The sequence below is a fragment of the Diplotaxodon limnothrissa genome, linkage group LG17 (genome assembly GCF_057381915.1).
Source record: "Diplotaxodon limnothrissa isolate DT_005_m linkage group LG17, D_limnothrissa_male_GT1.1, whole genome shotgun sequence".
In the NCBI taxonomy this organism is placed as follows: domain Eukaryota; kingdom Metazoa; phylum Chordata; class Actinopteri; order Cichliformes; family Cichlidae; genus Diplotaxodon; species Diplotaxodon limnothrissa.
Window position 1 is genome coordinate 1,252,789 of NC_140612.1, and position 67,500 is coordinate 1,320,288.

Sequence of the window (67,500 nt, forward strand, 5' to 3'; positions counted from 1 at the left end):
TTGAAGTTTGGATCCCTCTATGCTTATGGATCTATGACAGCAGTATGAGCTCAAACTGACATAGCCTACCTTGTGCACAGAGAAAGCAAAAGCCAGATGTGTTTTGTATTCATACCATCAGTGTGCAGTTGGCGCATTGTGTGCTTAGTAGATGATGGCTTGTGTGTACTGTTTGATACGGAAACACCATTTTTACGAAGGTGTGAAGAGTTAATCTAGCTGTGTTTGCTTTTGCAAGAGAACTACAATGTTTTGATGATTGGGTGACAGGTTTTCTTATTTGTGTGAAGAGTTTTGCAAAATTAGCCAATAGTTACAAAAAATGTGCTTAAGCAATCAGAAAAAACTGTAATAGAGAGAAACGGAGCCTGGTTGTTCACGTACGGCTTCAAAGCACAACGTTTTTGACTTTTTCCATTTTGTCTTGTTCCAGCGGTGCAGGAAAAACTGGTGAGCTGACTTTACTATCTGGCCTTGTTAGGCATACTTAAAGGTGGACCACACCCACTGCTGCTTTATTACAATCAGACTGATATGATTAGATCGCCCTCCTGCTGCTGACTCATCCAGGTAACACCTGGAGCGTATGAACAGCACCACACTCTCCATGATGCTCTCAGATTAGCTTTTATGGTAAAGACTTATCACTCATTGCTATGTATGAGAGCACTTTAGTAATCCCGAAAGACGAATGCCACGGAAAGCTGACAAACAGCACTCATAAATGTCCATAAATCAGATTACATATATGTTTAATATCAGTCATAATAAACAGACTTTACACTCATTGTCATTCTTTATTTAACAAAAATCAGCCAGAAGCGGTGTCTGGAAGTATGATGATTCAGTAACTTGTAGAATCACTTTTCATCAGCAATACCTCGAAGTAAAGAAGCCTCACGGTGCTGTGGAGGAATTATGGCTCCAGGTTTTCTGGGATTCACATATGCACAGCTCTCTTAAGCTCCTCCCACCACATTTTGGGTTGAAGTCTGCACTTTCAGCTACTGCCGCTGGATTTGCTGCTGTGCTTGGGGTCATTGTCCTGCAGCATGATGTGATTTCATCCAGTCTGTAGCTGTTGGACAGAAGGTTCATCAGATGTTTGGTGGTGGAGAAACGCCAGCAGAGGGGGTCTGCCTTCATGTGCTGGGATTCTAGGTTGAAGGTAATTGTGAAATCATGACATCACTGATGACACAGTTGCTTTTCAGGGATGAGGTAGCAGGACAAAATAATGTGCAGGAAAGAACTGCTCCTACACCTCAGACCAAGACCTCCATGATGAACTGCTCGCAGGTGTCAGGTTGTTTGAGCGAGGCCGAGGCTTGCTGTGTTCCTGCAGAATGGGACCGTGGGAGAAGTAAAGCAAGTTTCTGATAAACTAACATTAAACGTTTGCAAACACCAGGATGCGTTGCAGCTGTTTTCAAGTAAACTGCTCCGGCTAATCCACCACTGCCTGGACATGCGTCTCCAATCACCTGCCCCTTCTCAGTCATAAAGCCCAAGAACCAGTTTTCCCATTGAACTCAAATTGTCATCACTGACAAACAGTTTGTTTCCCAGAAGTCTTTGCACTAACTGATGGACTGATGGACAAAATATGTCACCCAAGAAAAAGACAGAATGATTGAGGAAGTCACAGAGCACATCAGGTCAGTCTGACGCAGGGCTAACAAAGAGACAGACCTATGAACAATTTAGAATCACCTCACCAGCTGCATGTTTTTGGACTGTGGGAGGAAGCTGAAACCACACAGGCTCAGAGAAAACATGCAACCTTCACACAGAAAGCCAAATGGAGTGGAGTCAAACTCACGACCTTCTTGCTGTGAGGCCACAGTACTAACCACCACTACCTCTGATCACCAAACCAACAGCCCCTCATCCAGCTGCTCCACTTTAGTCTGCAACCCTTTATCGTCTCAGCTCTACCTGAAATCTGTTTGATTCGACTGCTCTGCTCTGGATTTCTTTCTTTTTCTTTGCTTGGATTAGTTCTCCAGACGCTGGACACTGTTCAGAGTTCTGCTTTGGGTGCTGCTCATGACAGCCAACAACCTGCCTCCATACTCTGCTCTGGCAAAATCCTCAGTGGTTCTAGTTAAAAGTGGTCATAAGTTGTTTTGATCCCACACACCCCAAAATTCAGTATTTGGTGAATAGTCACAAAACATGAGCTGACGATCAAAGTGACCCCCACCCCCACCAGGTGTTTGCTGGAGAGAATCAAGCAAACAGGAATGGTAGGTGTATGTGGTAGGTGTGGCAGGCTATGTGAGCCAGGAATTTGCCATTTGGGCAAGTAAATTGGAGGGCTTTGGGAATGGAGTTCAAGGTACTTCCGAATTGTTGTTGTTCAGTGAGATTACTGTCCAAAAAACATTTTTCAACCCTTGTCTTTCCAACCTGACTTTTAGGTTTTGGCCAAAACGCACAGAAGCCCACAGGATAATGTGCCACAGTTCTCCTTCCTTTGCAGATATTAAATCCTGTCATATCTGCACTTAATCCATAAGTGCATATGATCACTGGCCAACACTGTCAGAGCCCACCTACGTACTATGCCTCTGAGGAGATTTACTAGGTAAACAGTTATTGCTCACAGCATTTATCCTAAAAGACGCTGGGAGGAGTTAGACCAGGGTTGTCAAACTCAAATACGCAGTGGGCAAAAATTCAAATCTCGAACAAAGTCGCGGGCTAACATTAATATTTATTGAAAAAAAAATCTACCTCCAGATATGAGAATGAATCTCTTCTAATGGACTCGAACAAGTTTTGCTGAAAAACTGAATATGGAACAAGCAAAGCTTAATACTAAACAATATATATATTAGCTGTATAATACCAGCAGGCCAGCTCTAATAGTAATTTGGTATGGCTTTGCGGGCCAAATGTAATTAGGCTGCGGGCCAAATTTGGCCCGCGGGCCAGAGTTTGACACCTATGAGTTAGACGGTTCGGCAGGCTAAGGTGGGGTTGGTAACTGTTTTAGAACGTAACAAGGTGTCTGTAAAATTCCTCCTGCCTCAGCTTCTTGCTGGAGGATTATGTCTTGGTTTAAAAGGGCATTGTCATGCTTTCACAGAAGTGTTTCTGGGGATGTGGAGGAAAATAGGACCAAAAACCCAGGACTCTTCACTGCAAATTAATGGATAGGCAGGTGTGGAGGAGAAGGATGCTGGAGACAGGTGGAGATGGAGGCCCTGAGATGGAGCAGCCAAAAGAAGAAGAATAAAATGAATGCGGCTATTTTCACAGGTATTACAACACAGTGTTGCATCCACGAAATTTTCACAAGGTTGACGGTTCGAAGTTACAAAGTTAGAGGTTAGCACTAACTTAGCATGCTAGCTAACACCTAAAGATGAGTGAAAAGCTAAAATGTATGACACCGCTATAACTGGACATAAAAAAGCAGGAAAGACTCGTTCAGTCTTTTCGCCAGGTGTAGGTATGAGAGGTTTGTGGTTTGTCCAGACTTTCTTTCAGCTGGAGAGAGAAGCGAGAAAGTTATGCACAGGGATGCATTTTAGCTGCATCCTGCTGGGACAGGACCAGCCCAACACCTGAGGCATCCACCTCCACTCTGGACCAGGGAGGGAGCTGCAGCAAAACACTGCTTCAGGCTGTCGAAAGCTTTTTGAGCTGTGGGGTTTCACTGGAGGTTTGTTAGAGGGGAGGAAACTTTACAGGAGTCCCGGGTAAACCTATAGCAAAGTTAGCAAACCCACAAACATGTGGAGTTGCTTTTTTCCAAACTGCTTTAAATTCAACTGGGTCTGATTTTAATTATCCCTTCTACACACTGAAACTGACTTGGCTTTAAATTCTTCACCCTTGACGTAGAGTCGGTTGTCAGATGGACGTGGGTTTTGTGTTCCTGAAGAGACCTGGAGAAAATGAGTATGTCATAGGTAGACAAACACAAAACCCAAACGCAGAACCAGAGACAGACAACCAACTTCAAAACCAACTAGACTTTGTCTGAATCACGAAACTACTTAGGAGGAATAACTAGGCACAGGGTGTTCTCAGGAGCACAGGGGAAGGAGGGCTCATGGTGCGTGGGAGTCCGGTGTGGAGTTAAGAGGTGCACGGAAATGACCTGAGGATTTCGGCGAGGTCATGATGAACTTTGGGTACAGACGCGGTTCAGGTGACTTGGCAGTGGTGGTGGGTTCTACGGGAGGTGTTTTAAAGAATAATGGCAGTTTAGCTCTAATCTGAGATGCTATTTGTTCTGCAGTCAATATTTTGGGTTGTGGAAGATGAGCCAAGGGTGACTGAGGAGTGTTGGTAGCTGGTTCTCCTTTCAGTCCATCATTACGGCTGCAAAAAGGCTGCGTAGAGATTTTCTCCTCGCAGTCTGTCTCTTCGCTCATTGTCCAGAATTCTAGAGAATCTGACATATTCCACTTACCGTGTTTGAGGGAGAGCAACCTGTGAGCTGCTGCATCTGGATTTGTTTTTAAACTCCTCAAAGGAAAGATTTGGGTTAAACTGCTTCTCCCCACCTTAATGCTCTTCTTTGCAACAGTTTTCTGTTGACAGTCTGAATATGTCTGACTTTGCTGACCTAAAGCCAACAAGCACTGCATTAGAAAACCTAGCCTAGTGAGGGCGGGACTAACAGGACCCAAGCCCGCTGCGTCCAGCTTCTTGGATGGATCGCTCTGTCTAAACACAGGTAGGATTCACACACAGGGCTGCAAGTCAAAGTACACTGCATACAGTTTTAAAATCACCAGAACTCCACTATGGCTTTGCACATTTTCCAGACAGTTTCCAGACTCTGTCAATCCAAACAAAGACTGCTCATGACAGGGAATTCTCCAGGCAAACCTGAGCACAAGGAAAACACAGGCAAGTATCTCTCTCTAAATGGACACATGTACTCAAGGCGAGGAACACTAACTGTTGCCCAAAAGCAATCCAGTGAGGCCTGAAGATCTGCCACTCCCTGAAGAAGAGGCCACAACAAGGACGTCAGGAGCAGGTGCAAAATTACAGAAATGTGGAGGCAGAAGTCCCAGAGTCCTGCTTCTGCACCAAAACCAGAACACACACACACACAGGACAGAGCACAGAGAGCTAGACGACGAGTCAGCTGGTGAGGACAGACACCCCTAATGATAGAATCACTCTCAGTGTGTCTGACATCATTGGGCAGTGATCAGCTGTTGAGCTGGGTGCTGGGGAGAGTGCCTCTCTGCAGTAAAGGACACAGAGCCACCGTGCAGCCACTGTCAGGTTATAACTTTGAATAGGTCTGCACTATTACACAATGGCAGCAGGGAGTTTCAGTTTCACACACATATCAAGAGCTATGTTTTGGTTGTTGAAATGTGTCTGAGATAAGGGTCTGGCACTGAACAGGCTTTAGAAATATCTCTGTGATAAAGAGGTAAGTGTGTTGAGCTTGGAAAAGAAAGGAATCCGTTCATAAACCTGAAGAAAGTGCTTCCGTGACATGTTTGCATCGTGGTTTTTTCACATGTTTTCATTAAACAGCTCCAGTTCAGATGTCCTTGGGATGCTGAGCACACACGTGACTAAAACAACTCCACAACAACCTGAACTTGAACTCTGATGCCCCGATGACGTCAACAGCACACACCCCCACCTCTGACGTATTCGGTGCAAGCTCCCAACGTCCAGAAAAACCACTGAACCACTGCAGGAGGTGTGCAGGGTAGGGATCCTTCAAAGTCCCTGTCTTCTTTCCAGCACATACACCCAGCCTACAGACGCACACAAACAGTATCTGTGACCTTGACACGACATTGTTATATTGTTCAAACCTGTTTGACTTTGAAGGAAAACTTGAATAACGTCATTCCTGGAATTATACACATAATAACAGCGAACATCCACTCCTACAGCTAATGAGCATGAACTAGGAGTATCCCAAAACGCACAACCTACTGTAGTCATAGCATCAGCCACGCACAATTTAGCATCTTTGATTATTAGATTTAGTTCTCATGCCAGTCGTTTAGAAAGAGCAAACACTATCATAAGTCCTGGACTGGTAGTTAAGACCATAATCTCTGATGTCAGAGAGAAAGAATTTCTTAAACTCACAAAAACTAAGAAGCAGACGAGACTGACTCCCACTGTGTTTGCATAAGTTTGAAAGCTACTTTTCTTTAATCAAAAGCAAGAGAAATCCCCGGATTATCTCCCCTCTATTCCACAGTTATCTCTAATAAACTTCAGTTCAGTTTAATTTTATTTATATAGCACCAACTCACAACAACAGATGCCTCAAGGCGCCTTATATTGTAAGGTAGAACAATCATATGACCCCCTATGAGCAAGCACTTTGGCGACAGTGGGAAGGAAAAACTCCCTTTTAACAGGAAGGAACCTCTGGCAGAACCAGGCTCAGGGAGGGGCGGGGCCATCTGCTGTGATTGGTTGGGGTGAGAGAAGGAAGACAGGATGAAGACATGCTGTGGAAGAGAGACAGAGGTTAATAACAGACATGATTCAATGCAGAGAGGTCTGTTAACACATAGTGAGTGAAGCAGAAACACCCAGTGCATCATGGGAATCCCCGGCAGCCTACACCTACTGCAGTGTAACTACCCAGCCCTAACTATATGCTTTAGCAAAAGGAAAGAGTCAATATGACGTGAGTTCGGCTCTCGAGTTCACTTCATCTTAATCATGAGCAGAAAAATGTAACAAACAAATATTTAATTTTAGACACCAATTCAAACACAAGTGAAAAAATCTCAGTCAGCTGTGAAACGATTAAACAAATGATTCCCAATATAATCACGCTTGTGAATACCTGAAGAAAGGAATACGTAGCTCCACAGTCGAAAATAAAAGGATCGATGTGACTGTACGTCTGATCCTATTTTATGACTTGTATTGCATGACATCGGTGAGGTCATCTACACTGAGTATTGGCAGTTTGGGGATGTTACTCTGTGGTTTAGTTCACTACTAAAAGAGTTTCACAGACTTATTTCCAAAGGAAAACAGGAAGGAGATTCAGTTCATACTTTATTCGTTCTGTGTAACACTTTATCATACGGCCCATCTATATTATAAAAGTGACCAGCTCCGATTCAGGGTCCACAAACAGCCACCGCGTGAGGCCAAACGTACAGCTATTCACTGCCTGCTTCCTGTTCACGGTCTTTGGGCTAAGATCCAGTCTTCCTGCCCTGAACCTCAAACTAAATCTGGCTGCTTTCCTCAAACTCAACAACAGAAAATCTCTTTGGGTGTCTGGAAGGTTCTGTTTGACTGTTCCAGGGCTGACTTGCATCCCATTATCAGAAAGGATGAGATAGATATTTGCTGTGTCAGGACCAAGAGTCACATCCACTGCATACTTCTAGGCCCTCTTCACTTCACAGTTACTGCACAGCTCGTACATTTCTGAGCGTCTCCTGCAGCTTATCAACAGTTCTCTTTCTGCCGCCACATAACGGCTCAACTTTGCCCTCGGTCCAGTGTTCGGTGGATGGAACAGACTTCGGGAACGGGAAACTTTGGAGGAACTGGAGTTTTTCCAGATCTTAGATGAAGCTGTCAGTCTATTCCTCCTGCAGCGGTTTGCATAACGTCAGCAGCAGAAATAAAAGTGCAGTTTAATGTGAAAAACAGGGACACGAGCGTCGCCGTGCAGTGTGCCGTAGTTGTTCAGAAGCTGCGTCTGGTGAACGGTGAACACATCCAGACAGATGGAGCACAGACACTGCAGACAGGAAGCTGCTCTTATGTCTATGAACAAAAGCATGTGTTATTACAATATCAGCAATAAACAAGCAGACATTTAAAGTAGGGAAATGGAGAAATAAAAGCCTGGAAACTGCAACACAGATGAGAAGAGACGTGGGCAGAAAAAGGATGCGTTAGGCGTTTTTCTGACACTGTCCTTGGGAGCGTACTCCCTGTTCTTGATTTCTCTTTGATTTCTGGTTCAGATACACTGACTTCTCTGGCTTTGCTCACTGGCTGTACTCAAAGTCTCTGCACTTCTTTACAGAGAATCCTGTCAGAGGTGATCCAGCTCTTCTATTCTCACCCTGACATTACAAAGTGAAGCCTGTACTGACCTGAAGCGTCCACGTCTGCTGCTTTTCTTATACGATGCAGTCGGACAGAGCTGCAGCGAGGACACAAAAATAAATGGACACACAAACCAGACAAAGCTTAACACCGAAGGAAAAGTTGGAAACTTACACATCAGTGGATCCTGCACAGATCCTACAAGTAGATAAAGAGAACCAGATTAAACAATTTTTAGGGGAAAGTGACCACGTGTGTGAGGGCGGACAGCTCAAGGACAGAGAACATAACAGTGAATTTCTCAGCACGTCTTTATCCCGTCTTCCTTCTCTCCGGTCCCGACAGATGGCCCCGCCCCTCCCTGAGCCTAGCTCTGCCGGAGGTTTATGAGATAAGATCAGCAGAAACAGCAGAAAGTGACAGTGCAAAGTTACATAGCAAACATTAGAGAACACAACTGTACAGAATAGAATAGAATAAAATATACAGCAGGATAAAAATAGAATACAAATGCTGTATACAACTGAGTAAAAATACAACTTTGTCAGAAAAGAGTATTGCACTTAGTGTTATTGCACATGTGTGGATGAGTTTGATCAGTTGGAGTCTTTGTTGTGGAGTCTGACAGCAGTGGGGAGGAAAGACCTGTGAAATCTCTCCGTCCCACACCGTGGGTGCAGCAGCCACTGGAGGAGCTGCTCAGTGCTGTCAGAGTCTCCTGCATGGGGTGGGAGATGTTGTCCAACAGGGATGACAGCTTAGCCACCATTCTCCTGTCACTCACCACCTCCACTGGGTCCAGAGGGCATCCTAGAACAGAGCTGGCCCTTCGGATCAGCCTGTTCAGTCTCATCCTGTCCCCGGTAGAGATGCTGCTGCCCCAGCAGACCACACCGTAAAAGATGGCTGAGGCCACCACAGAGTCATAGAAGGTCTTCAGGAGTGGGCCCTCCACTCCAAACGACCTGAGTCTCCACAGCAGCCTGCTCTGCCCTTTCCTGTAGAGGGCGTCTGACTTATGAGACCAGTCCAGTTAAAAGGGAGTTTTTCCTTCCCACTGTCGCCAAAGCGTCTACCTTACAATATAAAGCACCTTGAGGCGACTGATGTTGTGACCTGGTGCTGTGTAAATAGAATAAACTCATTTAAATAGAATGAGGTGGTCAGGTGTGTGTTTGTTTTTTATTTTGTTCTCAGGAGGAATCATGTGTCTCTTACCAACAGTCAACTGCAGCAGTGACAGTCGCTGCTTCACATCGAGTACAGACTACCAGGAGCATCACGCCCTCTGGTGGCTGGAACCAGTAACGGGAGCTCATGTTGTGAAAGGCACAAATCTGAAAACTTCAGGCTGCCTTCTGCTCACGCGTGAAGTTTGTGGGGCTGAACAAGCCAAGCAGTGAGTGCAACATGAAACTAAAGAGTAATAACAACAATAGAAAGTGCTCATCCCAGAAATCCACTGTGACTTCTACTTACATCCACTTCTTGCTGTGAACTTTGTCGCAGTTTCAAACACGCATTTTACCGTTGCCATCATATGAACTACCCAGTGTGCCTGGCAAGACTGGTTTTAACAAATTGCAGGTTATATATTTATATCTGCACTGAGCCACTTTTATAAAAGGCTAATTAAGAAAAGGAAACCTAAATGGTGATTGACTTAGTAGATGTTTGGTTCGATTGAAAATCTGACAGCACAAGTTAAATGACCGCCGTGTTCTGTGTGAGGAAGCATGAATGTAACGACTGTTCGCTCAGAAAGGTCAGCCTCACAGATGAGAGAGAAAAGAGGCATGAACAGAGTCACTGGCTTCATGTCTGGGAACGACGAGTGTGCCTGTTCAAGTTCACATGAAATGTGCACTGTCTGACCTGCTGGGGGCGCAAAAGAGCCCACCGCAGCCTGTCGTTACAGAGCGGACGCAGGCTCTGCCACGCGAGACGACGTTATATTTGAACCAGCTTTTCACAGTCCTCAGGGCTCCTGGGGCCTCTCAGCCCATCACTGTCTGGAGCTGCACACTAAATGAAATCAGTAATATATCCTGGGTAGAAAACTATACAGTTGTATTGTTAGCTTAAGGATAGCGATGACAGATATATGAAGCAGTATGGAAAACATATAAAGATAAGAAACAATCTTAAATGTTAGGTTTGAAATACAGTTTTTATAATGCGACACGTTTCACAAACACACAACAGCATTCAGTCTCTTATGTTCTTTAGATTGGTCAGTTTGGTGTCTCGCTGTTTCAGTGTTACATTCGTGGATTTACTCCTTCGCCCCGTCACTGTAAGCGTGTGTCACGTGACCCTCTGACCGGCTCCTTGGTGCCGCAGCCACGGACCTCAGCTGTCGTCGTCAGGACGTTCCAAAGAGAACCTTCCAGAGGGGTCTGGGATGAACCACTTCTCCCAGCGATCTAAATGCACAGCAGGGTAATTCCAGGGTTTGAACGGGCCATTCCAGTGCAGCAGGTGCGCCTCCTGGAGGAAGTTCTCTGAGTAATGGACATCCGGACTCCAGCCTGGACACACAGCGAAGCTTTTTGGAAACTGAGCTGACGGTGGCACTAATATTCCAGCTGTGTGTGGAGAGCAATCTTACCCAGGTGCCTGACGTGCCACAGAGGGTCCAGTATCGTGTATTTGTCATGAAACACGATTAGCATGGGTGGGGTTGCCACGCCCCCTGCCATGGCACTGCTGTATATGTTTTGTCTGTTGGTGAGAAGGGTTTAAAATCAGATGCAGTGGCCAGTGTAAACAAAAGAAAGAGATTTTTTTGTTATACACCAGTGAGCCTCCATCAGCTACCTCTGCAGGGCTCCGAACAAAACAGTTTACGTCACCCATCTGCTGATGGGATCAATACGCTCGTGGGGGAAAGTACTTTTTAGTGCTTAAACCTAATCAATGAAAAAGTGACTGATAACAAACAATACATGAACAAATGAAAACCACATAAACAAAGATAAAAAGATAAAACTCTAGACGATAATCACAGTTTCCTGACACACCCCGGCTCTTCAGGAGACGACTCTTTTAGTGTTGCTTTGGCCGGTCACAGCACGCATGCAAAAGGACTCTGTGCATAATTCAGACATGCCAACCGCATCTGAAAGAACTCTGTAATTGGGATGAAGTAGGGAAGAATTTTGGGAGCCGGAGAGGAACGAGGTACAACACATAAGTACGGGATATCACGCCCTCACGTGTCCTGGCTGAAGAAACCTTTATTCACGCCTTTAAGGCAGATGGCGTGTGATGACACGCGCACGGCCCCGCCGGCACATATAGCCGCTGTCATCACAGTCATCAGTTCGATAGCCGCTCTTCACCGAGCCAAACTGCTCAGTGGGGCCACCTTGTGTTGTACCTCGTTCCTCTCCTTCAGGGAACAGAAGTTATAGACATAACTATTCGTTCCCTTTCAGTCGATTCACTCGGTACAACACATAAGTATGGGACATATATACAGGCCCCACAGAGCAGTCACCGAACCGGAATCGGACCACCACATCCTTAGTGAGTGGTAGACCCAGCAGAAAGGACAGCATGAGCCACCGAAGGGCCTGTAACGTCCAACCGATAAAACCGCACAAAAGTGTGCGGTGATGCCCAACTAGCTGCCGCACAAATATCAGCTACAGGCACCCCTTTAAAAAGAGCCCATGAGGTTGCCATCCCCCTGGTGGAATGAGCTCTCACCCCCTGGGGCAAAGCAAGACCACCGGTGCCGTACGCCAGTGAGATAGCTTCTATAATCCAGTGGGACAGCCTCTGCTTGGACAGAGCTCTACCTCTATTTGGATTAGCGAAGCAGACAAACAGCTGGTCACGTAAACGCACACTCTGAGTGCGCTCAATGTAGGTGCGTAGCACACGCACTGGACAAAGAGAATGCATCCTCCTCTGCTCCTCAGATGCAAAAGGAGGGGAGCAAAAGCTCAGCAACTCAAACTCCACTGAGCTATAAGACGCAGGCATGATCTTGGGAAAATAGGCAGCATTTGGACGCAATACGACCTTGAGACCATCAGGAGAGAACTGTGTGCAGGAGGGATGCACAGAGAGCGCATGAAGGTCACCCACTCGCTTTGCTGAAGCCAAAGCGAGAAGTAATGCAGTCTTATATGAAAGAAATTTCATATCCACAGACTCAGTGGGTTCAAACGGGGGGCTACAAAGGTCCTCCAGCACCAAAGACAAGTCCCAAGCAGGGACACTGGACTTAAGCACGGGCCTCAGCCGGCAAACTCCTTTCAGAAAACGTATGGCGAGGGGATGTGCACCTGGTGTCACCTCGTCAAAGCCAATATGACAAGCAGATATAGCTGCTGAATAAACCTTAATTGTTGAAAATGAAAGGCCCTTATCCAGCAGCTCCTGCGGGAATGTCAAAACACTGAAATGGGAGAGTGTGGCGGTCCTGGCACCATTGCTCGAAGGCTCGCCATTTGTAAGCGCACAAGCCTCTAGTAGATGAGGCCCTAGCGCTCTGAATTGTCGCTATCACACTAGGTGGCAAACCCTTAGCAATCAAGTTTAACCTCTCAGCAGGTAAGCATGAAGGCGCCACAGATCCGGGCACGGATGAACCACTATTTGCCCCTTGCCTCTTGCCAAATAGATCCCAGATCTGAGCCACTATTAAAGGGTGCAACCTCCATTCTCTCACCAGAGGACCCCCTGGAGAGAAGGTCCGGCCCCAGGTTCAGGTGGCCTGGGGCATGGGTGGCTCTTAGATACAGAAAATGAACACCATAACAGCAGAGAGCGAGACAGCTTCAACAGGGGAGGAGAGCGTGTTCCTCCCTGCCTGTTTATGTAAGACACCACTGTTGAATTGTCCGTCCTGACTAAGACATGCTGGCCTCCAGGACTGGACGGAAATGCTTTAGAGCTAAGAACACTGCTAACAGCTCTAAGTGCGGACCAGATCCCTCTCACTGATGCACACTCACACAGCGCTCCCCACCCTCTTAGGGAAGCATCTGTGGACACCACCTTGTGAAACAAAACCCTCCCAATCCGAGAGCCCTGATGCAGCAGCCCGGGCTCCCTCCAAGGACGGGGAGCTAGCATGCAAGACGTGGTTACCGGCAGCCTCCTCCGGAGCTGACGCGATGCACACAAACGGTGAGAGAGAGTCCAGCGTTGAAACGCTCTCATTTTTAACAGTCCAAGCGGCACTACGGCGATCATAGATGCCATCGTGCCCAACAAGCTTAATATGGTCTGGAAACGCAGTCTGCGTCCCAGCTGAAACTGAGCGAGGCAGCGATGAAACGCGGCCACTCTGTGCTCCGACAAACGTGCGCGGCTGGAAAGCGAGCATATTTCCAAACCGAGGAAAGAAATCTGCTGACTCAGGATTAGCGAGCTCTTTTGAACGTTCACAGAGAACCCCAGTGTCTGAATGTGTGACAGAACCAGCGACAGCTGTGTCTCCGCCTGCTCTCTGGAGCAAGCTACGAGAGCCCAGTCGTCCAGGTAGGCTAAGATGCGGATGCCTCTCTTTCTGAGGGGCGCTAGCGCTGCCTCGGCACATTTTGCAAAGGTGCGAGGAGCGAGCGACAGCCCGAACGGCAGCACTAGGTACGGAGGATGTGATCTGTGGTGACTCTGACCTCGTTAAGAAGAGGTGCCAGCGGGCTGTCATCAGGAACCAGCGATCCGAGCTCCACCAGGCACATCGCCCGGTACGTCTGGAGCATGGTGACGGAGCTCATGGCGTGAGCAGTGCCGGCCTGAGCCCGATAAATCTTCTTCTTCATAGGGGGTGGGTTAGCTAAGTCCAATTCCATGTACTGTCCATAGCCGGGCACAGTGACGCGGGTAGACAGAGGTTTGTCCTATGATGCTGTTAGCTCGCAGAGAAAGTCTGGGAACATGGGAAGGCAGTTTTTGGCTGTTGCGGGCTCCGGTGGGAGGAAAAAACCCGCGAGCCGCGACGGCCTCTGAGCTGGCGGAGGAGAGGGCCAGTCCACCTGCAGCTTCTCAGCAGCACGGCGAAACAGGGAGGAAAGAGAAGTCCGTCAGCGCTCCTGCATGGTTCCGGCTCGTCATCAACTAACCCGTCAACATATTCCATGTGGTCAGCCCAGCTAATTGCGGGGACATCGACCGGATAATCCTTGTCCTCGGACTCGGACGAAGCCGGGGCTCCAGACTCTGAAAGGAGAGGGTCATGCGGTGGGACAGCGGAGCGTCCCAGCACTTTTTCCACAAACGTCACCCGCCTTTCCAGGGTCGAGCGCCGGAGCTGGCGACAAAACGCACAGGCTTCGGGCTCCATCAATGCTCTCCTAGCGTGGCCGATCCCCGGGCAGACGGGGCAGGCATTGTGCTGGTCGCTGTCGTGCAAAGAGAAACCACATCCCTGAGGACAGGGGCGAACAGAAGATTTGTGCTTTGCTCGCTTAGGTTTGGAGTCCAAAGTTCAAAAACGCAAAGCAAAACGCTGCACAGGAAAACTTGAAATTAGCACTCCGCGGGCAGCCTACGCACCAACTGCACGGTGGAGACTAACACTAGGGCTGCCACGATTACGTCGACTAATCGTCGACGACTAATTTAATAGTCGACGCGTCGTTTGAAGCTTTGTAAGATCACAAAAGATCACAAAAGACGCAGGAATCCTCCTGTACCCGCATTAGTAGGCCGATTATGTTACAGCGACACGACGAAGACTGTCCAAATTCAAAGACTCCGACAAATGGACCCTTCATTTCCCCAGATTTGAAGGATGGGTGGGGTGTATACTTCGTGGCCCAACCTATCCCAGAATTCATAGCGCGGCCCAGCTCAGTTTCCAACAATGGCGGCAGCTAGTTAGTTTTAGAATCAGAATCAGAATCAGAATGGGGTTTATTGCCAAATGTTGAGCAGGTTTACAACATTAGGAAATTGCTGCGGTGCTTCAGTGCAAACATGCTGTCATAAATAGCACTTAAATAGACATGAAAAAATAAAAGTAGGGATAAGAATTAAAAGTGCTACGTAGAAAGATATATACATGAGTGCAGGTGGTGATCAGTGCCAAACATGGAATGATGCAGTGACACAGCGTAGGGTCATGTGTTAGTGGCGGGTACAGTCATACGGTTATTGTTCATGTGTCCAACAGCAGAGGGGAAGAAACTGTTCTTATGGCGAGAGGTTCTGGTGCGAATGGACCGGAGCCTCCTGCCTGAGGGGAGCAGGTCAAACAGACTGTGTCCAGGGTGAGAAGGGTCAGCTGAGATCCGAGCTGCACGCCGGATTTTAACTTTACTCTTATTATTCTTTCTGGGTCACAAAATAAACGTTTAACATATTTTCAGGCGAGAATGTAGCTGTGTAAACCTCAAATATCTGCTCAGTTTATCAGGACACCACATATTTTCAAAAGCGCTCCGACGTTTTCGGAGACGTCTGTTACCCACTAGCTCGATAGCGAGCCGGGGGCTAGGTCACTAGAGCCGTGAGAACACCGGACTCCCGGCAAATCGTTTTCAAACCCACCGCCGTCTTTCGCTACTCAGGTTAAACATGATACATAAGTCACTTAGATAACTTAAAAATGTTACTGTTTGGCTTTTTTCAGTATTTTATTTGTTCCTGAGTAAATCGGTTTGGCTGAGATTAAAGTTATAGTTTTTACACAGCTGAATAAACGTCAAGCAGACAGCTGATTATCAGAAGTGTGAGATGCTCCAGAATTTACTCCGGTGTCCTGTTATATTTTAGATAGCAAGGAGTTTATTAAACTTCACCGAAACAATCTGCAGATTTCATTTAAATGTAATAAACTATCATCTTGTCTTTATTTTTAGTTAGCACCTTAAACACAAAGCTGTAAGCTAATGATAGTTATATAAGAGCAGATGCTGCTGGTGCAATAAGCTGTACGCTGTACGTCCAATGGATGATGATCTGATTAGTCGACTATCAAAATAATCGTTTGTGGCGGCCCTAGCTAACACCAACAGGGGCAGTCCAACTCAGCAGAGGTGTTCTCCGCGAGGTGAAGAGCGTAAGAACTGAGGGACGACTGTGATGACAGCGGCTATATGTGCAGGCGGGGCGTGCGCGTGTCATCACATGTGAATAAAGGTTTCTTCAGCCAGGGCACGCGAGGGCGTGATATCCCGTACTTATGTGTTGTACCGAGTGAACTGACTGAAAGGGAACAGCTCTGTGTACGTATCTCACCCCAAACCACAGCACTGCTGCAACATACAGAGGCTAGTTAGCTAACTGTAGTTACGAGTGGTTCAATGGCTTTTTACAGTATATCTGTGGGATATCGCTCGCCATCACAGCTGCTTCACTCTAAATGCCAGACACTGGCCTTCATATGCAAAACTGTAGGAACATCTGCAATAAAAGGTTTAAATCCACAAACACACTTTTAGTAAGCTGACAGATGTAACGACAGGTAGGTCATGTAGGGAGTGACGTGTGGCTCTTCGGGGTCAACTTAATAAAGTTTTATTGGTTGAAAGCTGACACAAAGCCTTTATAACTTACAACTGTGATCCTTACAGGTTTGCTGTGCATTGTCGACGTATAGACAGTACCGTATAGAGATCTAAAATATGTAGCGCTTGACCTTTGACCTCTCTTTCAAGGTAAAATAAGATCAAAGTTTCATAAACCAAATCTACTGTTCATATTGGTAACATTTAGGAAATGACACTAGTTTAAGGAGTTTACCTGAAATTCTCCTCCATCCACTTCTCCAGCTCTTTGGTGACCTTCTGCTTCTTCCACTCGTTCATATCTGCCACAAAGACTCCAGGGTTGAAAGAGCAGTCGCTGGGGTTGATGCCCAGGTCTTTCACTTCCTGTTTCCTGTAGTCCAGGAAGCCCATGTAGGTTGTCTAGGGGACGAGCTCAGAGGAGAGAATACCAAATAATAATGACTGAATCCCTCCCACATGTTACTATGTCAAATAAAACCTCTTTAATGTGAGATTTACACGAGGCATAAAAGTCTAACATCATAACAGAAGCCGTAAAAATCCACCTGCATCCCGATGCTGCGCACCGTCTCGTGTGTGGAGGGAAGGTCGCAGTCTGTGGCAAAAGCAGCCGCGTGTCCTGGCTTCAGCTTGATATTAAACAGATCCCTGATGTCACCTGAAACACAACCAGACTGCTGTATTTGTCCCCATCCTGATACTCGTCACACTTTCATGCTTCAGATCCTAAAACTCATTTTAATAATTAACAAACAGAACCCGAGTAAAGGCAAATAATGATGTATTTATTTAGAGATCTTCTGGGTTTAGTTCGTTCTCTAGGAGCCAATAAAGGGCTCCTTTGACTTCACTGGGTCATGTCAGGGTCTACCTCTGAATTCAGCCGTTTAGTAACTCTGTGTGACGCTCCTCGGTAGCACAGTTGTGTCTAATGTAGAAGATTACACATGTGTGTACAGATCATTTAAACACTTATTGAATCATTCGGTTTAATATGGAATCCTTTTATTAGACTGACTGTAGACATGCGTACCCTGCACGATGATGTCATCATCTAAGTATATAACCCTCGAGTGGAGGATGTCGAGCAGAGGGAGGTAAAACCGCACAAAGTTGAGCTGCAAAACAAAGTTTTTTATTTCTTTGAGACAGGAACTCTGTGCTTGGTTTGGCTGATGGCACGGATGCAGCACTCACGGGATGTAAGAGATCGGGTCGAGATGAATCTGGCTTCACCTTTCCAACAAGGACCATCGGGTTAAATTCCACTATCTTGTAGCGGATGCCTTTGAGTTTTGTCTTCTCTATGTACCTCCTACGTGACACAAAAGGAAGATTAGGTGAGAAATACTCACTTTGGGCAACAATACTGGGAGAAAACCACTGATCTCCATATTTGGAACAAAGTGCGGTTCATATTTTTGTAGTTCAAAGATGCACCTCGTGAGTTTGACAGCATCACGAAGAGTAACAACGTAGAAGAAAACACTGGCGTCTGTGTTGCTGATGATGCTGTTGATGGTTGCCATGGAGGCACCCATGCGCTCCTCTGATGCACAGATGACGACGGGCACGACATCATGCGCTTCTGCAGCGTGTTCCTGAGAAACTTGTCCTGCATTCTTGGGGCTTTTCCTGTTCTCTGTCAGGAATCAGGAGTTTAGACTGGTTTATGCTCAATTTCAGTGGGATCCTTTTCACTTAAGGAGAGTAACATATTTCACATTTGGAACATTAGTGAGTATTTCTCAGATTAAGTAGTGAAGACCAACGCTGACGCACCTGAGAGTCTTGGCCGAGTGGAGGCTCTGAGCAGTGTACTGCGCAGGAGGAGGCACACCATCAGCACCAGCAGCACCAGCAGGATCCGATTGACTGAAACGCGATCGCTCAGTGTTTGAGTGCAAAACTAAAGAAGTTTGTCTCAAAGCAGATTGATGCCGTAAAACAACAGGAGCTGTCTACGTTTAGAAGGAACATCATAAACCACAGACTTGTGCCTGACCTCATCTGTCAGCTTGCCCATCATCACTGTGTCTCATGCACATCCTGCACCATCCTCACATGTCCTCCTTTGACACGCTATCACATGCTCGCTCTACATCAGCAGAGACAGAAACTCCCTCTGATCCTCTCTATTCCTCTCCATCAACTGATATCCTCATGTTGGTGATGTCCAGGATCAACATTGGATCTGACCAATCACACCGTTGTGACATCATAGCTGTCCACTCAGGGAAACAGGTCAGGGTCAGGATGTGATTGTGGTTAGGGCTGAGTGATGTGACGGTGTTTCCATCACTACAGTGTGATCGATGTTGAACCAGGACCGACATCAGTTTGTTGATCCAGGAACATCAGCACGGCGACATCAGATTGAGCCTCCACCAACACAGTCAAAGCAAAGTACAAGTAAGAATAATAAAAAATAAAAATGAGGCTCTTTATGGCTGAGCCAGACAACAGTCTGCTGTTCATTAGCTCAGGTTGGCTTAAAGCGACTGAAAGCTTTAAACCAAAGAAAGAAAAAAGACTTCACAGAGACGCTGGCTGCAACAATAGGCAGGTAACGGCTACCTTTATGCTAGCAATGGTACAGTGATTCTCAGTCGCACAGCAAAGACAGAGAATAAATCATCCCATAAATAATTAAGTGATTATCAGCTGTTACTATAAAAAGTAAAACATGTCCATTTTCAAAATGCTTTGTGTATTTCCTCCAGCTGTGAGACACACCAGAGAGGAAGGAGGGTCTGCAAACACAAGCGTACTTTGGTTTTTGTGCAGCCGTCCGGGTACTGTAGCTAGTGCTAACTGGAGTCTGCACAGCATCCTGACTCGTTACCTAGAACCACGGATTAGTGAAAGCACTTAAGGATTGCTCTCACAGTATGAGAGAATCCAGTTACCAGTCGAGTTAAGTGTTAAAGGTTTGGCTAGTAGAAGGTGGATTTCCTGAAGGCGAGTAAAGTGGAAAATGTGCCTTTTCTGTAGAAAGAAAACAGCGTGAAAAACACTGGAGTTACTGAAATTTGCACACATGCAGCTTTTACTTTTTAACAACCGCATGCAGTTCAGGAATAAGTCGTTACAGCCTGCTGTCTATCCCATTCCATAGATATTTGGTGCATGTGCATGGCTGCTTCCTCTTCCTGGGGAAAAATAAGGGGACCTTTACTGGCAACAGCTGTCCAGTGGATGCACAGTGGACGTGAATGCAAAGCACATGCAGACAACACAATCTGCTAACGTTACTTCTCAGCTACATGTCAGCTAATACTGCTGGACGACATGAATCAGTCTTTATCCATTTGCATCACACTTTGGTTACACTTACTTTTTCTCAGGAGAGCCATGTTTTCTATTTGCTTCCAGGGACATCTGCACACACACCAGAACAGAGAAGGAGAGAGCTATGAAGCCACTTCTGAGGAGCAAAAGATGAAATATTTTGTAATTTGGCCCCTCAGGGAGGGGAGCCCTGAAACCTGCCAACACAGCTAACAGCCCTGAAATGTGTTTTTATTTCTAAAGATGACAGCTCTCATATGTTTGCAGTGCAGGGAGTGTTACTGTCAAACAACCTGATGACTGCTGTTTAGAAGCAGCGTCTTCTACAGCTGTGAATAATCTGAGGTAGTCTGACAGAGTACAGCTGTAACCCTACGAACACAAAGCAGAGAGGCCGTCTGTGCAGAACAATCAGTCCTTACGTGTTCCTCTCTCAGCTGCTCGCGTTAGGAGTCACCGCAGCGCAGCATCCGATCTCGCCCTCCCTCTAAACTTCACTGCACTCCTCATCAGTCTTTGGCTGCTTTTTAGTCATTTTGAGGACAGTACCTGACCATACTGGGAGGGATATTTCTTTTGTTTGACCAGTCACTCAACACTTACTATTAAAGTGTAAAAAAGGCATCCTGTCATAAAACATACAGCTTTTCCCATTTCTTTAGTTGAATCTGCAAAAAAATGCCCAAAAGCATAGAGCAGTATTTTACATAAACAAGCTGATTCCCAAAGAGCTGACATATGCTGTGTACACGTGGACGACAAATGAATGGCAGGCCTAAAAAACTATTTGAAGCAAATGAAGAGCATGGGTAAAATCCAGCAAACGCCTGACCTGAGGGCTGGATCTGGGGCTTCGGCCCATCCATCTACCATTTGTCAAAGTCTCGTTAGAAACGGCCTCAATTCAAATTGTTGTCCGTATGTATGGAAGAGGTTAGGGGAGAGGTACAGCAGTGCGTGTCCAGAGGCATGTGTAAAACACGGGGAGGCTCTGTCACGGTGTGGTGTCGGGGATCCTATCACACTGGGATTAGGAATGATAACAGTGGAATCGTAACACTAGCAGGAAGGAAGCTCGTATCTCTGAAGTGTGACGTACACGATCATTCCTAAGCCAGTAGGTTTGTTTCTAAGCTCGAACAAAAGCTACAGTGAAAAGTAACACAAAAAGACCTTTGCATGAAGCAGAGTGATGTGACCAGACACAGATTCAGTGAGACAAGGGCTGACACGTGGCTGAGTCCAAAGTATTTCCTTCCTTTCTGGTGCCGGCTGCATCGGGGCATGTGTTTGCCTACCAGCCTCTCAAACCTTTATACAAATACAACAAATGCTCACACAGTGAACGGAGGGGTGAAGTCTCCCCTTTCATGAGACAAATAAGGGATTCTTACCAACACCCCATTAATTATGCTTTAAGTTTAAAATGTAAAATCTGCCCAGAGAGGATGGCAGCTTGATTAGCTCATAATGACGCCTACTCTGCAGCCTTTCACCAGAGCTGCTGTCAGCTGAAATACAACAGGACTTGCAGTTTGTGTCCTGCATTTGTTTCTGGTTTATTTGCTGCTCTTCAGAGAATTCAGAAACATCTGGAACTGCTTAGCTTTAGCTGGGAAGAGCAGAGCTGCCCAACAGCTGGGCTGCATTTGAACAACTCATCATTTACAGAAGTTACACTTTAGTATTCTTGTATGTAATATGTCCTCTTAATGCATCTCAGTGCAGTTTCACATTGTCAGTGTCAGTTTATACCAATAGTTTAACAAGTGCGTGATATTATACTTAGATTTAGAAAACCACTTTTTCACCATCAGCACAAAGTCCTCACGGTGTGTGAATCTGTGATGGTGCAGTGCAGAAACCATCACTCTGAAAACAGTTTGTGTTTGTCCTCTGTCCACAAAGAGCCATTAATGTAGAGAAGTAACTGAAACAGACGCTTTCACCGAGCGCTGAGAGCTGAAGTTAAAAGCTTAGATGGAAATCTTTAAGCAGAGCACGTTAGTGTAAAATGACAAAAAGCTCTATGGTTTACTTAAACCCTTACACATTACAACATCATGCAACCATAACAGACATAAAACTATCTGTAGAACAAAAAAGAGGAATAAAAGCTCCTTTAGATGGCAAAGCATGAAGGTGTGTCAGTGCTGCTTTGATACGACAGCCATCTTTTGTTTTTAAGTGCAGTACAAAGTCAAATGTCTGAAACACACTCACCAGCAAGAACAGCGTGGAGGTTACAGCTAGTCCCATTCGTGGAGCTGATGGTCCGTGTTGTAAAACCTCTGAGGACTGAGACTCACCCGCTTTTCTCTCCCCCCACCTTTTCCTCCAGATGTGACTCGTCTTGTTGGTCTTCTTCTTGTTAGCCAGATGCTGGATTATCTCGTTTAGAAGACCAGTGACGGCAATATCTGATCCACTTTTGGTATTTTGTCAGAGAGAAAAAGAAAGTCTGTGATATTACCCTCATGAGATGTGTTAACATTATTCCAGTAATCATTTATTAACCTAAATTTTCTTTATTATTTAACTACATTAAAGACAATTTAGAGTCTAAACGACCAAAATTGTCTTTAATGTAAAGAGCAAAGTGATTTGCAACGTGAACTCTCTAAAGTTTAGAGAGCCATATCACGTTGCTACAACAACTACATCTCCCACAATCCACATGGCCACGCCCTCCTATAAGGGCAATGATGCTCTTTCTTTCCTAATCCAAGTGACGGCTCTAACCTTGTTTTGACTGTTGTATAAAAGGTTTCTCATCAAATTGTAGCAATATGTACACACTGTATAATTCAGGTCATTTTAATCTTAAATTGCAAAAAAAAAATCTATTAGTGCTCATAATAATATTTAGAATTTTGATCAAGCTATAAGTACGTAAAAAACCAAACACTTGCGTGCTTTATGTTGGTTTCAGAGGTACAGGGTTAGGTCATGGTTGGCCACGTGATTTTAAGCAGCTCAACCAGGAATCGCGCTGGTAAACAGGCCAGCGTGTGTTCTTCAACACTTCAGAGTAACTGTTCTTATTTTGGCCCGTAGGCCAGTTTCTGCTCCAGCATTTAACTTCCACCCAGCATGGATGAAAACACTTCGAAGCTGCTAGTGAAGCTCACTCAGGACGGACAGTTGGCCGCGCTGGAGAAACACATAACATTAGGCGGCTCGACTGCGGCGCAAACTGTCAGTGGCAAACACTTCGGCAAGTCGGGAGACACCTTGCTGCACTACGCCGCAAGGCATGGACACCTGGACATTGTAAAGTACCTGATAAAGAGGGTTGGCTTGGATGTAGAGGTGTACAACAACGACTATAAGAGGCCGCTACACGAAGCAGCCTCCATGAGCCACAAGGACAATGTTAGCTACCTGCTCCAAGAAGGCGCCAAAGTGGACAGTCTGAAGAAGGCTGACTGGTGAGAAAGAACCTGTTAACGTGTTACTACATTACTGTAACCCTACTCCAAAAGGAAGGAGGAAGAAGTAAGCGCCATCTTTCCCGGGTTCACTTTAAAGCTGGCTTCGCTGTGGGAGGGGTTACCGCCCTTCGATAGCTCAGTTGGTAGAGCGGAGGACTGTAGAGGCTGAATGCTGACATCCTTAGGTCGCTGGTTCGAATCCGGCTCGAAGGAGTTACCTTTTTTAACTCGACAGAACAGTACAACTATAAACAAATGGCGTAATATTAGCTAAATATACCTGAAGGAGCGGCTTTACTTTTCTTTAATATACTTCAATAAATTTGTGTTTCTAGTTGGAAATCGAAGGGGCTTATTGGTAAAAATAGCTGACATACGTTATTACAATTAAATGTACATTATTTCAAATTCAGGCTTTACAGTCCAGCCCTGTTAAACACTGACTGTTCTACAGTGCTCAGACTGTATCTGTGTGCTCCGTTTGGGGTGTATTCAGTACGGTCGTTTAAAATTAACATGAAAGAAATTGTAATATTATTTTTTTCATAAGCTACTCTTAAAATGTGAAGATATTACACGTTGTATAATATGTTCCATGATTGTAGCGCAGGAAACAAATAAAAACAGGTCAGTAGGACAGCAGCAGCACATTATCTTTCCAACTTCACTCCATATTTCGCCTGGTTATCCACGCCCCCTAGTGGCTCTATCAGTAAGTACGGGACAGATCTTCTACATAGAGTGTATGAATATATCCACCAATTGCAGTAAGTTTGTTTGTCAGAGGAGATTTGTGTCTCTGCTCTCAGGACTCCGCTGATGATGGCGTGCACTCGGAGGAACCTGGACGTGATCCAGGAGCTGCTTTGCCACGGTGCCGACCCCGCACTGAGAAACAAGGACGGCTGGAACTCCTTCCACATCGCCTGCAGAGAGGGAGACCCTGTGGTCATACAGCACCTGCTCCTTGTTGCACCAGACGTCTGGAGGACGGAGAGCAGGACACGCAGGACGCCACTACACACCGCAGGTGTCTGTACTTACAGTATGTGGAGATGTGACGTGAGGGGAAATCATATAACTTACACTTTCTCTGTTCATCCAGCAATGCATGGATGTGAGGAGGTGGTTAAGGTCTTGCTGGACAGGTATGTTGAAATTTTACATGGAGACTAATTCTGCTGCATATTTAACGCCAAATCCAGTCAACTCTGGATGCTGTCTGACTTTAGTTGTCAGCAGTTCTTACATATATAGCCCATGTCAACTCAAAATGCCCTAAAATGACAAATTCACAGTATAAAAATGTATTTAAATGTGACGCAGAAGTCAAAGGTTAGATAGATGTTATAAAATTTAAGTTGTTTTTTATGACACTGAAAATTTCTGCACTCTTAAATTTCTGCGTCTTCTTTTGGCACAAATGTAGCTCCACCTGCTTGATGCTGATTCGCAGCTCACGGATAACTTTGTCTGACTGATCCTTACATTTACTGGTGTTTTTCCAGATGTGGCTACATGCCTGACAGCACTGACAGCTGTGGAGTCACGCCTTTCATGGACGCCATCAGGAATGGACACATCTCTGTGGCCAGGCTTCTTTTAGACGAGCACCAGGTGGAGGAAAGCAGTCCCCTGCAGTAATGTTTCTGCACTGACGTAGTTATATGTAGTGTCTCCACCTGACCTGTGTGTGTGTGTGTGTGTGTGTGTGTGTGTGTGTGTGTGTGTGTGCGCGCGCCACAGGCATCTGCAGCAGCTGCTGACATACTCGGGGCTCAGCCAGTGCACCAGGTAGCCGTCACAGGCCAGGATGAGGCTCTGCGGTTTCTGGTGAAGGACTTGAATGTCGAGGTGAACCAGAGGGCGACCAGCATCCAGCTCACCGCCCTGCATTACGCTGCCAAGGTCAGAGCAGGGATTTCCCTCTGGTCTCCTTCAGCAGTCTGGTGGGAAGCTTCGGAATGGTTGGGAAAGATAAATAAATAAGCGTAGGAATGTAAGGAAAGGGACCAAGATGGGATGACTTGAGAAGTTTCAGGTATTTTGCTGTGTTGTTGTGTGGAGTGGTTAATATTTACTAACAGCAGAGCCTCGTCATGGCTCAGCTGGTGGAGCGGAGGATGTCGAGGCGTGACGCTGAAATTCACGGGTTGCTGGTTTGAAGGAGGAATAGTTTCATCCTTCAGGAATATTACATTTATCTTTCCAAACCTTTGTGTCAAACATGTGGCCCGAGAGCCGGAATCGGCCCGGCAAACACTCTAATCCGGCCCCCTGCACAGCTTTGGGAAAAGTGCAGAAGTGCATCTATTTTTACTGTATTTTCATTCGTTTTCCAGCTTTTGATAAAGACCCATCCCCACGCCTGACGGTCATGCTGTACGAATTAAATAACGTTTTTCCACTGTGTGGGAAAACTGTGGAAAAACGTTACTGCAGTCAGTTCAAACTTTTACAAAAGGACATTTTCTGTGAACTGACAAAAATGTCATATTTTATAATTACAGGACAGTCTTCACAATGAACTAACAGCACTTTTCCTGTACTTTGACCCCTTTATGGCGTAGTTTCACTGATGCAGTCCAGATGAGCTGGCTAAACAACAACAGCTGGTGATAAGCTAATGTTAGACGTGGGTGAAAAAAATCCCACTTTCTCTCTGATAAACAGTTTGATTACATTTACACATTGTATGAGAGGTCATTTGCTAAGTGTCCAACAATGTTTGATTCACTGATATTTAATGTTAGCTAACAGCAGCTAACAGCAGCTAAAGCAGTGCTTACTGATAGAAAAGTGCTCTTCATTACAAGAATTACTGGAGGCTGTTTTATGTCGTCTGTGATTGTAGCCATGAAGAGTGAATGAACAGTTTTCTCAGACTGCTGATACAAGACTCACATACCGAACATAACGAGAACGAAAGCCTCGAGGCAAAGCACGGGCTACAGATCCTTCTCCGAGTCGCACTGACATGCATCTCTTTCAGGAGGGCCACACGTCCACTATAAACACACTGGTGGAGCTGGGAGCGGATCCTCATGCCCGGGACAAGAAGGGGAGGACTGGTAGGATGACCTTCTCAGTGCCTTTATGTAAAGTTATTTTCTCTGACCATGCAGCTTAATCAGAGATAATTATTATCTGTGATTATCTAACAAACAATGCCATCCATGAAGTGTCCAGTGTGCCGTGTGTTCTGCAGCTGAAATACTGCTTTTGTTCAGCCAGTTGAAAACATAATACGGATCATGTGACGAGGGGAAATAACACGTGACCTTTTCTGGCTTCACGCACACTAACAGTCAGGATACTTGGTACACAGTGATGGACGTCAGCTGGTTACGTGAACACTGCGTTTGTCAGTCTGGTGATGAGTGAAGTTTTCATGGAGGAGGCGATGTTTGCAGCATATGGCAAACAGAGACAGGTCCACAGGCAGCTGCTTTCAAATGAAAATAATAGAAACATATGAGCAGTTTAAACACAATACAAGCTGAAAGCAGCAGTGTGAGTGTGTGAGCTTTGACATGTCGCTCCACTTTATTAATAAGGTTTTGCCTGTTTGATGTCGTGAGGAATAAAGGCTCAGAGTCGCAGCTCTGTCATTCAGACAGAAATGAATGTTTAGATTAATGCTTTGTTTTTCTGAGTAATTTTATTCCACGATTCTTATCGATGCTCATCAGGGAAGACTTTAAGAAGCCTTAGACCTTCCTACTGTCCGTGCACGGAGTTCTGTTCCAGGAATGATGGTGCTATATTCCAGAGAACTGATTGGTCAGTAGGCGGTAATCTCGTACCTACTGATTTCTTATCTCATACACATCTTGCACTGGAGCAGGTTATAGGGATGCAGCATCATTTTCCACGCCATGCACCGCTGCAGCAAGTGAACCAACATAAAAAATCCACCATTTTTAGTTTACAGGCTTCATTAAGCTTTGGTTGGACTCTTTGAAATAACGTGAAAGCTGCACAGTTAATATTGGGTGAACGTCTGTGACGGCTTTACTTCTCTTTTTGTCACTAACATCAAACAAAGAAAGATCTGTTCCTGTGTTTTGCATACACCTGTGCACGTCCCTCGTTTGCATTCATTCAGTCTGAAAAATGAACCTGCAGAGACTCATCAGCGCAGTGCTCCATAGTGACCTGTAACATCTTCAGCGTTACAGAAACAGCACCAAGCTTCTGAAATGGGAGAGTCGTCTGTTGGCTCTCATAAAACTCATTTACAGGAAATATGTCGGCACAGTGAATGAAACAGATTTGGAAACAGGAACAGAGTTAGTTTGTCTTTTCATTGTCATATGGTGATAATGTCACCACCAAAACTCAGTTGTTACAGGAAGCAGTTTTTTACTGCTGTTTCTCTTCTCCCAGCTCTTCACATGGCGTGCATTGGGCAGCACGCAGACGCAGCCAGGATGCTCCTGCAGCTCGGCCTCAAAGATTCTGAGGATGCGTCCGGCACAACCGCCAGGCAGCTGGCCAGGAAACCCCACGTAGTGCAAGTGTTTGAACGTGACCTGGCACACAGACCCTAATCAATCCTTGAAACATTGAGTTCTTAATTTATTGAAATAAAGAAAAGCTGAAGCCTAATAGTGTGATTCAAGTTATTTTGCACAGATTGTGTGGATTACAATAAAAACTGTCACCCTTGTGTTTGCTAAAAGACGCAGGTTTAGACATGATCATGCTAACAGTAATCTCACTTTACCTGATAAACTCTGCATCCTGCCAGGACAGTTCGTGGCGACACAACACAAAAATGCAGCTTTCATTGTCGGCCACTACATTTGATACTGTTTGACAATCTGCTTGGCTGCCTGTTGTTTCTACTTAAAAATATGTTGGTCTTGGTGACTATCTATATGAGCTCAAAGCAGCCCACACACCGATGTAGGACTTGGGACTTTTCTGTTTGCCAACAGGTGTGTCATGCATATATGTTGTTGCAGCAGTTGAGCATATTGCCCACGCTATGCTCAATAGGCAAAGTTCCAATTCACTAAAAGTTTCTGTACATTTTTGAGACTGTGATGGAAACTATCACAAAGAAAATGAAGCCACAGCGTTTGTTTGCTGTAGTTTTTTTGTTCAGCTTCACACAAGCGAATGAAATGACACAGTACGTGTGTCAAATGTCTGTAATAATTGGCAATCAATTGCTATAATTGACAAGTAAGGCATAAAACCAATGGATGCACTCCTGCTAGAACCCTATGATTACAAGACAAAACACCGGCTCAAATTACAGCTACTATTAACTACTGGTGTAGAAACATGGAAAATGGGACTATAATAAAGCCTAACTCAGTGGACCAGAAATACATATGTTATCCTTATTGTACTTTAAGCTTCTGACCAAGTCCTCCAAGTTTTCCCATGTCACACCCCTGCTGATTCAGCTTCACTGGCTCCCCGTTAAATTCAGAATCCACTTTAAGATAAGATAAGATAAGATAAGATAAGATAACCTTTATTAGTCCCACACGTGGGAAATTTGTTTTGTCACAGCAGGAAGTGGACAGTGCAAAAGTTATGAGGCAAAAATTAGAATACAATAAGAATAAATACAGTACACAACTGTACAGAATAGAATAAAATAAAATACTATATACAGTAGAATAAAATAAAATAAATATACAATAAGATAAAAATAGAATACAAATACAAATACTATATACAACTGAGTAAAAATACAACAATGACAGAAAGGATTATTGCACTTAGTATTATTGCATATGTATGGATGTGTGTGCTTGATCAGTTAAAGTCTTTATTATGGAGTCTGACAGCAGTGGGGAGGAAAGACCTGCGAAATCTCTCCATCCCACACCGTGGGTGCCGCAGTCTCCCACTGAAGGAGCTGCTCAGTGCTGTCACAGTCTGCTGCATGGGGTTTAAGGTTTTGACCTTGACTTTCAGGGCTCTGCATGGACAAGCACCAACATATATAAGTGAACTTTTACATCCATACATTCCCAGCAGGTCCCTGAGGTCATGTGACCAGGGCTTGCTTGCTGTCCAACACACGAGGCTGAAAACAAAAGGCGACAAAGCTTTTGGAACTGTGGCCCCCAGATTGTGGAACTCTCTCCCTTTGAGCCTGAGATCTGTGGACTCAGTGGTCGCTTTTAAAAAACAGCTAAAAACCCATCTTTTTAAACTTGCTTTTAGTTGATTTTTAGTTTTAGGTTTTAGCTTCTGTGAAGCACATGAGTGAGTCACATTTAAATATATTTGGCCGTATTGCGTTAAAACAGTTTATGAGATTGTTATTTAGCTGTGGATATGTCACACTACCTTCCGGCACTGGTAAGGTTTCCCACATCAACACAGTGTTTGGCCCATATCTACTTTGTCGGGTTCTGGTCACCCTACCTGATCCCTGCCGGCTGTAACGCACAGGTGCAACACTGTGCTTTGTGAAGCAGCGCGTCCACACCATTGGCCCACACAGGTACCCGGTACGACGCTTCTTCACGCCTCTTCCTGCAGTGACTGACAGGCTGAGAAGCCCCGCCCCGAAGGCGCCTGACGCTGAGCCGCAGCCCCTTCTCACTTGTAGCCCCGCAGATCTCCATTTTCTTCTTTCCTCATATTCCGGAGCGGAAGAGCAAAGACTTTTGGAAAAAATGGATGAAGAATACGACGTTATCGTTCTGGGCACCGGGCTTACGGTGAGAGAGAAAAACATACAACGCGTGGGCGTGATTTGCAACCTGTTAACATCGCGGTTAACGCTGGAGAAGACGGGGCCTAATCAGCAGGGTTAATGCTAAGTAGCTAGCTTAGCCGCTAACCGAGCGTGAGCGTTTACGTGTTAAGCAATGGAAACTAAATGAAGGCGCTAACCCCAACTACTAGCTCTGTGCTATCAGCAGCTGCTTTCAGTGTCTGAGAAAGATTAACGATAGCAACTGTTAACTCGCTCGAGATAAGTTGAAACGCTCAAACTGTTTTGTATCCTTAATAGGTATTGTAGTACCGCTTGAGTTTAATTAGCGCAGTTCATTGTGTGGATATGCAGAAACTGAGCGCCAATTAAGGCAGCTTTTCTCAGTCAAGATAAGATTAGCCTACGGATGAGTAGTCTGTTAACGTTAGCTGACCTACATTAAGCTATTTTATTAGCCTGCTAACGACGGAGCACAGTCCTGTTGTAGCGGTGTCATCGAATGTATTCTTGGGGTCGAAACGGTTCCCACCGCCGCTCGCCTGCTGCAAGCAGTTCTACGGCAGTGCAGCTATGTTGAGCTCGTTGAAGTGTCCTTTCAGCGCTGTTCTGTGCGGCAGTGCAACTAAACTACTACAAACTGAACAGCACTACGAATAAATCTCAGCAGGTTCTCGGGTTTAATAAAACGAGAAGCTATTTGGCATAGAGGCGCATTGGGACACGTTAATGTAACTGCAGTCGCAAACTTCACCAGCAGGTTGAAGTTACATATCCTGTCCGACTTTCAGTTCACTTTTACACCCGCCGCCCACCAAAAACTAACGTACCGAGTGGCGTGTGTGGGATTGGGGATGTGTAGGCTTTGTTTCTGCGGACTCTCTTTGCTGCTCGTACTTTTAAATAAAACGATTCCCTCGGACAGACTTCCTGACTTTGTTGTTTAAACATGCCGGAAAACCAGTGGTTAGTTTGGGGCTTAATCACAAGCCAACTTGCTGCTTGTACCATTGTCGTCACCACCTTGTTGAGTCGCTGTACAGTGACGTGTTTTTGAGTTGCTTCAGCCCAGGACTTCAGCACAGCGGGTTAACTTTGAGGACTAATACTGGGTGTGGTTCCAACAAGGCTGAGGAACTGAAAGTACACTGCCAGAAGCCAGTTTAGTTAGAGCTGGTGGCCAACCACTCAGAACCACAGCAGACTTGAAGACTGAGGTGGCATAGTGTAGTTTCACACGGAAGTAGTTGAGTCTGCAAATAAATGACCTCACTTCTGTATTCTGCCACCTTCCCCTTCTCCTTTTCTGCTACAACACAGACAAAGGCGTTGCTATGTTTACTAACTGAGCAGGTTATGCAGGAATCTGTGCAAGCCCTGCCACCAGGAAACTTCATCTGACTTTGTTTCCTGTCTCTGGGGCAGATGCTTAATTAGAAAGGGATAGCTGTGTTGTACATGGCAACAATTAGTCTTAAAACGTTTGTAAGTGCACGGTAACAGCTGTCACTGTGAAGTGTACTCTGTGCTCTAGGTCTTAAATGGAAATTGTTAGGCAGGCCTTCTTGGATTTTGGGAGGTTTATTATGCAGGGGGCAGGGGGACGGGGTTCCCCATCTGTCCACTACTGACGACACATTAGAGGAGGGGCTTGGCACAAGATGCCAAGCTCTAAGTGTGGCCCGGTCCTCATTATGATGCTGGTAGTTGGAGTAAGCAGCTTTTAGACTCCAGCCAGGAGATGTGAGTAGGACAGCATTTAGTTATTGAGAAGTATAAAGAGATTGTTGTGACAGCTCTACAAGTTGATTGGCCCAATTAAGCCAGTGACAGTGTTTCTATCAATGGATGAATTGATGCTCACCAATTTGTGGGTTTTCTTACAGTTTATAGTTTGACATTAAAACCCTTCATCAAACCAGCAGTCCTGATAGTTTAAACATAAGTGTGTTGTCATCTGAGATGGTGATAAAGGATGGAGAATCTAGACTACGGGTGACTAAAAGGCGTTTTGTTGAAAAGACTGAGGCATAATAATGATAATAATAATAAATGTTATTTAAAAGCACCCAAAGACACTTAACAATGGAGTAAAACACATAGTAGAACAATGACAACCAAGAACAGTAATTAGTTTACAGTGAATATGCAGATTTGAACAGATGGGCATACAAAGTTAGGCATGTTTTGCCTTCGATTCACTCGAGCTGTCCCTGGCTGCTCTCTGGCTCAGTGGGTGGGGCTCAGGCATCTCCCCCTCACAAAGTAAACCATGTGTTACCTGAGGCTAAAATCTGTGCGTGTGTTTTTATTTCTTTTTCGTCCCAATGAGTGAATAACTGAAGAAGAACGAATACAAGTGAAGGGCAAAGATGCTCTTCACATCTCAGGTGTAGAAACATTTTAGGTGGGAGCTGAAGAAGAGATGGGAAATCCCATTAACTGCACAGTAACCTCATACCATACGAGGAAGTCTGTTACAAACTCAATGACACTATTCATTCTTTTCAGTTACGTGACCAGTGCAGAGCCCAGAGGACAAAAGCAACAGTTAAAACTAGGGCTGGGCGATATATCGAGTATACTCGATGTAACTGTCAAGTATAAATTGGCATGGCAATATTAACCCCCCCCGTGGCCCACTGCACTCTGTGTTTATATACCACCAGATAGGGAAAAATATGGCGGGAGCTTCAGACGAGCGAGGGAATGAGACTCGCTGCGTTTGGATTTCGTGAGGAGGATGCAGAACACAGTGCGGTCATTTGCATTAATGCCGTAAAACTATTGCTGCTAAAGGTAGCAGTACTACGAAATTATTCCACCAGCTTAAAAGTCATCTGCTGCAAAATGAAGACCGTTTCAAACCTGAGGCATGTCAGCGTCTCGCCACACACCAAAGAACACGCTAAATAAACCAGCTGTGACACCTGTGACTGCTCTTAGTCGTTTTTATAGTCACTATCTAGACTTTTGTTTCTGTAATTTGAGGTCAGCAAAATGTTTTTATTCCCATTGTCAGGTAAACCATTTCTCCATTTTAAATAACTGAGTTGATGTGTAGGAGGGATCTGCAGTGTTTGCAGAAGTGCTTTACTTTAAAAGATTGATAGTTAAAGTGCAGTAAAAGTACTCAGTCACAATAATGACTACAGGTAACTGTAGTGCAGAGGCATGATGGAACACAAGACTCCACTTATGAAAAGTAGCTTAGAAGTAAAAATAAGAGAATTTGAAGCACTGCTGATAATCTTAATGAGTCAAGTAATACAGAAGTTATGGAACTGATACAAGATACTCGGGCTGAAATGTTCGGGCTAAGACCCTCAAGAAGAAGATGAAATTCAGGCTAGGAAAAGAGGAGGGATTCTCTTCTGCGAGGAGTACACCGCTGTAGACGAGACAAAATTACTGAATACAAAACCAGGAAACTGACTCAACCAAAAAGGAAGCAACAAAGGGACTTACTGAAAGGCACCGGTTAGTTTGTGGCTAAACAAACTTAAAGCAGAGATGACTTGATGGGTAAAAGAAAAGCCTTAAATATAATCCAGATTCAAGGCTCTGCTAAAAGTCTGCTGTAAAAACCAAAGGTGAAGTATAACGTGGGTTGTGGTTGAAAAGCTGAGGGTCACAAACTGCTGACCTTACACGTCCTCTAACAGGCCAGTGTTTTGTTAGGTTGTAGGTGTCAGTGGTGTGTTTGAGAATTTACTGATGAAATGATGAAGTTATACAAAAAGCATAGAGATTGTAAAGATGCGTTACACTCCGCATGTGCTGCTGTAAAATGCTGTCATAAAGGAGAGATCCTGTGGATGTGGCACTTTCCATTCTCATTTTATAAGCCCATCACATGTTTGCATGTAGACCTTTAATCTGCCCGTGGCGGTGCTGGAGTCAACCGCACAGTGCAGTTTATTACTATAGAGTAAAGCTTTATCTTTGTCTTAATCTGCATTTGTAGGTGATCAGATTAAATTCTGATGAAAAATGCCTGAAACAGATCTTCAAACTGATGTCTTGTTTTATCCAGCTGGCAGGCTCGTTAATGGTCACATGACATGAAGAAAATCAGTCATATATCCACAACTGACACCAACTTTGTACATTTGTAGGTCTTCAGTTAACTTCTTTACATTATTAGTAAATTAAAAGTCAGGTTATATTTAAGACATGTGACTATGATGTTTGAGAAAGCCGTCCAGATGGAGTCTTTGTTGCCCCCGACTACCCCTTCCCTTCTTCGTGTGTTAAATATTGAACTGGGACTCTGTCACTGCTTGTGGTGGTGTAATGTTTTGCCTGACAGTACAGTGAACTGGCACGATTTCCCCTCTGTCAGCATGAATCCTGCTGCTGACAGTCCTCCGGGCCTCTCTCAAAGTCGCAGTTTTTATAGGCAGCAGCAGGTTGGCTTCAGTCACGTCTCCTCAGAGGAGTGGCTGTGCCACATTACAGCAACTCTGGCCCACATATTTAATTTTATTTATTTGGTGTGTCTGCACGAGGCTTTGAGCAGTCGTCACGATCCAGTTTCACTGGAGCAAATGAAACTTTCTTTGGACAAACGTGCACAGTGTTGCAGAAATGATGCCGAGATGAGTGAATGAGTTGGTAGCAGGGCGTTTATAGTTTTGCATGTTTTAAATTTTCATTTTGTTTATCCAGTTTTTGTATCTTTTTTAAATTAAAGCGCAACATTGTTTCCATTTTTTTTCTTAGATTGTAGTTTTTGTATTATTTCAGTTTATTTGTATTTTTAACTGTTTTTTTTTTTTTTTTTTTTTTTTTTTTTTTTTTTTTTTAACAGCTAGTTTTTGTGCAATGGATATTTTCATGGGAAAGGTGGTTTACCAGTAAGCTGTAGTATGGTGTGTACTGGCACAGGTGCTGTACAAGTTGACAGTAAGCGTTAGGTGGCATCAGTCAGTGCTGCCTTAGTTTGGTTGGTATGTAAGAAACATTCTCCTGAGCCTAACCTTTCATTCAGTAGAACAACTTGTTTTAGAGTAAAATCCAGTCACATGATGCTCACACTGGTGGCTAACTTCTACAAGCCCTCAGCTCTAATCTTATTGAGTTTGGGTGGGAATTCCACTGTGGCAATTCTTATCATGTCCAACCCTCTGAAGCCCAGTGGAAGCAGCACTCATCCTCTCAGCTCTGCACAAACATGTCAGACATGTTCGGTCAAAGTTGGTCTTGTGGCAAATTGAAAGTCATGGAAACAGTAACACGTGGGACATTGTAAAGTACAAATGGCCAAATCGCGTAGTGAATTACCGTAACAGAAACACTGCTTTTGTTTTGTTTAAAATAAAAAAAGCTGCAGTTTAACCCTACGAGTGTGATGGTAGACGACCTGACCTACTGAGTCACTTCACACATTACAGACTGTTGCTAAAAGTATCGAGACCGACAGGAAGTGATGGGAGGCAAAACTGACATGCAGAAGGTTAGCTGCAGAATCAGGGAGGTTACACTTGCATGGTATGTGTTACGGTCAGGATGAAGGCGTAAATCTGTTGTTGTCTGACAAAAGTTCATTTCCTGAATTGGCTGCATTTTTAAAAAACAGAGATTTGTTGGTGTAACTGTATAGATCTTAGTGTTTCTGCATGTGTATAAACATAACAGCACGTGCTGGACTGCAGTAATCGAGTTCTGAACCACCAATGAAGTAATGTTTCACTGCAGCTGCATGCAGTTGAGCTGCCCTGGTAAATACAGCTATTCCTGTTGAGTAAATCATTTTTATTATTAGTGTTTTTGTCATTATTATATCCTGTAACTCGTGTGTGAGGAAAGCACTCTGAAGAACTCTGTGGTTGATTTGAGTCTAACTTCTGTACTTCCTCTCCCAACAGGAATGTATTTTATCAGGCATTATGTCAGTGAATGGGAAAAAGGTTCTGCACATGGATCGCAACTCCTACTACGGAGGTGATAGCGCCTCCATCACACCTCTTGAAGACGTAAGTTGACCTCCCACATCTCTGATTTCTCTTTTGTATTGAGTTGGTTGTTTCACCACAGTGATGTGGAGTTAGGATGAACGTTTGTATTTTAAGGCCGGTAATGGCTTCTTTTAACATGGATCCATTTTGTTCTGAAACGCCACACGTTCCTCTTCTATCCAGCAGAGGTGGTGATGATAGAATTAGCAGATTTCATTTTGTGAGAGTAGGAAATTAAGATGCCGCTGTGAAAGTGGAAGCTGTTGCCTGTGGATCAGATGTTATGTGTCTCACTACAGCTCTACAAGCGCTTCAACCTTCCCGGAAGCCCTCCTGACTCAATGGGAAAAGGCCGGGATTGGAACGTGGACCTTGTCCCTAAATTCCTCATGGCCAATGGTATAGTTTCCCTGATCTTTGGTAGACAAGAAACGATATAATAACTGGGCAACGATTAAAAGGATCCTTAGATGTGATAACGATGAACGTTTCCATGAATGAAAGTATCCCTTTGTTGCAGGTCAGCTGGTCCGCATGCTGCTGATCACACAGGTGACTCGCTACCTGGATTTCAAAGTGGTTGAAGGCAGTTTTGTGTACAAGAAGCCCAAAATCCATAAAGTTCCCTCTACGGAGACGGAGGCCCTGGCATCCAGTGAGTCTAGTTAAATACTGAACGGTTTAGTGGAAGGTTGTTTTGTTGCTCTCGTTATGGATTTCCTCCTTTTCTAAACTCGTTCTCACTCAAAGGTCTGATGGGGCTGTTTGAGAAGCGGCGCTTCAGAAAGTTCCTGGTCTTTGTTGCCAACTTTGATGAGAATGACCCCAAGACTATGGAGGGTGTCGACCCAAAGAAGACGACGATGAGGGAAATATACAAGAAGTTTGACCTGGGCCAGGAAGTCATGGACTTCACCGGTCACTCCCTTGCTCTCTACCGTACAGATGAGTTAGTAGCCTTCTTTTGTCTTAACAGTGTCTGTAATTGGGCATGATTATGATGGCCTCTGCTGTGAAACGCTGCAGCTTGTAGCATTTAGATTGTTCTAATTGTTCTGCCCTTAGTTACCTGGATCAACCCTGCATGGAAGCAATCAACAGGATAAAGCTTTACAGTGAGTCTCTGGCCCGATATGGCAAGAGCCCATATCTGTACCCACTGTACGGCCTGGGAGAACTGCCACAAGGCTTTGCCAGGTAGGGGACACTTTCCATTGTTAGACACGTGTGATGAATATTTTGTTTGTACCAAAAAGATGTTAACTGTGGTTTAGGGTTGGATATTCTGCTTCATAGTCTGATATCTACCCTAAGTTGTCACACTGTTTGTAGGTTTTGGTTTCATTTACCTTCCTGCAGTGAGTTCTGAAAGTTTAATAAGCTACAGTATAGGTTGCTCCCTTATTCACAGGGGGGTTGGCACAGCAGGTGGCACCACGTTTTCAATCTGGCAGTTTGGCAGATTAGATCCTAGTTCACCAGTCCTAGGTTTAAACAGAGCACTTGTTTTTACTCTAACTTTGATATATTGTAATATACGCAGCCTTTCTCTTTGCAGCAGTTATTGTATGCACACAGCCCGGTCACAGACTTCCAGTGTGTGAATGTGTAAAGTGCTTTGAGGTCCTTAGGGACTAGTAAAGCGCTTTACAAATACAGGCCATTTACCATTTGTAACTCATCCAATGTGACGACACTCAGTCAAATCCTTCATTCAGAGCACGTGTGCAAACCAAACTCTGTGAGGAGACCACAGTAGAGTTAAAGCTGAGATGCTGGTTTACATGTGAGCTCGAGTTAAGGAGGAAACTCAAACTACACATTTTCATTGTTATTTTATTTTTTAAGTAAGCATTTTTATTTGAAGACAACTTTTTATATTTTTCAATACTTTGTTTGAGTGCACGACTGTCAGGCTGCTTCAGAATATATTGCGATGACTAATAATCCACATGGAACTTGATATGTTGGACTTTTTGTTTGAGGACGTTTTCTTTAACTGGACTTTGTTACATTGAGGTTGGGTGTGGTTTTGACTCTTGAATTGTGACTCAATTTCCAGGCTTAGCGCCATCTACGGTGGGACGTACATGCTGAACAAGCCAATAGAAGAGATTGTGATGGAGAATGGGAAGGTGGTGGGAGTCAAGTCGGAGGGGGAGGTGAGTAACGCCGGTCCCAGTAGTGCTGAAGGCACAGCCAGACTGGTTCCTCCTTTTATTATGTTCCCCTATCCTTAAGAGTAGAAAAGCGCTGTATTAGAACCAGCATCTGCAAAGACTGTCTCAGGGACGATCGTGGCTCAACAGCTGGCAGCTCGTCTTGTAATCGGAAGGTTGCCGGTTCGAGCCCCGGCTCGGACAGTCTCGGTCGTTGTGTCCTTGGGCGAGACACTTCACCCGTTGCCTACTGGTGGTGGTCAGAGGGCCCGGTGGCGCCAGTGTCCGGCAGCCTCGCCTCTGTCAGTGCGCCCCAGCTGTGGGTACAATGTAGCTGCCATCACCAGTGTGTGGATGGGTGGATGTGTAAAGCGCTATACAAATACAGACCATTTACCATGTTTTGCTCTGATGGAGAATCGCAGTGACAGTGATTGGTGGCCACCTGGATTAATGGCGTTTTATAATCTTAATGTCCCTGCAGTTGCTCTTTGGTGTTGTTCACTACTTTAACTTTTTGAACATGTTTGCAAATCACAGATTGCAAGGTGCAAGCAGCTGATCTGCGACCCCAGCTACATTATGGATCGTGTCACCAAAGTGGGTCAGGTGATCAGAGCCATCTGCATCTTGAGTCATCCTATAGCCAACACTGGCGACGTAAACTCGTGCCAGATCATCATCCCCCAGAATCAGGTCAACAGGAAACACGGTGAGCAGCCAGCCTCATGTTTAGGCCTTTAGGATCAAATTTTCAGTCAGCTGTATAGTGTGCTTGTATAGTCAGACCTTAACGTCCTAACTTGCGTAGTAAGTGAAAATCCTTTCATCCCCACACCCCAACCTTCCACACCAAGCATCCACCCGATGTGCAGTCACGTTCTCGAGATGCACGTCAGGTTTTACTTAAGGCTCAGATCTGATGCAGGGTTTCAAACGTCTAACATCAAAACGTTGAGCACTGGCACTAAATGACAACATTGAATGTGACACTAACTTGAGTTTTTCTTTTGCAGACATCTATGTTTGTATGATCTCCTTTGCACACAATGTGGCTGCGCAGGGTAAATACATCGCCATCGTTAGCACCACAGTGGAGACGGGTGAGCCAGAGAAGGAGATCAAGCCAGCCCTGGACTTACTGGAGCCCATCGAGCAGAAGTTTGTCAGCATTAGCGACCAGTATGCACCCACTGACATTGGGACTGAAAGTCAGGTATGAAGATGAAATATTGTTTATACTATTACACAGTTTGTTCTTGACCGTGCCACGGTGACCTACCAGAAAGTTAGCCCTGCCAGAAACACTTCTGTTGAGTTTGTTTTTGCCTTTTTCCAGTGTTTTGTGTGCTTTCACACCATTTTTCTGTGTGCTGGTGTTTTCTTCAGTTTGACCTCCGACCGTACACTTCCCAGTATTGCTACTATTGCCAAATACCCACAGAGGAAAAACGTGTCATTCCAGGATTTTTCATGCATGTGTCCGTATCCCTCATCTTCATCTGTATTTCCCATCAAGTATATCAATCTCTGAACTTGTGGAGATGTTTTTTTGTTGTGAATGTTTAAATCTCAGTGCTAACACAGTGGGAGTTGATGTCACAGTTAAACCTGACTAGAAGTGTTAAAAAAATGGTGTCAGATCCAGACTGGGCTGAAGTCTGTTTCTGTCAGTTTCCAGCTTGGATCTGAATGGCATGTTTAACATGGCTAAAGTCAGCGATGCAGTTAATGAAGCACACAGCGTTGGTGTCTTATAGATGTGTGACTAGCACATGGCCGTATTTATCACATGATAAAGGCAGACTTGGTTTAATCTCTGTGCAGTTGAGCTGATTTGTCAGAGTGCACATCTTCAACAACTGCATGTTATCCTTCTGTCGTTAGCTTTAGCTTGTAAATCTGCCTACAAGGCTAAAAACCAGTCGGCAGATATTGTTATTAAATGTCCTGGACATGACTGCAAAGTTCTGCCATATATCTGTGTGCACTGCAGTTTCTTTACTCTAATGCTGGGTTTTTACACGAGGCACACACAACGTGCTCGATCAGCTCCGCCCACAAAGGTTTACAAAGCCATTGAAAGCTCCTCTGTGACCACAGAAATAAAAGGAGGATACTTTTGTAACTAATGATTTGTAGTGTGCGTAGTTGACATGAAAGAACGCACTGCGTGCTCTTACTGCCACCTGGTGAACAGTTACAGTTGAACATCTCGGGCGCTTTGATTGGACTTCTTTTAGTTCTTGGAGACTTTGCTCTGTTGTTGCTTCTACTTTGTATGGATGATTGTTTTGCTTATTTCACGATGTTTGCTCTGTGACGTTAAGGCACACTTGGACTTTTGTTTCCCTCTAGATCTTCATCTCTCGGTCCTACGATGCAACAACTCACTTTGAGACCACCTGTGATGACATCAAGGACATCTACAAGAGGATGACAGGCTCAGAGTTTGACTTTGCTGAGATGGAGCGCAAGAAGAAAGACACCTTTGGTGACGATGATTCGTAGAGGCAGCCAGTCCTGCAACACTCTGATAATCAAAGACAACGGAAATCTTATAAAAAATAGAAAACTTACACAAAAAAGTAAAGACCAGTGGGCTGACTGATTACTCGAGTACACAGTTTGCCCACTGAAGAAGTTGATGATGCATAGAGAGAGGCGGTATAGTTTTGTTGGATAGGGTTCAGGGAGAGCGCTATGCTTCTTCACATCATTCAGGTGGGTGTTGCACTAAATACTGGTTATATCTAATAGACAGTTAATACCCTACATTTTTCTAATTCATCATGCTAAGACGATGCGTAGTCCAAAGATGCCAAATGAAACGATTCATAATCAATAGTATCTGGAAAAGATGTACACTATATACTCGGCTGATATTTTGTATATGCAGGTGTTCTTTTCGTGTCAGGTTCTGTGAGTTGTGGCTTGGCATCGTGTGTCTGTATTCAGTTGTGGTGTGTTGAGCTGAGTGTTCCTCACAGGATGTGGCAGTTCCTGCACTTTTCAGGCCGGTAACAGCGCCGTGCGAGGCAGCACCTCAGCATCCACATCATATGGTCCGGTTTTGTAAAAGTGCTTTAGTGGTGTATGGGCTAGGTCTTCTTTCTTTGTTTGATCCCCTGATTGTGCGACAGCATACAGTAAGTCACAGGCACGACTGTAGCTCAACATGAACCTCCTGAACCGGTTTTCAACACTTTGAGTTACTATAATGCATCTGAGAAAAATGTATTAGTTCCTGTATTACCCAAAATAATCAAAGACCCGAGCATTAACAGCAGATTGATGACACATGTAATTGCTTAAGAAGGACCAAATGTGTACTGCAGCAGTATTGAACTGATGGGAGCCTTGTGATATCTGGTTTTGAACAACTGTTGTTAAAAAAGGAAGAAAAAAATTATCTTGGGGCTCAAATGATTTCTGTACTGCAAAGTAAAAAAAGAAAAACTTTGTCAAAATCCAAAGCTGTGTGAGATTTATTTATTTTAGTAGTTTCAAGTATGCAGCAGGCTTTGTAATGTCTGCTTCTACACATCCTTACCCTGACAACATTTGGTAGTGCATCATCATGGATGAAAGCTCAGACTTGTAATACTGGGTCATCAGGTAAAAACACATTTCCATGGATCTAACGCACAAACACATGCTGATGATTCGTGCCAAGCTGAAGAAACTAAAACACGAGCTTCTTGGACACACAGCAAGTCTGCTTTCTTATGAAGGCATCTGTGGGACAAACGTGGTGACGGAAGGAAAGCTGAAGCTGTCCAAGCACCCCTGTAGCCTCGGATCACCCACCGCAGTCGTCACACCTCGCTGGCATCACTGTAAACGAGCCTTTAACACCTTAAAGGTAGGTAGTCTATGATTACTGACTCGCTTTAAGAAGAAAAGTTCCATGTGACCAAACTAGGAAATGGATTTCGACACTTCCGCGTTCGCTTTATGAGTCTGCAGAATCCTCGGTTCGTCTTCAGATCGCTACTACAATTCCCAGAATGCCGCGGTGGCTTTCCGTTCGACTCTGTAGAGCGCCGTGTGTGGTAACCTGTAATCATGGAGGTGACGGCAGCCCGCCGCTCGTTTCTGTGCGACATCGGTAAGCATCGTCAGCAGTTAACGGTTTACACCTCAGCTCATCCACAGGAACGGCTGACGTCCGATTATAACACCGTGTGTTCGCTGCCAAAAGCGGGTTTAACCGGGAAATGTAGGCGGAGAATAACAGTCCCGTCAGAGGAAGTTCGGCCGCTGCACAGACCAAGTCATTTGGTAGCTAACCGGCTTAGAGCTAGATGACATGCTCGGAGTTCCTCTGTAAATGAGGAGCAAATGCGACATTTACAAGACTACACTCGAACTAATGGACGTATGTGCTAAACATGATGAATGAGGCCAAAAAGACGTCGTTATTTCTGTAATAGTCTAAGTATTGCCCTTGTTCATATATTAGTAATGGACACTTTGCCATGACACTGATGGATACTGACAGAATAGACTTATTCCACCCAGTACTGCTGCCGTGGTTACTGGGTTTACGCATAATGGAACTGGTTAATGGACGGTCTCTTTGCTGTTGTGTGTGTGTGTGTGAGGCTTCTGGGCAGACCGCACTGCTCTGCACGAAGCAGCATCCCACGGCAGGACTTTGCAGTTGAAGCAGCTGATAGAAAACGGAGCGTCCGTCAACATGGTGACTGTGGATAACATCACTCCTCTACATGAAGCCTGCATCCAGGCTCATCCAAACTGTGCTCGCCTGCTGCTGGAGGCAGGAGCCCAGGTGAGGCACAGCTTCACTCTACAAGCCGGTGTAGAGTCTGGGAGTCGCGCACCTTAACACAGCGGGTACAAAGTGATGCTCTCTGGTGCAGAATCCCACTGCTGGGCAGCAAGAGGCACTCCCTCTGTGACAGCCTCACAAACGATAACTACTCTTTGTTGTTCAGGTCTTAACATGGCCCTACAATTTTGTAGATTACCTAAAGAATAGCTAGATAATGTTCTTCTGTTTGTTCCAGGTGGATGTACGCACCATCCATGGTAGCACGCCTCTTTGTAATGCTTGTGCTGCTGGCAGCCTGGAATGTGCCAAGCTGCTGCTGGACTATGGAGCCAAGGTGAACCCGTCCCTCACAGCCCTCACTGCCTCACCGCTCCACGAGGCCTGCATACAAGGTAAACCTTCAGCAGGAACAACACTCTGCCATGCTGTCACGTGTCTCCCTATGAACAACGCTTCACATTCCTCTCAGGTAACCCCCAAGTTGTGAGACTGCTGATAGCCAGCGGTGCCAAGCTGGAGGCATTTGACGTCCACTTTGGGCCTCCCCTTCACATAGCATGTGCTAAAGAACATCTGAATTGTGTCAAGGAGCTGCTAACTGCAGGTGTGTTAAAGGTGCAATGTATGGTTGTTTTATTTCCTACAGAGAGTGCTGCAGCCAATCAAAGCTGTCAGAGGGTGAGGGGCGGGTTCATTCTGGATCACAGGGCTGAGGCAGACAGCTGTTCACTCATGCTAACAGCATTTAACCTGTGCATGTCTTTGGACTAAGACCTTTACATGATTGTGAATTATGCAGGTGCTAATGTGAATTCAGTGAAGTTCCATGAAATGGCGTTGCATCACGCAGCTCGGGTCGGTATGGTGGAAATGATTGAGCTGCTGGTGGAGTTTGGGGCAAATGTGTACGCCAGCGACAACCTGGGAAGGAAGCCTATAGACTACACAACACCTGCATCTCCCTCGTACACCTGCCTCAGGTTTTATGAAAGTAAGGTTCTGCATTGTGTCTGACTTACAGCAAAAACATTCAAGTTCTTACGTTCTTGCTCTTTTTTTTGCTTTTGAGGCCTGATCGTCTTATTAAAACATTTGTTGTTGACAGGTAATCCTTTGAGCCTGCAGCAGCTTTGCAGGATTGCTGTGAGGAGGATGCTGGGTACCAGAGCATCGGAGGTCCTGAGCCAGCTGAATATATCCCACCGCATCAACAGCTACCTCCAGTACTGTGATCGTCCCATATCCCTACAGACTTACACATGAACATTTAGTGTACAAGGTTTAAAATGCCCCCTGAAAAATGTTTGCCATTCAGATGAAACACGTGTAACCAGGATGAAAATCTCTGTACAGAGTCAGTTCAACACTGTATGTCAAATTAAAGCAATTCATTGCTGAATGAGAACAAGTATAATCTATATAAAGCTCTGTTTCAGCACTCTGACAATTTCCAACACATGTATAACACATAAGGCAATTTCCTTTATCGGCTCAGCTGTGATGGCCAGGGGCCTGTCAGCTCTCTCTACTCCACATTACGCGACACTGGCCAGACTACCAAAAGTACTCCAAGAGCACATCAGTGACTCAGGTCAAGTTATTTTACCCTGCTGGGATAATAAGCTGGCCAAAGGAGGAGATAAATTCAGTGACCTCAAGACGAGGAAGCTCCTGACCATGCATGGAGGGTCAAGTCAGAACCCTGACTGGCTGTATGCTAAGCAGAAGGAAGGAGCCCGGGGACTGGTGAGTGTCAGCACCACAGTCCAGGATGAGACAGCGAACATCCACAGATACATCAGGAAGATGCCTATAACCAACTGCATGCTCAGTGAACACCTCAGGCAGCAGAAACCTGAGGAAGAGGAGGAACCATCATGGAAGGACAGGCCCCTGCATCTCCAGATAGAGGAAGTGGCTGACATCCAGAAGTCCTACCAGTGGCTGGATACAGCTCGACTGAACAGAGGCACTAATCATGGCAGCAGAGGAACAAGCACTAAGCACACGATCCATAGAGGCTGGGGTCTGTCACACCAGGCAAGACCCCAGGCTGTGTAAAGATGCTCCTGAGACGATCGATGAATGGCTGTCCTGTTTGGGTGTTGGTCACCAGGAGATGCTACATGAAAGGAGATGCTACAGTTTTGTGTAGGATAAACAGGGTAGTGAGGTGCACTGTGATGGATTTAGAGTAAAGAACAGTGTGCGACTGGTGCACAGAGGTGCTCGGGATCAGAATTAGATTGCATCGAGGGTAGCTGATTAATCCACTGAATTCATGCCAACTTTATACCATCTGGTATGAAAACAGCACAAACAGTGTACTGTCAGTGTGGGGAATGGAAATCAGCCAATCAGCGTGTCAAATATTGGGTTACAAACTGTTGACTTCAGTGAAACCTCAGAGCAGCAGCAGGTACAGCTCAGCTGATCAAAGCCTGTTCAGAGAAAATCTACAGGAGCTCTCAACAGAAGATATTGTGAGTGGGTGCAGGGCAGCTACTCTGTGGTTCCGACACGAGCTGCTGTGTTAAACACCAGATTACAGATTTGATCGTGACCAGGCGTTCTGTTCAGGACAGGCTGTTTACACCCCGCTAGGATATTATTCAACCTGAGTTAGAATAAATGTTAGTCGCTCTCCACGCGTGAAACGGTGTTATTTGGGGTAAAAACTACAAAGTCCAACATGCCCGCGGAGGTCGGGTTTTGTCACGTGACTCCTGCCGCATGTAGCGCGCGAGGACGCTGTTTACAAACAGCCGTAAGTCCCGCGTTTCGTGCCAGCCTAGCTTGTTCTGCGGGGGAAGCAGTCGGAGGATGGACGCTGAAAAGTCTCGGCCCTATTTCTTTGGCGACATCGGTGAGTACGAGAGCGAGACGGTCGGTAATCGAGGCCGAGTTAGCTCGGCAGGACTGGCACCGGCTGCCGTAATCCTTGTTCTGGAGCTAGCAGGTAATGACAGCTGTCATGTTATTACACAGACAGAATTATTCACCTGGAAAACGTGACGATGACGTGAGAGACACCTTCGCCGCTGCCCACATGGGCCTGCGTGGGCCTGCACGCGCACACACCGAGCAGTGGCACGCGGTAAAAAATGAAAACAATCTTGCTTATTGAACTCACGCACTGAGCCGTGAACCATAAACTACAATCGATCACATCCACTGATCAAAGAGCATTGATCACTGATCAGTGGTCAGTCTTGACCTTTAGCGTATTCTAGGTCAGTGGCGCCAGTTGGAGTCATCGTGTAAATGCCCCGTTTATAAGGTTGGGGACACCTGCAGTCAGCTGGGACTGAAGACGTCACTGGATGATGACGAAACGTTTCTCGCTACGTCCAGGTGAACAGAATCAACCTTTGTTCCTTACCTGGATGATTAAGCACGCATCGAGTCATGCATTTGACTTTGTCTCTGTAGAGGATGCGATGAACATCCTTTGGCATGTTTTAATTTACGTCCACTTTTAGATTTGAGTAGGCAGCTTGCACTGACAGAAGGCCACCGGTGTTCCAGATCTACTGGCGTTTAGATCAACTGGCGTTGGTCGAACAGATGTGTGGCAGTCTTGCGTTTCAGGAGCTGCTACCGACAAACCAGCAAAAAAACGCCAAATGTGTCACCTGTGACACTTGTGAGGTTATCTCAAACACACTCCGTCAGTCTTGATGCTGTTGAACAACAAAATGTTTAAAATGTGGCGAGTTTACCTGGTGATATCCTCATGCGCGACGCGATCGCGAAAACAGCAAACAAGTAACACCACGCCGATGTTGTTCACAGGACACAAAGAGTAAACGATCGGGAGACTCTTGTCGTCGTCATCGTTCCCCTCGCACGGTTTATTTCTCCGAATTCAGCGTTTTTGCTTCACAACTAAAGCGAGCAGTTTACTTTGTGCACTAACATGGAGTCGAGTCAACCAGCACCACCTCTGGCCAAGTGCCACAGCCTACAGCCAGATCAACCTGTGACACATCTGCACCACGTTTGATTTCGTGTCATGCACATTTGTACCTTTCAATTGTGTCTGTTTGTGCGTCATGCAAATAAACCTTTGAAAAGAATGAAATGATATCATGTATTTATTATCAGCCTACATTTGTACAAAATGCCAAATTATATACACAAAGTCATAGAAATCACCACTCCAATTGGTCATCATGATTTTAATATTCTCTTTTTCCATAACAATGAAATACACCTTGGACAAATATGACACATCAATATTTCATTAGTGTTGTCACATCACATGTCGTTAGCGTAGTCTGTCTGTGTCTTCCCTCTGCAAACAAACATGTTAGAGTTGGTTGTGATATACAGTCTGCATAAGTGTGGTTAATCTAATAAACATTTGTAAGGAGATGGCAGTTACTGTGAATGTACAGCAGGTGATTAGTAATAAACAGTCAGACAATGACCCTGACAATCTCATTCAATCTTGCAGATTGAATGCACCTTCTGTGGAAAGTGGTACCACACAGTGTTGTGGACAAATGTTGTGGGTGCTAAATAAACAGAAAAAAGTGGTCCCTGTTGTCTTTGCTTACTGATTGTTTTTAGTGTTGACAATCCACATTGCTGGGATTGCATCTTTCAACATGTTTGTGGGTAGATTTGGATGTACCAGGGGTAAGTGCAGCCACTCAGCCTCTACTCAATGTGATCATAGCAGCAGGTGCAGATGTGTCACAAGTTAATCTAGTAGTGGGCTATGGTAGTAGTGGACTGACCTCCATTGGAGACTGCTCCAGCTGCTGTGTGATAGTGGATCTGCTACAAATTGAAGATCATAAGCAAGTTTTGGAAATTAACCCTTGTATTATGTTGAAGAACAAACAATTGACATTGATTTTGTTGCGGGTCATTTTGACCCGTACTGTGTAAATCCACTCAGAATTATCCAAAAACTGCAATAAAACAATAGCAACTTTATTTCCCATCAGATAAACATGTAGAACACAGACATACAACAGTTAGACTTTCCATAACTATTTTAGGAACAGTTTGGTTTTTCGTTCTTACAAACACATTTCTTTTGAACTTTCCCAACGTTCTCAGTTTTTCAATGCTCAACATTTTCAATTTTGTCCACATGCTGGACAGAATGTAACTGTGTGCTTTCTGCAGATGTGCTTCTTGCATTCCTCACAGAAAGTGCTTGTTTTCAAACAGGAACCTTCCTAACTAAGATTTAAAACAAAGGATTTCTACGTCTCCTCCAGTCTCACAAACAGATGACAAACCAAGCGACACACCTGAGTCACTGACTTTCTTAAATCCACTCACTCTCACTGGCTGTTTATTACTAATCACTGTGTAACTGCTGTGAATTCAAAGTAACTGCCATCTCCTTACAAATGTTCATTAGATTAACCACACTTATACAGACTGTATATAACTCCAGCCATGTTGATGGATTGCCTATATTGGCTGGAAATATTCATTTCCAGGGAACAGACACAGACAAACGATGCTTACAGGATGTGATGTGACAACACTAATGAAATATTGATGTGTCATATTTGTCCAAGGCGTATTTCATTGTTATGGAAAAAGAGAATATCAAAATCATGATGACCAATTTGGTGATTTCTATGACTTTGTGTATATAATTTGGAATTTTGTACAAATGTAGGCCAATAAGGAATATATGATATCATTTCATTCATTTCAAAGGTTTATTTGCATGACGCACAAACAGACACAATTGAAAGGTACAAATGTGCATGACACGAAATCAAACGTGGTGCAGATGTGTCACAGGCTGATCTGGCTGTAGGCTGTGGCACTTGGCCAGAGGTGGCGCTGGTTGACTCGACTCCATGTTAGTGCACAAAGTAAACAGCTCGCTGTAGTTGTGAAGCAAAAACGCTGAATTCGGTGAAATAAACCGTGCGAGGGGAACGATGACGACGACAAGAGTCTCCCGATCGTTTACTCTTTGTGTCCTGTGAACAACATCGGCGTGGTGTTACTTGTTTGCTGTTTTCGCGATCGCGTCGCGCACGAGGATATCACCAGGTAAACTCGCCACATTTTAAACATTTTGTTGTTCAACAGCATCAAGACTGACGGAGTGTGTTTGAGACAACCTCACAAGTGTCACAGGTGACACATTTGGCGTTTTTTTGCTGGTTTGTCGGTAGCAGCTCCTGAAACGCAAGACTGACACACATCTGTTCGACCAACGCCAGTTGATCTAAACGCCAGTAGATCTGGAACACCGGCACACAGTATGTGTGTATATGAAATGGATTGTGGGAGGAAGTCCATGCCACCCCACAAAGAGCAAATAGACAAGGTTCAAGGTTCTTTATTTGTCACATGCATAGTTATACACTTGTATAAGTGTCAGGCTACATTTCACTGTGTGTTATAAGTATAACACACAGTGAAATGTAGCCTGACACGCTCCTCGACATGTGCAAAAATTGGGGGGGTGTAGAGGAAGAACATTATATATATATATATATATATATATATATATATATATATACATACATATAGTATATGCACTGGGTGAATGTGCAGTAGTGGCAGACCTGGTACAAAGGGTGCCAAGAAACTCAAACCTGGCCTCAGGTGTGGATGCAAGCTAAGTAAAAACAGGAAAAAGTTAATGCGGCTCTTAGAATTACACACACACACACTGACCATCAGGCAGTGGTCACCGAGTGGTAGCAAAGCTTGAAAAGTACTAATTCCATATATGTTTATATATGTCCACTTTATTTATAGAGCAAAAACACCAAAATACACCAGGACACCAACATAAAGGGAACTGCAGTAATCAGTAAGCAAGTTGATATAAAAACGTGGCTCAATCTGTCAAAATCCTTAGGAAGAAAATAAAGCTTTACCTTAGCAAGAAGTCATAGCTGAATAAAGCTTAAAGCTTATTTGCTTTGTGAATTTAAAGGAGCTGTCAAAGAATATGCCAAGATACCTGACAGAGGAGTGAACAACAAAGCGCTCAAGAATGGTTTTGGAAAGATCTCCTAAATACCATAACCTCCATTTTGCTATTGTTAAGGTGGAGGAAGTTTGAGTTCATCCAGACTTTTATATCAGCAAGACAGTCCGATAACAGTTTCACAGAGTTGTCTTCATGCATGCTCAGACATCCAGGTAAGTAAATCCCAAAAAGCTGATTCTGTTCAACCTTTTGGGATCCAACGTCACTTGGATGAGTGATGAAACGTTTCTCCCACTGAAAACGCTGCGTCCAAGACTTGTTTTTCTTTTTTTATGAATGTCATCAGCAAAGCAGTGGAAAGAGATATTATATTTAAAATAAAAATCGACCCTAGAGCCAACATATATAAGGAAAATAAGAGTGGCCCTAGGATGGATCCTTGAGGAACTCCACAAGTAAGAGGTGCTGCAGCTGAGGAAGAAGCATCTATCTGGACTGAGAAGCTCCTGTTCATAAAGTAAGACTTAAACCACTGTGGAGCAGTTCCCTTAATGGCCACAGTGCTCGAGCCTTCATAACAGGATACTGTGAGTGTCGGCTACAAGCATCAGAAAAACAGGGGTTCCCAAAGATGCGCGGTGAGATCTAAAGTACACGCCGTGAATGCTGATTGGCCCGAAGAAGGCCAAGAGAAAGATGATTGGACTAGAATGGTGATGTCACAAACAGGTTGAGAGCGTGGGAAAGTGGAAGTGATGTGAAGTTTAGATTTAGCCGGCAACACCTGGGAGCAGACGGATGTGAGCTTCCTTATTGAACCTACACGTACGCTTCACTTAACACTGACAAAGACACAGGCTCACACTGGTTTACAGCAGCAGGGAACGACACTCCCAGTAGGGACCAGTACCTCAAATCTGATATTTTTCCAGTAGAAACTGTTGAAATCTTTCACAAAGTGTTTTGGAAGCTGTAGAGGTGAATGAGTGGGAGGTTTTTAAATGACTGTTAGAAGAGATTAAGCAACTTTTACAGCATGTTGATTTCTGTAAACAGTCCTTCAAGATTCCTAAGGACACACCAGGTTTGTCCAGGTTTGTCCTGGTGTGTTCGTCTCTGCGTTCAGCCCCGGGTCTGCGAGTGTATAGGTGTTCCACAGGCAACATGCAAACTGAGAAACCCCAGCAGAACAGCTGCTGTAAATGAGATGAGGTTTCAGTTCTTCCTGACGTGCTCCTCTGCAGGCTGCTGGGCGGAGCGAACAGAGGTGCACAAGGCAGCGTCGCTCGGCCAGGCCTCCCAACTGGAGGAGCTCATTCAGGGCGGAGCCTCGGTCAACATGGTGGCCGTGGATTCCATCACACCGCTGCACGAGGCGTGCCTCCACGGACAGGCCAAGTGTGTGCAGCTGCTGCTTGAGGCTGGAGCTCAGGTGAGTCACAGGCGCAGTAATGTGATCTACAGTCGGTCAAACTGTAGATCAAACAAGTAGAAATGGCTTGATAGAAAACACTCTGTTCCCCATGATGCTGTCAGGTGGATGCAAGGAATGTGGATGGAAGTACCCCGCTGTGTGATGCCTGTTCAGCTGGGAGTTTGGAGTGTGTGAGGCTTCTGCTGCAGTACGGTGCCAAGGCGAACCCTGCCCTCACCTCCCGCACAGCCTCACCCCTGCACGAGGCCTGCATGGGAGGTGAGAGTGTCGCGTGTTGTGCTTTTGTCTGTGTTTTTGGAAAATAAAAGTTAATTTTATATATGTTTGTATTTCAGGAAACTCTGAGTGTGTGAAGCTGCTGATTTCCATGGGAGCTTGTCTCGAGGCGTATGACCTTTACCACGGCACCCCGCTGCACGCGGCCTGTGCTAACGAGCACACGGACTGTGTTAGAGAGCTGCTCAATGCAGGTGAGGGTCTGCACAGTAGGATGAATCAAACAGAGTACAACACAGTATAAGCTACCTTACAGTCAGCGTGCTAACTGTAGACCAGCAGGTATAAGGAGCAGATGAGAACACATTTTTAGCCCCTTACCCCGGAGCCGTAAAAGGATGGTGGGTACTGTTGCTGGTCACGCTGGGAGTGTGAACGCTCCGCTTTGGGAACACGAGAACGAGGCAACAGGATTTTCGTCCTGATGCCACAGGTGTGTGAGGAGCAGAGAGAGGTTTCCAACATGCTGTTGGTAAAAGCACGAGTGTTCTTCAGACATTATTGGCACACAATCACAGAAATGCTCCAGAAAGAACAAAAAGCACCTCCGTCAGTAATGTTTGCCCCCCTGAGAAACTGAGCTTTGTGTTGAGGCGCGGCACGAACCGCCGCGGTGCAACGATGTGTTAAATAACCACACCGACGTCTTCCTTCAGGCTTCAATGTTTCTGTTCTGCGTAGGCGCTAAAGTGAACGCCGCCAGGCTGCACGAGACTCCGCTGCACCACGCTGCTAAAAGCATGCGGGTGGAGACGATCGAGATGCTGGTGGAGTTTGGAGCCAACATCTACGCTCGAGATCAACACGAGAGGAGACCCGTGGACTACACCACGCCGGGCTCTCCCTCTGCAGCCTGCCTACAGTCTTATGAGAGTAAGTTTCATGAGTGTGCAGCACCAGCAGGAGGCACGAGAGGATCATTTTCACTTCCACGAAGCGTCAGAAAGACGACACCTGACATGTGCCATAACATTCTGATGCACAGCTGCTCAGCTGTCTTTCACTTCTCCAGCTTTACTCTCACAGTGAATCAGTGTTCTAGAGGCTGACACGTCATTTTGTTCTTGTGAAAAATGTCATATTATCATTTGCATGTGTTATGAACAGAGATTTGACACGTTTTCCCCGTGTTCAGCCTCTCCTCTGAGTCTGCAGCAGCTCAGCAGGTTGGCAGTGAGGAGGAAGCTCGGCACCAGGGCTCTAAATGTCATAGGCCAGCTGGAGGTCCCTAAACTCATCACCAGCTACCTCTGCTATCAGTGAGCGCCACCTGCAGGAGGAGCCGACCGGCGCTCAAAGGACTGGAAACTGCACAGCACTGTGTTAAATATGAGCACAGCTGGCACAGCTCTGGAGCTGCTGCCTGAGATTCCTTTAGTTTAAGAGCCCTGCCATGCACACACTGCAGCAGCTATTGCACTCGGCGTGTTCAGGCTGTGTGATCGCATTAGTGCTGCTGTAAGATGAGATGTTTTTAAAGAGCAGAGTAACACTGACTTTCACTTGGCTTGCTCTCTCACACACACACACACACACACTGAACACATGTTCTTTGCTTCTGTCTCGTTTGCAAAGCTAGTTTAAACATGTGTGTTGAACGTGGACAAAATATGTGGATGTTGACTCTGATGTTGTGACTAGGGCTGGGTATCGTCACTGATTTCTAGAATCGATTCGATCCACGATTCGATTTAATTCGATTCGATTCGATTCGATTCTGGGAAATTTTGACAGTCAGAAATATTATAACTCAGATCAGTACATTTACATATTTTTGTATCTATAAAAAGGAAGCTGACACACGCAAGTCTTTATCAAAGGTGTGAGCATCACAGCAGATGCCTTTGTGTCAAAGTAGCTGAAGATAAAACACAGAAAAACATGAAGGTGATTTTCCTGTTCTGGGATTTTATAAAAATATTCTGCAGTACATCAAAAACGAAAGAAAACCATTAATCAACATATGAACATCACCTCTGAAGTTACAGCGGTTTTATTAGAGACACAGCGTTTTGCATTTTGCTTAATTTTAAAAAGTTTAAATTTGTTCAATATTGAACGGCAGAAATTAGGTTTACTTTTCGGAAGTAAGTAAAACAAAAAAAAAAACGTCGGCCGACAGCGCTGTAAACAACGGTAGACTTGTGTGTAACAAGCAAGCGACTAATGCAGAAAAGAGAGAGAGAGAGAGAGAGAGAGAGAGCTGTGCATGAAATGTGATTTTTATCCTGAAAAGTCAGCAAAAGTCAGAGGGAATTCATGACGATGTTTATGTGAAGCGTGGTTTGGATCTTCTTTTGCTGCTGGTTCGGTCAATATTGTTTGGAGAGAGATAAAACTAACAGCCATATGATCAGCGCAAAAAGGGCGTAAACACACAGCGCGGACCCGCGGATCAGAATCAGCGAGCTGTCGGCTTTCAGCCCCGACCGTCAGCTGAGAAAAGCGACATCTAACTGATCCTGATCCGTCGGCGCTGTGTGTTTACGTCTTTGTGCAGAAGCCGTGCACCTGCTCTCATTTACTGTCTTAGCTGTTTGGTGGTTGTTGAAATTTTGTGATCTTTCACCTGAGATTCTGGCATTTCGGGCAAAATAAATTAATATTAAAAAATCGATTCAGGATTTTAATGAATCGATTTTACGTTATCCAAGCCAGAATCGATTTTAATCGATAAATCGATTATAAAAACCCACCCCTAGTTGTGACATCACCACCTGTTAACAGGAAGTGTTTAAATGCACAGTGTCTGTGCTGTAAATGCCTTTAATGCTGCTGAAAACACACGATACACATTTAATGTTTGGTTTCTATGCTGGTCGACAGTTTGTGAGTCTGAGAGGAAGCACAAAGCAGCAACACACTGCTGCACTGCACGTCTTTGGGTATGACCTCGAGTCGGGAGGAAACGAGAGTGATGTTAGTCCCGCAGCTACTTTAAAATAAGCTCAGCACTTCACTCTCTGCATGTGATGCGTTTAGTCGACTGGCAGTGATGGCAGGGACAGCGAGTGGAAACGCAACAGCAGCTTTTCTATCTGCTCATGTTAACACAAGCAGCACTGACAGACTCGCCTCCTACAGTAGCTTCTGTTATCAGAGACGGCGGCTCTCACACCTTCTCTTTGACTTTGTTAGTTAGATGATGTGTGGGGGACTTGTTTGCCAGCGACTAATCTGAGTCCTAAACAGCTTCATGAACAGTCTGTCTACCTCCAGAGCAGAGTGTGCTTCCAATCCATGACTGTGTAAGGCTGTTTATTTTTAACTGGAAACGACGCTCAGGAAGACGAGATGTTGCTTTTGGAAGCAGCTAATGGTTTCTGGATCAAACGCTGGATCTGCTGGGACAGCGCAGCACAGACTCAAAGTATGAAATGATGAAGTGGGGCATGGCGTGCAAAGGAAAGAAAGCTTCTCGTAAGAGGAATACCAAGCAAGTCTGCTGTCAGGGCTGCAGCGTGAAACTCTGCAGATGCTCCCTGCTGGTGCAGTTCCAGGAGACGCTGATCCTGGTCACTTATTTATAGCCGTGAGACATTTATTCCATTAAATCTGCTCCACAGGCGACGCACTGAGCCCTGTCAGGTCGTAATATTTTTAACAGGAGGCACAGGAAGCTGGTATGAATTCCTTCAAGTTCTTTATATTGTTTCTTTTTCCCTGTCTGGCAGTTATTAACTGTGATTTATCCTTGGAAAGGGAGTCAGGCCACAGGCCTCTCTTTAGCAGTGTTACTGGATTATGTGTCTGTAAATACCTGCAGCACATTCTTAATAATAATAATATTAATGGTCTTAATGATCAGCCAAACGTCTCGGGAACCGTTTAACTTCTGGGTGGTCTCTGATGAAGCAGTCGTTGTTTTTAACACCACTGCTGATCTCACAAAGACACCGTATTCACAAATCACAACTGTCACTGACTCGTGCTCAGGTTACATCACCTACAGAGAGTGGACGCACATCTGTGACCTCACACTGCTGCAGAAGCGCTTCACAGCTGGATTCTGTTGAGTGACCACTGGGTGGTGATGAGTGTCACACTCTGTGCTCTCTGATCTACGTCCACACTGATGCATGCTTTTCTCTCTGTTTTGGCCTCCCGTCCACACTGAGACGCCGTTTTCGCTCAAGGAAAACGCAGCATTTTGCGTCGCAGTGTGGACAGCGCAAACGTAGACTTTCTAAAACAATGACGCATTTTACTCTGTGAAAACGCAGGGTGGACGCAGAGCGTTGTCAAATCTATCTGGGCTAATGTGGAGGTGGTACAAACATTCATGTGTGGGCTCAGGGACGTCTCTCAGTTTCAGGCAGGTACACTCCTCTCGTCACATTCACCAGCAGACGGCGTCTTTGTGACTGGGTAACATGGTGGCTCCGCCCTTTATAGTTTCCATACTTGCAACTATTCCATTTGAAAATAACAGCAGCAGCAAGCCCGAGTCACACAGGTCGCTCTGCAAACTCCCGTTTACCAGGGAAAATGTGGATCCCACACCCAGCTGCCAAGTAGGCGCTACTGTGAAACTGGCTGCAAAGATAGTTAGTTAGTTAGTTAGTTAGTTAGTTAGTTAGCAAATGTTGGTATTTTCATCCAAACTACAAGGAAGTTCCTGGTGGAGCCTCCATCACAAACCCAACAGCCACCCGTGAGCTGGTTGGAGAATCTTTTATTGAGGAGAAAACAAGCAGACGGTTTCATGCCGAGGTTAGTTTATGTTGTGTGTAAGAAGCGACTCGACCATTCGATTGGCTCCTGTAATGCCTCCTCTCACTGACATAATACATTTCCATGTCGCAGTGCTTCATGTTATAGCCTGAACCACGAGAACTCGCCTCTTTTCTTCCTCGCACACCTGATGACATGAAGGATCAACTCTGTGCACGTGCGGCCTGCTGACATCACCCTTCAGTGTTTTAGCTTCTCCTCGCTGCTGTCTTCAGCTGCCAGCCGGCACAGTTACCTTGCCCAGCTTTAAAGAGCACGGGGCGTCTGTCAGCGCTCGTGCAGATCAGCACCTGCTGTGTTGCCTGTTGGTCTGACAGCTTCAGCAAGAATTCAGAACCAATATTTCATAGTTCATGCCTTCATCCAAATCTCTGTTCACTCCCTCGTTTGGCCAAACGTGAGCGGGCTTCACGATGCTGGCCTGCTGTCATAAATACGCACGCTGTAAAAAGTTAATCAAAATCTAGATTCCTAGAAACGTACCATGTCAGGCTGTTACTCATTTGAAAGAAATGCAGCCGGGGTCATTGTAACGTCAGCCTGTAAATGGTTTGGAAGCACAGCTCTCACGGAGCGCTGCCTTCAACAGCAAATCAAATCCTCTGCTTCAGGCTGAAAATAACTACTATGAAATGTGTTTGGTGTCAAAGGCTTGGGCTGAAGAACGACACGAGGGCAGCGCCCAGCTACTGAAGATAAGAAGCGTCTCTCAGTCCATAACAGAGCTTTGAAAGCAAAGCTTGCTGTAGACAGCATTTCTTTTCTGCTGATTGAACAGATGCAGTTCTCTCTCAAGCACTGATTAAAATCCTGATCAATAACACACAACGTGTCCTCAGTATCCATGTTGTTAAACTGCTCTGCATGTGATGAATAAACTTAAAGTGCACTAACGATGTGTTTGCTGACCTTTTTTTCCTGCATGAATTCAGAGAAACAACAGGACCTGCATGCTGGCCCGGGCCATCATGGCGGCATCGGTCTGTGTCAGATCACAACAGCAGGTGCTGAACAGGCCAGCTTATTCTAGAAAGCACCGTTTGTGACCAGCATAGGATTGTTGACAGCACTGTAGCATGGCGTTTTATTTCTCCCGTGTCGTTCCATCATTGAAGAGATGCTCGATGGACCGATTCTTATATCGTGCTGTGCACAGCATTCACACTCCCATGGATGCATCAGAGAGCAGCTTGGTGTTAGGATCTTGCCCAAGGATGCTTGGCAGGGATCGAACTACCAACCTTCCAATTAGTAGGTGACCTGCTCTGCAGCCGCTCCACGGTAACCAATAACTGAGTCCAAAAGTCCCAAACAACCAAACATGACGCACTAACGCACAACAAGGTGTTTATAGATGAAACAAGTCTGTAAAACCGCAGGTATTAAAGATGCATGTATACACAAATATGTTGGCTTGTACTCATCATGATCAAATACACTCGACAGGGAAATGTGTCACATATACTACAGCACACTGGCTGCTTCTCCCTCAGCCTGGTTCAAGGGAGTTTTTCTTCCCACTGTCACCAAGCTAACCCTGCGTGTCCTAAGACTGTGGGAGCAGCAGACGCAGGGGAACATGCAAAGTCCACAGAAAGGCAGGTGGAGGAGTCACACAGCACCTCCCTGCTGTGAAGCAACAGTGCTAACCACCACCCCAACTTGGAGATATGTTTATATATATAACTTGATTGGTTCAGGGTTGTGTGTGACGTGCACAAATACAAAGCTCAAACTCACGTTTACATGAAGCCGTGTGGGTCAGAGGAAAGCTCATGGTTATCTAATGTGCTGAAATCAAGCAGCTGCCATTCACAGCTACTAACAATGTTATTAACTCAGTTTCCTGCCCTCAGCTGCCACAGCAGCACCTCCTGTGGTCTCAGCTGTACTCGGAGTATGACGTGTACTGTTTACGTGAGTTACTGCTGCCTTCCTGTCAGCTCAAAGGACTCTGGCCATCCTTCTCTAACCTCTGGCATCAGAGAGCTGCTACTTCCTGGATATCTCCTCTGTTCAAACCATTCTCTGTAAACCCCAATGACTTTGGGGTGGAAAGATCCCAGTACATCACCAGTTACTGAATTTCTCAGACCAGTCCATGTACCAGCGATAACCACACCATGTTCAAAGCCACCTTAATCACTCTCTCCTAGTTTGAACTTTAGCATCTCTTCATGCTAAGTCAGTATATCCTAATGCTGCCATGTGATTGGCTTATCAGATATTTGTGGAAAAACGTAGCAGGTGCATCTATGGCAGCAGCAGGTGAGCGCATGTGACTGGAGTGATGCACAAAATGTGGACGCTCAGGAGGAAGAGGACAGGACATGCATTTCCTGTTTAAAGTCAAGATAAGATGCTCTGTAACTTTCACACTTAGACTTCATTGACTGTAGTCTTGTGATTGCTGTCAGAATCAGTGCTGTTTATAAGCGCTGGTTGCTGCTGACATGATTTTAGCTCATGCAGCAGCCCGCTCAGTTCCCCTCATTTGCCGCTAGGTGGCGCCATGGACAAAGAAATCCTTTGTCATGCAAACAGATAGTGTATAATGTTGGTGAGCATGAAACAGGCTGTGTCAGCATGTGTTCAGACCCTGAGGGAAAAGACAAGATGAGCTTCTGTGACCACTCTCCAGCTTGTGGCTAAATAATTTGGCCCAGCTGATTTCCTCACATCCCTCGCTCTGCCTCCTGAGGACCACATCTGTCATTAGGCCATAAACAGATGGGGCATCGCATCTTGGCGGTAAAAGAGGAGCAGGGGGAAGTCAAATGGAGCCAAGCAGATTGTGGATTGGAGCAGACAGGAACTGGGAGGTTTTTATTTGAGAGTCAGAGATAAACACAGGGCTGGATGCTGTGATGGTCCAGTGCTTCGCTCCTTCAACAGACACTGCAGCCTGGAAATCACCACGCTCAAATGAGCAGCAGATGTGATCACTGCGCTGAAGGCTAGCGTCACATTTGCAGGCCAGCATGCATGTGCACTAAAAGTTCATATCCAGATGTTCATTAAAGTGGGTGATGTCTAGAAAGAGCAACGGGAAGCTTGAGTTCAGTGACCGATGGGGGATACGATGACTCCAGCTGTATGCAGGATGTCAGGTAGACTGTCACAGGTTTGGATCTCCAGACAAAGCCGGGCTAACTGTTTCAGGGTCGGGGTCAGATGAGCAGGGCTGCACTGTTGGATATTTGACATTAATGAACTTGAGATTCCCTTAGAATGAGAGCAGAATCACTGGTGGGAAATACGAACTGGACGCTTCTGTCTCAAACATGCAGCGCGCCTGAACGTGCAGCTTGTTTCTCTTCTTTCGTTACACCGTCCGTGGCCTCACGCTCACTTTTCTTGCTCCCGTATTGATGTTTTGTGCCTGGAGTGAGCTGGAGGTCAGAGGTTTCTGCAGAAAGGCCATGTCGGTGACGGAGCAGCTGTTGGAGTTCTTTCGTGCATTCATGTCAGAATAAAAGCTTCATAGAAAGAAAGAAAATAATGCTTTTATTGTGTGGTGTAACATTGTTGTTGCTGCTACAGATTCACACATAAATACATTTAAAAGAAGAGGCAACAGCGCTCTTACTGGCAGCTGTCGCCTTGTCCTGCAGCGCTTTTATACTGAAGGTGCAACGTCCACCTTTTAAAAGATTTACAGCGGTTTCACAGGAACGTCATTATCACGGCTGAGAGTCGAATGATTAACAGACTCGTACACGTGTAACGATGGTGCAATAATCAACAGTGTGTTCATCAAAAATGAGCATATTGTAGTCTAAAACCGTGTGTTCTCTGTGTTGGACTGAACACGGCTGTTTCTATAACGTGACATACATGACGTGACTCGTGCTGTGCAGGCACACAGCATGCTGGGACTGCAGCACACACACTCCATTAACATGTTGCTCAGAGAGCCCAGACTGTCATTCCTCCTCAGTCACACGAAGCTGAAACACTGTAACTGCTTACATGATTCAGGTCCTGTTTGCGTGTTGAGGCCCACTCTGCTGCAGCACGGCATCCACAGCCCCAGTGTCTGCGCAGACTGGAGGGATGGCCTGGCATACGGTAGGCTTGTTAGGCACCACACTCTGGTTTGTGTCTCTTTGGATTTTTTTTCTTTTTTTGTCCACGTGCTGGTAAAGTTTAGTCACCGTAAACCACCCGGTTAGTGTCAGGATGCTGTGGTTTGGGTTCAAACACACTTCGTCACAGCAGCTTGGCTCATTGAGGCTTTCACCCACAGAGTCGGGGAGAAGATGCCAAAAGGAGCTGATATATCATAATGATGCTGGATCAATACTGCCTAATCACATTATCTGCACTGACCGATGATGCAACACCAGATCGTCCTGCCAAAACACGAAGTGCCCCCTTTTATAGACAGGCGCAGACTAAATACTGGGAACATTCATGTCCTTGTTTTCCACTGAAGTGGCAGATGTGTGTGTGTGTGTGTGTGTGTGTGTGTGTGTCTGTGTGTGTGTGTGTGTGTGTGTGTGTGTCTGTGTGTGTGTGTGTGTGTGTGTGTGTGTCTCTCTCTGTGTGTGTGTGTGTGTGTGTGTGTGTGTGTGTGTGTGTGTGTGTAAACATGATCCCAGCAGCACACACCACCTGGCAGTGTTTCAGTCTTCACAGAGAAGAATAGCTGGTGTATTTCAGGCGTATCCAGCATCATCACTTACTGAGGCCGCTCTGGTGCACTAAGTATCACCAGCAGTGTGTCAGTAAACCTGCGTGAGAGGGTTTTATTTCCAGTCCTCATCAACATGAATCTTCTAAAGAACAAACACCTACTTTTAAAAACGTTCGTGCTGTACACTAAAGTGTTGCTAAAGGGAACTGCAGCTGATCAGATCCTTCCTGTCCTCTATCAGGAGCACCGGGTCTCGGTCGGAGGGTGGACACGGAGAAACTCCACAGACACCACCCAGCAAGCAACAAGAAACACATAACAATGACATAAATCAAGCAAACATCCATCTTGTAAATTATAACACGAGGCAAAACCAGCAGCGATGCTGGAAGCAGATATAGAAGATTAGCGCTTTAATTATAATCATTTATTGATTACAACAGTAGATTAAAGGCTGCTTAATTGTTTCCAGCTCCACACTGGCCTCCACCCTCACGTCTGCTCCCACACTCACAGACTGCTTTGACATAGTCACGTGTGTCTGGATCACAGCGCCCGGGGTTACACGCACTCACGCTCACGAGCACACCAGCGCACAGGGACACTTCAAAAGCAGCGCGATGGTGCAGACATCTGGTAGTAGTTTCTGGAGGGAGTCCCCCGTCACAGAGTTTTCCAATCTCAAATAAAGTTGCCTCGGTGCGAATGAAGTCAACAGAGTTTCCTTCCCAGACGCTTTTCCTCTCAGTCTTTGTTTTTCAGCGGCTGATGCAGATCCAGTGAAGCGTGAGAGGCCTCGGCCCGCACGACGCCCGGCTGACCTGCTGCTGTTCTGTGGAGAGTTCCTTTACTTCACGGGGAAGCTGAATGATCTGCCTTCGTTAGCTGCTGCTGCCCAGGACGAATAAAAGATCCACGGGCCCAAACACAGCAGAGGTCTAGTCATCACACAGCAGGTGGTAACTCAAGCAGCTGTTTGACAGAAGAGTCGGTCACAATCAGTTTGGCCTCAGAGGCTCAGATGTTCTGTGGCTCATGTTTTCTTACTCCAGGTGGATGCAGCACAGACTGAGAGTGAAGGAACTGATGTTGTGTTTCTAAAAACGTCACCTCATGGTGAGAAACAGCACCAGCCACCTGTGAGCCAGTGCGTGAAGGATAACAACAATGTGTCTGGTTGAACAGTCGGCCTGACCGTTGCCACTCAGTATGACAGGTCCTTCCTAAGAACACTGACTGTTCATTCTCAGCCCAGATTTAAAACGAGTCATGACCACAGCGCTGCTGCTGAACAGATTCTTCATGTGTGTCCTGACCGAAGCTGGAGAACCAATCAAAAACATCCTTCAACACTAACCAGGTGAGGTCACTGCCAGCCTTCAAGCGTCACACGCTGAGAAAGAACACACCCGTCCCTCTGTGAATACCTGAGGATGAAACTGTACAGTGGTTGCCCTCCCTGATCAGACTACGTTACACCTGTCTATTTACGCTTCATGTTCAACCGGGCAGCTCCCATTAAAAGCAAATATTCACATACCAGCTCAAGGTGAGGTTGCATAACGAACCTGAAGAACTGTTAGATCATTTGAAGAATGCTGAGACACATGGCTGCCAGTCGAAACCAAGCAAATGCAAAGTTTCAGATTTATTGTTCCTTACATGAGCTTAGAGCCCAGCGTGAGCTGTGTGCAGGTCTCTGCTGTTCGATCCCCGCCTGCTGCCGCCCGTGCAGGACGCTGACCACGAGCGTGTGAGTCGCAGAGAGACAACACACCGAAAGAGCAGAGGAGTGTTTGTGTGAAGCTGCTACCTGTGGATGAAAGCTGCACGCGTGATTGTTGATGAGCTCTTTCTGCCACACAGACACAGAGATGCACATTAAACAAAGATGTTCACACACAAGCAAATGCTCGTGTGTCACTTTGACTTTTCTATCCACGGTTTGTTGGTTTTGTTCACTTTGAAGTGACGCACGAGCACATTTCTGTTTCATGCACATATTCAACGACTTCATGTATGTGAGCATTTAAAGAATGTCAACAGGATGTTTCAAGCACTTTATTAATTAGCTAAAGATGGAAGCAACTTTAATTGGCTACTTTAAACTTACAGTTTTTTATTTAAAGCCTTTACTCATTGCTCCAGCAACAGTCCTGTTATTGTTAAAACTGTGAATCAAAGAGTGTTTCTGTTAAAATCATTATCATAACGACTATTTGGACACTTCACTCATCAGTATCATACAGTTATGTGTTTGCAGCTGGGCCCCATCATTGTTTGTCAGCGCTCACACTGTAGAGGTTTTTATAAACAACTGAATTAAAGCTGCACTGGAATGATTTTCCTCCTAAACGCCGTCTGACGACTGATAAATGTTCCTGTGAGAGCGGCTTTGTCCCGTCTGTGTGAGCTGATGTCATTATGTCACCTGAAAAACAAATGTGGAGAACAGAATGTGCTGAAGCTGCTGTTTGGTTTTCAGATTGTGTTTCTCTCCCTGACAGCTGCTAATTACACGGCCTCACCTCAGTGTGCGCACGCTGAGAGCTCGCTCTACATACCAGCAGAGATGTCGGTGCTGGGGCTGAAGGAGGAGCCGTCAGGTTGTAAATACTTTGGCACAATGTGTGTGTCGCTGCTTTGTATGCTGAGATTCTTGAAACCTGTGCTTGTTATGTACTGAATGCCACATAAATATGCTAAATATATGATGAACGTGACCCCATTCTTCTGTAATAACACAGCGGTGAAGCAGTTTTGGCAGGTACAAGTCAAGTTACCTAACTCGTTGGCTCCTGATACAAATCACTGAAATGTGATGTGTGTGACGTTCCAACACAAGTCGTGTCCTGACCCTGTGAGTGTGGTGGGAGACCTGAGGCTGGGCCCACCCCACCGTGCTGGACCAGTATTATATGCTCACTTCATACACTTGATGATTAAGATGAAACAATTAAATCTGGGTAAAATTATTAAGCTCTGTAATCCCTGTGTTGAACTGAAGAAGGACAAATCAGATGTTAAAGGTCAGTCGTGGTAGAAATGCAGGAGAGCACGTCGTTCAGAGACACGGCGGCAGGCGAGTGAGCGATGCACGCAGTCCTGTTCCAGCTGTCACTGCTGCAGACACAGCTGCGTCACCACCGCTAAGATTCGTCTCTGCCAACAAACACGCAGATTAAAAAAGACTTTTTGTTTTAAACATACAGAACGAATTATGACCGAGTCAAACGTGTGTGATTACCAGTGTCATCTGCAGGAAACAGAGCTGAGTAAAATTCACAGTGATGTTTCTAACATCAGGGTCAAAGAACGCACGTCGATGACTAACACAGTATGTTGCTGCCAGGCCTGTTTGAAACAGGAACAAACATTTGGGCCTCTTTACAGCAGGAACCAGCGGAGTGCATGTCTGTGAGGAGCGTCCGACTCCAAAGCTCACGAACTTTGGCTGAAATGATCACGTTTGATAAAGTGATTACAGCTGCACTGCTGTGATGCAGTTTTGTTCTGCAGCCTGCTGCAAAGCTGCCCGGAAACAACAGCAGAGTAGTTTGAGTATCTGAGTCTGAGTGAACAGTCGGTTTAATGGCAGCTAAGTGATCGTGCCTTTGCCCCAGCTGCACCTTTGGAAAAGCCTCCCTGCTTCTGCTCGTGCCTCAGACTCTAGCCAATCCTTCCAATCGAGATGGAAAGCGTACTTATTTAACCTGCTTTCTCAGTTCATACCCTTTTTAAACCTAGAATAACGTTTATTGCTGGTTTTTGCATTCATCCTCCTGAATTGAGCATAACTATTTTACTCTTCCGGTCTGCGAGTGCCTACCTCCTGACTGTGCCCGATCTGTAATGAATTATGCTGAGTCTCTGTATCATTGTGAGCACTTTGGTGCCTTTGGGTTTTTCAATGTGTATATAAATGAAACTGTATTGTATTGTGAGTGTGTGCATGCACCTTTGTGTAACCCCTCGCTGTGTTTGCTGTAGCTGCGTGTGTGTGTCTGCAGACACTGTGTGCCTTCAGCAATAAAACAAAGACTTAAACTTTCCCTGCAGCATTAAATCGCTGCTTCTCTCTAAACTCTAATAACAGTTTATTGAAAGATCAGATTAGCCTGAACAAATCAGCCTGGCGCCTGAAAGGAGAACAGTTTGGACCTGCAGCCATCCTGCCCTGCTTTCAAAGCTCACGTGCTTCTTTGGTGCTGGCTGGTGAGGCTGATGGCTTCTGTCATCGTCTCGTGTGTTTATCCCCTGCTGATGTGCCAGAGAAGTACTGAAGCTAAACGCTCACAGCTCAGTGACATTCATCCAATGCAGCCTCACGGCAATTTGTGCAATTCTCACAGCCATGAGCTGTCCATGCTTTTCTGGTTCCCTGTCCAGCAGACAGAGCGCTGACACGAGGGTCTGCAGACCGTCGGTGATGAAGGGAAGAGTTTCTCTGCTCACATCAGACCTCCAAACTTCACTCTACAAAGTTTTCACTTCTTTTTAAACACATTAGTATCATAAAATACTTCATTAGGAAACTAAATACTTCCTATAGAAACACCAGTACCTGTTTTCTTCTGCTTGTCCTGGTCAGACTGCTGTGAAAGATGATGGAGCATCTGTGCTCACATTCATACCTGTAGCTCATTTGCCAGTTAGTCTCCACACATAAAGGCTCCGATGGATTTGAAGCCAGGACATTCTTCCTGTGAGGAATCGGAGGAAAACATGTTTGTGTCCATGATGCCAGCAAGTAGATTCCTTTTTTATTACCTTCTCACACTTTGACATTAGTTGATAACACCAAAGCTGCTCTAACCCTGCAGTTTGGCCTCCCGCCCACTGAGACGGCGTTTTCAGTCAAGGCAATCGCAGCGTTTTCAAAACGCTCTCCAAGCGGAAACATTTGAAAACGCAGTTTTCGTGTCGCAGTGTGGACAGCGAACCCGGAGCCTTTCTAAAACGATGATGCGTGTTGGTCATGTGATGCAGTCATGTGACCAATTAAACTAAGATAGCAGAGGGCGTTACACAGCAGCTGTTCTGTTTGACAGCCCTGTTAAAGATGAATATCAGTCTGTACATGCTGCAGAGAGCTTTTCTTCAAATTCTTTAATTCTCACTCGCTTTTGCAACGTTGTACTTTTGTGTTACTCGCAGCAACAGCTCCACCTCATTGTGAGTCCATTTAAAGAACTCGCTGCTTTTCCTCGACATTCTGCCGCCACGTTTCAAAGAGCCGGAGAGTAAATAAGCGGCAGACGGAAATGAGGCAGGTCGAATCTTCTTGTGTCGAATCTTCTTCTTCATGCGCAGGACTGGAACGTAAGCGTTTTCAGACGTTTCAATGTGGACGCACAACTCTGTGAAGACGACTGAAAATGCTGGTGTGGACGCGGAGCGTTTTCAGACGAAACATTTCTCCGGATCAGTGTGGACGTAGCCGCAGAGCGCACTGCTGTGGAGCTGTGAGCGCTGCACTGTCATACAAACACAAAGCTGTAGGAACATGTCACAGCTCAGCAGCCACGGGGAAGCAGGCAGAATGATGGATCTGCAGTTTCAGATGTGTCTGATATCCAGATGTGCAGGTCTTGGAAGCGTGTTGGTTGTGTTCACATGTTTACTGGTGTATTTTTGTAGTTCTCAGGTGAATATCTCCTTTATAGAGCAGGCCTTGTGCAGCGTCTCTGACCTCTGACCTCCTGACCTGGCATTCCCTCTCTGCACCTCCACCCCTCCCTTCTCCGTGAGCACATGTGGATCTGTCACTCTCATGCTGACGCAGCATTTTGCTTTTCTCTTCACGTTTCCACGTTTCCACACCTTCTCATCGCTCCAAAGCCTGATTACTACGCCGACACTGTAGCTGTCCACAGGAAATGCTTACTCACACTTTCCAGGCTCACTTGTGAAAACTGGAAAATCAGCAACGGATCAGAGAGCAGGGAAGGGGACGAGTGTTATTCCTGGAAACGGTCCACACCACCTCCACCACGGCCGCCTGCTGCGCCACTAACCCAGTTGTAGTACCTCTGAGATGTGTGTGGGGAGGGAGGGTGAAGGTGAAAGGGCAGCAGGTTTGCAGCGTGAGGTGGCGTGAGAGAGCGAGCAGGCCGACACATCGGAGGAGAGTGTGCGTTTGTGCGCACTGTTCAGAGCACTGATTATTACAGCCCTACAGATCCACCACAGAGGCTCCGTCACTTCCACCCGTCGCTCTCCCTCACATTATTCATTTGATAGAAGCATTGAAAGCACCTTGTACCATTAATCTTGATTTATAATGACATAATAACCTGGAAGACCACATCTTTAAACTGTGTGGGCTCCTGACAAACGTGTCTGTCTGCTGCTCAGGAGACAAAAACCAAAGACAGTAAAACGTCTGCTGCAAACATAGTGATGAGTCTGACTTTGTACACAGGCAGGTGTATATACTATGGCACAGCATGCATTAACACTGGCTGAGGAACTCCAGAGTAACTTATCATATCTCAGGCCTGCATCCTCTGAACATCACAGATTTAAGAGGCCTAACTGTTAACGTCCTCTTTTTTCCTAGCACATGTCCACTTGTGTTTCCAATGCGACGCCCCGACAAACCTCACACGTCTCTAAGCGAGATATCCCCTCGACCC

General features: G+C 45.4%; 5 protein-coding genes and 1 non-coding gene across 9 annotated transcripts; 5 read left to right on the forward strand and 1 right to left on the reverse strand.

Moving 5' to 3' along the window:
- Nucleotides 1-10,392: 10,392 nt before the first annotated feature.
- Nucleotides 10,393-20,678, reverse strand: glt8d2 (glycosyltransferase 8 domain containing 2). The gene is made up of 10 exons (XM_085376351.1): nucleotides 20,638-20,678; nucleotides 19,852-19,895; nucleotides 18,297-18,389; nucleotides 17,955-18,156; nucleotides 17,712-17,829; nucleotides 17,548-17,632; nucleotides 17,060-17,172; nucleotides 16,747-16,913; nucleotides 10,652-10,764; nucleotides 10,393-10,571 (listed from the first exon to the last, which is right to left on the reverse strand). The coding sequence occupies exons 1-10, from the start codon at nucleotides 20,676-20,678 to the stop codon at nucleotides 10,393-10,395; spliced, it is 1,155 nt and encodes a 384-aa protein (XP_085232477.1).
- A 2,113-nt stretch (nucleotides 20,679-22,791) lies between these two features.
- Nucleotides 22,792-27,838, forward strand: ankrd16 (ankyrin repeat domain 16). The gene is made up of 7 exons (XM_085376120.1): nucleotides 22,792-23,236; nucleotides 24,049-24,269; nucleotides 24,345-24,387; nucleotides 24,748-24,856; nucleotides 24,986-25,147; nucleotides 26,232-26,310; nucleotides 27,629-27,838. The coding sequence occupies exons 1-7, from the start codon at nucleotides 22,899-22,901 to the stop codon at nucleotides 27,790-27,792; spliced, it is 1,116 nt and encodes a 371-aa protein (XP_085232246.1). The 5' UTR covers nucleotides 22,792-22,898; the 3' UTR covers nucleotides 27,793-27,838.
- On the forward strand, nucleotides 23,365-23,452 carry trnay-gua (transfer RNA tyrosine (anticodon GUA)). Its single transcript is given in 2 exon segments — nucleotides 23,365-23,401; nucleotides 23,417-23,452. It is a non-coding gene; the product is annotated as a tRNA-Tyr (tRNA).
- Nucleotides 27,839-29,786: 1,948 nt separating the features above from the next.
- gdi2 (GDP dissociation inhibitor 2) lies at nucleotides 29,787-41,518 on the forward strand. Its single transcript, XM_085375907.1, has 10 exons — nucleotides 29,787-29,934; nucleotides 35,801-35,908; nucleotides 36,190-36,289; nucleotides 36,411-36,545; nucleotides 36,641-36,839; nucleotides 36,956-37,087; nucleotides 37,953-38,052; nucleotides 38,590-38,761; nucleotides 39,066-39,265; nucleotides 40,408-41,518. Exons 1-10 carry the CDS (start codon nucleotides 29,890-29,892, stop codon nucleotides 40,558-40,560), a joined length of 1,344 nt encoding a protein of 447 aa, XP_085232033.1. The 5' UTR covers nucleotides 29,787-29,889; the 3' UTR covers nucleotides 40,561-41,518.
- A 485-nt stretch (nucleotides 41,519-42,003) lies between these two features.
- Nucleotides 42,004-44,392, forward strand: asb13a.1 (ankyrin repeat and SOCS box containing 13a, tandem duplicate 1). Of its 3 annotated transcripts, none has more exons than XM_085375674.1 (6): nucleotides 42,004-42,160; nucleotides 42,657-42,844; nucleotides 43,083-43,239; nucleotides 43,317-43,451; nucleotides 43,647-43,838; nucleotides 43,953-44,392. In XM_085375674.1, the coding sequence occupies exons 1-6, from the start codon at nucleotides 42,118-42,120 to the stop codon at nucleotides 44,108-44,110; spliced, it is 873 nt and encodes a 290-aa protein (XP_085231800.1). In that variant the 5' UTR covers nucleotides 42,004-42,117; the 3' UTR covers nucleotides 44,111-44,392. The 3 variants fall into 3 exon arrangements, with proteins under 3 accessions (XP_085231800.1, XP_085231801.1, XP_085231802.1); XM_085375675.1 differs by having other exon boundaries at nucleotides 42,669-42,844; XM_085375676.1 differs by lacking the exon at nucleotides 43,317-43,451.
- A 1,226-nt stretch (nucleotides 44,393-45,618) lies between these two features.
- On the forward strand, nucleotides 45,619-53,021 carry LOC146614427 (ankyrin repeat and SOCS box protein 13-like). 2 transcript variants are annotated; one of them, XM_085375444.1, is made up of 6 exons: nucleotides 45,619-45,713; nucleotides 51,023-51,210; nucleotides 51,315-51,471; nucleotides 51,549-51,683; nucleotides 52,171-52,362; nucleotides 52,625-53,021. In XM_085375444.1, exons 1-6 carry the CDS (start codon nucleotides 45,671-45,673, stop codon nucleotides 52,750-52,752), a joined length of 843 nt encoding a protein of 280 aa, XP_085231570.1. In that variant the 5' UTR covers nucleotides 45,619-45,670; the 3' UTR covers nucleotides 52,753-53,021. The 2 variants fall into 2 exon arrangements, with proteins under 2 accessions (XP_085231570.1, XP_085231569.1); XM_085375443.1 differs by lacking the exon at nucleotides 52,625-53,021 and having other exon boundaries at nucleotides 52,171-52,614.
- Nucleotides 53,022-67,500: the final 14,479 nt, after the last annotated feature.

Bases quoted from the DNA above. Each gene is read 5' to 3' on its own strand.
- LOC146614427 (XM_085375443.1), top strand. From the start codon at position 45,671: ATGGACGCTGAAAAGTCTCGGCCCTATTTCTTTGGCGACATCG. The intron at 45,714-51,022 runs GTGAGTACGAGA...GCTCCTCTGCAG, and splicing joins CTATTTCTTTGGCGACATCG to GCTGCTGGGCGGAGCGAACA. The intron at 51,684-52,170 runs GTGAGGGTCTGC...TGTTCTGCGTAG, and splicing joins TAGAGAGCTGCTCAATGCAG to GCGCTAAAGTGAACGCCGCC.
- asb13a.1 (XM_085375674.1), top strand. From the start codon at position 42,118: ATGGAGGTGACGGCAGCCCGCCGCTCGTTTCTGTGCGACATCG. The intron at 43,240-43,316 runs GTAAACCTTCAG...CATTCCTCTCAG, and splicing joins CCACGAGGCCTGCATACAAG to GTAACCCCCAAGTTGTGAGA. The intron at 43,452-43,646 runs GTGTGTTAAAGG...TGAATTATGCAG, and splicing joins CAAGGAGCTGCTAACTGCAG to GTGCTAATGTGAATTCAGTG.
- glt8d2 (XM_085376351.1), bottom strand. From the start codon at position 20,678: ATGGTAGATGGATGGGCCGAAGCCCCAGATCCAGCCCTCAG. The intron at 17,830-17,954 runs GTGCATCTTTGA...TGTGTCACGTAG, and splicing joins GATGCTGTCAAACTCACGAG to GAGGTACATAGAGAAGACAA. The intron at 10,572-10,651 runs GTAAGATTGCTC...CTGTGTGTCCAG, and splicing joins GTGGCACGTCAGGCACCTGG to GCTGGAGTCCGGATGTCCAT.
- ankrd16 (XM_085376120.1), top strand. From the start codon at position 22,899: ATGGATGAAAACACTTCGAAGCTGCTAGTGAAGCTCACTCAGGACGGA. The intron at 24,388-24,747 runs GTATGTTGAAAT...GTGTTTTTCCAG, and splicing joins GTTAAGGTCTTGCTGGACAG to ATGTGGCTACATGCCTGACA. The intron at 26,311-27,628 runs GTAGGATGACCT...CTCTTCTCCCAG, and splicing joins GGACAAGAAGGGGAGGACTG to CTCTTCACATGGCGTGCATT.
- gdi2 (XM_085375907.1), top strand. From the start codon at position 29,890: ATGGATGAAGAATACGACGTTATCGTTCTGGGCACCGGGCTTACG. The intron at 36,840-36,955 runs GTTAGTAGCCTT...TTCTGCCCTTAG, and splicing joins GCTCTCTACCGTACAGATGA to TTACCTGGATCAACCCTGCA. The intron at 37,088-37,952 runs GTAGGGGACACT...CTCAATTTCCAG, and splicing joins CTGCCACAAGGCTTTGCCAG to GCTTAGCGCCATCTACGGTG.